General features: G+C 37.6%; 3 protein-coding genes and 2 long non-coding RNA genes across 7 annotated transcripts in view; 1 reads left to right on the top strand and 4 right to left on the bottom strand.

The window, feature by feature from the left end:
• The window catches only part of LOC144650289 (uncharacterized), a 48290-nt gene extending 39671 nt beyond the window's left edge, over nucleotides 1-8619 (bottom strand). For all 3 annotated transcript variants that reach the window (XR_013570078.1, XR_013570077.1, XR_013570076.1), the window contains exons 1-2: nucleotides 8539-8619; nucleotides 8177-8275 (exon numbers count right to left, since the gene is read on the bottom strand). This is a non-coding gene — a long non-coding RNA (uncharacterized LOC144650289). The remainder of the gene's footprint in view (nucleotides 1-8176; nucleotides 8276-8538) is intronic.
• Nucleotides 8620-30705: 22086 nt separating this feature from the next.
• LOC144650254 (uncharacterized) lies at nucleotides 30706-32350 on the top strand. The gene is made up of 2 exons (XM_078509917.1): nucleotides 30706-30830; nucleotides 31066-32350. Exons 1-2 carry the CDS (start codon nucleotides 30781-30783, stop codon nucleotides 31871-31873), a joined length of 858 nt encoding a protein of 285 aa, XP_078366043.1. The 5' UTR covers nucleotides 30706-30780; the 3' UTR covers nucleotides 31874-32350.
• A 201-nt stretch (nucleotides 32351-32551) lies between these two features.
• Nucleotides 32552-34141, bottom strand: LOC144650233 (uncharacterized). The gene has a single exon (XM_078509885.1). It carries the CDS (start codon nucleotides 34083-34085, stop codon nucleotides 33009-33011), a length of 1077 nt encoding a protein of 358 aa, XP_078366011.1. The 5' UTR covers nucleotides 34086-34141; the 3' UTR covers nucleotides 32552-33008.
• Nucleotides 34142-40707: 6566 nt separating this feature from the next.
• Nucleotides 40708-45180, bottom strand: LOC144650272 (uncharacterized). The gene is made up of 4 exons (XR_013570061.1): nucleotides 45136-45180; nucleotides 44759-44992; nucleotides 44347-44456; nucleotides 40708-41166 (listed from the first exon to the last, which is right to left on the bottom strand). It is a non-coding gene; the product is annotated as an uncharacterized LOC144650272 (long non-coding RNA).
• A 22234-nt stretch (nucleotides 45181-67414) lies between these two features.
• On the bottom strand, nucleotides 67415-68981 carry LOC144648463 (uncharacterized). The gene is made up of 2 exons (XM_078508007.1): nucleotides 68004-68981; nucleotides 67415-67971 (listed from the first exon to the last, which is right to left on the bottom strand). The coding sequence occupies exons 1-2, from the start codon at nucleotides 68262-68264 to the stop codon at nucleotides 67750-67752; spliced, it is 483 nt and encodes a 160-aa protein (XP_078364133.1). The 5' UTR covers nucleotides 68265-68981; the 3' UTR covers nucleotides 67415-67749.
• Between the last annotated feature and the right edge of the window lie 3108 nt (nucleotides 68982-72089).

Here is a 72089-nt window from a genome sequence, read left to right as displayed (position 1 = left end):
TAAAATTTACCTTGTGTTTCTTAGATTTTCGTTTCAGGTAGAGATACTTAACGAAAAAATCACAGCAAGTTTCAATGTAATGTTTATTATCGTACTTACTCGAGCGTTTTAACAACACGTGTTTATGCAGGCATTTTGTCCACAATTTTTGAAACAGGCTTCTAAAATCAAACACACTTAATACAAACGAACCTTTCTAATTGTGGAGAGATAGTAGCAGTTTAAGAAGACAAGCAAAACACCAAGAAACACCAGAAATCTTTGAAAACCACTCGATAAACAAAGTGCCAAGCTTGCTTGGGGAGCTTGGTAACCAAGCTACAAAACGGTGAGGTACTGGTAACTGATAACTACACGTGCTTGCATCATGCCAGGTTACTAAGCAGCGAAGTTCGAAGGGAGAAAGATCATGCACGAAGATGTTTTTCTCGAGTGGATTTACCAGCTTTATTAGTGGAAAATGTCAGCTCTTTATTCAAATGTTATGCCAGTGAGTCTCTACAACATTCAGGTTTATATTAAGCGGATAAATCGTAATGAATTTTAACTTGAAATGCCAATTTAATGACACAAATAGCAGCGAAAGGACATCGTAAACTGTAGTGTTGTTTATTTAGATGTTTGTTAACATATTAAAACAATTGTTATGTTAATTATGCAGAATTTATTAAACTGGTACTTGGGTCGAAAATTTTGACCCGTGTATAAGTCGAGGGCGATTTTTTGGACCGATTTTTAGGTAAAAAAAGGTCGACTTATACACGGCTAAATACGGTAACTTCTGCTGAAGAGAAGGAACAAGAGCTGTCTTTTCTTTCTCAAAAGGTGACTGGTATTGAGGATACAATTTTAACTTCGCCCTCCGCTAGTTCTCAAAAAAAGAATGCAGTACCAATTACAATGAACAACAAGAAATGTTGCTGAAAGCCACAACAGCTCAGAAGCCCTTACAACACCCCTACTTTGGAAGGAAAAGGCCCAAAACAAACCATGTTCCATTCAAGTGCATCTCCTTTCAATATAAGGTTTGAAATTCAATTCTATATACAAATGAATTACTTTGTCAGGGATTGAAATCGCGACCCAGACGGCCGCATTTGCGACTAAGTTTTCAACTTTTTCGACTAAAGATTTCTTGTCAGTCGCAAGTTTATGACTTGTTTTCACCTAAAAATAATGAACAAATAAGAATTATCCTGCCTAATTTAATTTGCTTGACCAGACACCATTACAACGGTCTCTTTACAAATATGTATAACTGGCACATATGGCCGCTCCCACTCGCAAAGAAACATGGCTGTTTGCTTGTTCCTCTCACATGTATTTGTGGCAAAAGCTTCAAATGTATTTGACAATGATGCTCTGAGTGTTTTCGCTCAATTGTACCTCAGATCTATTTAAAGCTATAGGTAAAGCTTAACGAAAAGCGCCAAAGGTAAAGTGTTTAAATAAAATAAATGGATGAGGGAATGGACATATTTTCTGAATGTTTTCATTATAAAACTGGTATATGTCCTTTACATCGGAGATGTTCCAAGATTTTATCCTTTCATGAAGTTGGACACCTTTCAGGTTGGTTGCGAATATAATTTAGTTTTGAAAGGAATTGAGAATTTGAGAAATGTACTAAACAGTGTACGATCTACCATGATTGTTCAGTAAGATTTAGCACACATTGTAATTTGTGATCAATCGCTTATAGGCATCATTTGACAGAAGTGCAATAAAAGCTGTTGAAATAGTGAAATCATTGTCTTGCTAATAATATTTGAGTCTGTTTTCTTACATACTGTGTTCATTAATAATTAATTTGCTTATTTGTGACTAACATTTTTCACATTTGTGACTAACTTTTTGTAACTGGTCGCAAAATGGCGACTTCATTATTTCCTTAATTTGAAGCCTTGTTTGTAAAATAGGCCAAGTTACAAATCCAAACTGTTCATTTTGAAAACAGGTTGCAGAAACAATCTCACGTTCTAATTGACTGTTCTACTGCGATATCTTTTTGCAAAGAAGTCTATGGACAAATTTTAAATAAACCAAGAAAATGCAACATCATATGGGTTCTCAAAGGAGAAGATGGATCTGCTAAATTATATACTTATTTTAGGAAACTCGTGCTTGTGGACATGCCAATGCAAAGAAATGTTTGCGCCACTTCAAAGAAATTTTGAGAAATAAATATAAAACTGAAAAGTTCATCTCTTTAAAAATTAGACAACTTAAATTTGTTCAAGAAAAACTGAAAAATGCTTAAGGAAATAAATTATGTTAGGTAATTTGGTCAAAAATTATTGTACTGTAAGAAATTACAGTTGAATCCCGATAACTTGAACCCTCAGTAACTCGAACTCCCGCTAACTCGAACTTTTTTCGATTCCCCTTCAGGTCATTTTCTTACTAATTTTACCCTCGATAACTCGAACTCCCGATATCTCGAACCTTTTTCGATTTCCCTTGGAGGTTCGATTTATCGGGATTCGACTGTAGTACAATAGTTTATTTTATTTTTCAATTTAAGTATTTTCTATTTAAGAGGGCGTCCGTGTTACAGCGGATAAGGCACTTTTCGGACCTTCACCGATTTCCCTGATTTTTTCAGTGAAAGTAGACAATTATATCCCAGTAACAAATATCACATTTATTTGGATCAATTCGATATTTTATATTTTTTGCGAGGCGATTTTCAATGTCACCTCAAAACCATGCAATTCGCCATTGGAGACTCCGTAAACTTACTATAAATGACGGTTGCTGCCAAAACTTTATTACTCAATTCAACGAGCTGATTATTTTACATATTGAAGTTTCATCTTCCCTCGATAGTGTAGAGGTTTAATAATTGAAATCTATTTAAGTCTCGTTAAGTTATGATTTTTTTAAATTGACTCCCAACAAACTCCGGAATGTGCAAAGCGTGACATGCCTGTAGTTGAAAGCCATTTTCTCGAATGTGGGACCTGATCTAGAATCGTGTCTATTGTAACTCAAAAGTACTAACACCATTATAGAAAAGTATGAAATAAAATTTGTGGGCACTCTTTACTGCGCGCCGTACAGAGCTCCACGAATTTTCAAATATTCGCCATTTTGATCCAAAACAAATAAAACGCTTGAGCGACCGATAAACCAATTCCAGAACCGTGAATGTTTGGAGATGTGTTAAATACTGCTAGAAGTCAGACTGTAAATGGAAAATATTTTTCTTTCGCAGGTCCAACCGTTTTAGCCGATTTCTCGGTATTTTCAACGCTCACAGCAATAAATATATCACTTTCGATCAATATGCAAATTTCGGCATAAGCCCGTGTTGTCACGGAACATCTGTATACCGCAAACAACTTGCCTAAAAACGTTTTCCAAAGCAATTATTTCCTTCTTACCTGGCCGGGCGATAGGATTCTTTACGCTTCTATGTTAAAGCTTTCTTTTTGTTTTTGGCTGTAGAGAAGCTGTTTCATTTCCCACGCTGCGATGAAACAGTGTTTGTTTTGCCACAAGACTGACTTGTTCATTTCAGTCTAATTCAATTAAAGCCTTATTTGTCAAACCCCTATCGGTCCTTTTTTTTTGTTTTTCTCTTTGCAAAACCTTTTAAAAAACATTGTAAGCTTCTGAGAATGTTTTTTCATACCCAAAAGGGTTTTAATTTGCTTGGCTTTTTTTCGGAGGGATTTATTCGAAAAAATTACAATCCAGTCTGGTCTTGTGGAAACAAGGGAAATCCCTGATTTGCGTCGCACAAGTTTTGTTTGCATATTAGAACAGTGTTTTGTGAAAACTATCGGACTCCAATGAGGCAAAGCAAGTTCTACAATTATCTTATAAACATTAAAAGTCTTTGGAGCATTGTAGACATAAAATACAAATAATTGGGATAACTCAATGTTTGTTTTTGCAAACTTACTTGTTTGTTTCAATTCAATTTAAACCGACCAATTAATGTCCGCGATTTTGTCTAATTTTGGGAAAATCCTTGCGCGTCCTCTCTGCACGAAATGGCAGCTATTGCATCCAATTGCTCTCTTCACGAGATATTACAGACTCCGTGTGGATCTAGTAGGAATGAGGAGAGCCATGTGTTGCTCTCTGAGTGAAACTCGGATACTTCAGCTCATTTGTCGAGCTGCCACTTATCGAAATGCGGCGATGTTAGGGAAGCCGAACTAATCATGGCGAGAGCGTGACGTTACCAACGGCTGTGAAGTAGACTGAGTGCGGGCTTGACCATTACAAGGTGTGGTCGATGCTACTTTTATTTTTCAAAAAAAGCGTTAACACTATCCCGCTAAATTTGAGTGAAATATATCCCCACGGGGGGGGGGGGGTACTTTAAAAAAAAATTGTATGGGAAGGCTTTGCCCGAGCTCTAACCCCTGCCATTTTATAAACGATTTTGACAGAAGTCGTTCCCTTTTTGTATACCTTTTACTGAAAAAAGGTACCCCTTTCATATACCTGAAAGACATGGTATAGACTTAAGACACGACGTTTTCTTGTATATGGTCTAATAAACGTCAACTCACAAATAAACGAACAACCTCGTATCTAGTAAACACCTCCCTTGAGGTGTAAAGTCTATAGACGCCCCCCCCCCCAAAAAAAAAAAAGAAATAAAAAATAAAAAAAGTTGAATCGCCTCATAAACCAGGGAAACGCTTCACAGCGTAACATCACGCAATCTTTTTTTTGTTTGCTTGACTCGGACATCGAAAAGGCAAACAATGCTAACATGGTTGACCCTAATGGCGCTGAAGACATCAGCATCAAACTATGAACGCAATTGCAACTACCAACAAGGCAAGAGACGAGCAGAACGATCGCTTATTTGGCAGAGAAAAATGGCTGACCAAGAGCCAAGTGCAGGGCTTCTTTTCCCGCCGTGCAGCGGCTAGACGAAGAAAGGAGGAACCAGAAAAAATCGACCTGAGTCCCAGGGAGCTATTGCTAGAGGAAGAAGAAGTTGATAGACAACAACTTGTTGAAGAGGTAGTGAACGAACTGAGGCCGCAGCACCCACTGTCGTACGACGCATTCAACCTGTGCGAGTGTGCGAAAGAACATAAACTGGACAAATTTAACGCGCCAATGCTCAAAGAAATATTGCGCCATTTTGAGGTCCAATTCAAATCGAAAGACAAAAAGAAAGACCTGATTGAACAACCAAGGTTGTTCAAGATTGAAAAAGAATGAATATAAAGGGATAAACAAGTCACTAACCTTGCAAAGAAACATTCATTAGCACATAAGGTTAAACGTAGTAAATGGCGTTAATATTACGATCCTCTTTTCACGAAAAACAGTTTTATGTTATTGCCCCCGCAGGGCTTTCGCCCAGAGACGAAAGCCCGAGGAGGCATTCATTGTAGAGCGTATATATAGAATGTGTACTTACAGTCCGAATATACGGTATGTATACCAGAAAAAAACCTCGATTTGCTCGAACAAGGCCGCAAGGAATCTCTGAGTAATGATAATGTTTTGCCGCAAGGGATTCCTGGGTAATGATGACGTAAAGGCAGAAAATGCCCGAAGAAGTTATGGGTATTATAATGTCACGATATCAACAGGGGGTAGCGGTAAATAAAAATCCCTATCTTGGGTTGTCACACATTGATTACTCCGATGTTTGGCCTACGCGTGTTCACAGATTTGTTCGAGCGGTTTCTCTGCTTTGGTTGTGTTAAGTGATATTTGATGCAGTTGTGAGTAATACGTCGAAAGATTTCGAGCAATCGGTTTCGTTTTCTTGGCAACTTGTGTTCCAAGAGCTGGTTCAAGCGTTAAGATTTGTTCTCGGGGGTAATTCGTTTAGCTAACAAACTGTCAGATTATTTGATCCATAAAGTGGTTTGAATAAGGATCAAAAATTGTTTTCTCGAATCTTTGAATGTGTCATATTTTGTTACTCGTGGAATTTTTAGGCTTTTTGAACTGGAAATCATTGTAAGTTTAATAATTGTGAATGTTATAAGTACATGGCACAGTAAAAAAGAAGCCTAATTTTAAAGGCGACAAAAAGACTCTACTAATCCTAGATTATTGCTGTAAAACAAATTATAAAAAGGCGGGGGTAGCTTTATAGTGAGAACTATTAGTAGTCAAGACTTGATGAGTTAATAGACAAATGTAAAAATGCGGGTTCTTTCATATTTGTTATATTCATGTTGTCGAAAAACATATATCGTAGCAGGGCTCGCAACTCCCTTCAATTACCGATAGTAATATAATACGAAATGCACATTTGTGTTACATATTTATTTTCTTGTTTAGAGACACTTTAATGACCCGCCCACTAAATTATGACAGATAAATTAATGGCCACCATCTTATTAAAATCAAATCAATACAATGACTTCCAATTATAAAGCCCCCACTGTTGGTGTTTTTACTTTTATGTCTCGAATACTTCAGAGACTTTTGATGTTTATCAAATAACTGTTTATTACTGTTTGTTTATGAGAAAGGGCTAGAAGGGGGTAAAATGAGAAATTGGATTGGGCAAATTGTTGCTGGGAAAATGAAATTTGGGTCACTAGGACTGGGAATCACAAGTAAAAACCAATAGTTAGAACTGGGATTTGGATTTGGAAAATACGGGAAAACAATAGGCTCGGGCTTTACCCTAATACCCACCCCCACCCCCCTCCCCCCTCTCGCACTCCCTCTATCAGGAACCTGTATGAAATTTGCGAGTCTTGACAAGACAAGGAGCATATTCGACACCCTCGACAGCAAATCAGCAAGTTTCAACTCAATACAAGAAGGGCATTTTTGGAACGTGAATTTTCTTAAAAAAAGTTCCCTCGAAAAGGCCAAGCGAAAACAAAAACCCGGGTTTTGACAAACTAGGCAGCCTGGCCGGTTTTAATTGAATTAGACTGAAACGAACAAGTCAGTCTTGCGGCAAAACAAACACTGTTTCATCGTAGCGTGGGAAATGAAAACAGCTTCTCTACAGCCAAAAACAAAAAGAAAGCTTCTACATAGAAGCCTAAAGAATCTTATCGCCCGGCCAGGTAAGAAGGAAATAATTGCTTTGGAAAACGTTTTTAGGCAAATTGTTGCGGTATACAGATGTTCCGTGACAACACGGGCCTATGCCGAAATTTGCATATTGATTGAAGTGATATATTTATTGCTGTGAGCGTTGAAAATACCGAGAAATCGGTCAAAACGGTTGGAACTGCGAAAGAAAAATATTTTCCATTTACAGTCTGACTTCTAGCAGTATTTAACACATCTCCAAACATTCACGGTTCTGGAATTGGTTTATCGGTCGCTCAAGCGTTTTATTTGTTTTGGATCAAAATGGCGAATATTTGAGAAATTCGTGGAGCTCTGTACGGCGCGCAGTAAAGAGTGCCCACAAATTTTATTTCATACTTTTCTATAATGGTGTTAGTACTTTTGAGTTACAATAGACACGATTCTAGATCAGGTCCCACATTCGAGAAAATGGCTTTCAACTACAGGCATGTCACGCTTTGCACATTCCGGAGTTTGTTGGGAGTCAATTTAAAAAAATCATAACTTAACGAGACTTAAATAGATTTCAATTATTAAACCTCTACACTATCAAGGGAAGATGAAACTTCAATATGTAAAATAATCAGCTCGTTGAATTGAGTAATAAAGTTTTGGCAGCAACCGTCATTTATAGTAAGTTTACGGAGTCTCCAATGGCGAATTGCATGGTTTTGAGGTGACATTGAAAATCGCCTCGCAAAAAATATAAAATATCGAATTGATCCAAATAAATGTGATATTTGTTACTGGGATATAATTGTCTACTTTCACTGAAAAAATCAGGGAAATCGGTGAAGGTCCGAAAAGTGCCTTATCCGCTGTAACACGGACGCCCTCTTAAATAGCCTTCTGTAAATAAATGACTGTGGGAAAAAACCCCTGAAAACTATGATCGTAACATGAACACAGTTTTGTAAACACTTTTTATAAATCAAATGTAGTACTGCACGTGTTGTATTTAATTAAGTGTTATTACTTAATTAAGCATACTATTGTAAGTAGTTTGTGTCGCTAATTAAATAAAGTAAAAGTTTTCTAGAAAAGCTCTTGAGAGCGGCTGCGAGCAGAGCGATTGTGTAAAGGTCGCTAGACAGTCGAAAAACAGTCAGCAACGTTTGAAAGAAAAGCGAAAGGATGCACAAACCTGTTCTGAGCCGTCGCCTGCTGAGTGGATATCATCAAGCCGTATCGAATGTCCGAATGTAAACTGTCACTTCGTCTCTGCAGTCTCACCATTTCGATCCTGTAATGAACAAAGAAAAGCTTCAATGTGAAATATCAAAAGAGCTAAGAACACGACTAGAAAATTTTACCGATCAAAATCTGTATAAACGTGAAAGTAAAACACGCAGACTCATCGATGCGTTAATTGGCTTGTCACACCTATTCTCGCGTGGTTTTGTTAGTTCGACTGTTTCTGAACAAGAAAACCACAAAAATGGACACAATTCCGTTCACAACTGCCCAATGAAGCGAATTTTAGGCCAAAGGAATAAATTTACTTACTTGGAGCTGTCTAAAGTATGAAAAACTGGCGTAGTTTGATGCAAAACGCTAACTGTTCATTTCACAGTGTCTCGGAATGTGACGCTGAGTAACCAGGCCAGCAACACTCGTGACTTCGTAAATCCGTTAGGGATCTGGGTTCCAGATAAATCCGTGGGAACATTCACGCTACTTTACACGACGTACCACAAGAGGCAGAGTGCGCTACGCTCAAAACATCGCGAAGGTGTGTGCAAGTTGCTGAAGTTGTGCCGTTTCTGCAGGGTTTTGGCGCTTAGCTCAGGTATGTTGTAATCTTCTCAGTTTTTCACGAATTTCTTTCCTTCAAACACTTACAAAGAGACCTTCGACACCCTTTCTTTGAGCAAAGCAAACTCGTAATAAATTTTTGTACATCATGCTTTCAAACAGGACAAAATATGTCGGATTTCGAGATAAGGGATTTGAGGACGGTTTTTTTATTCAACCTTTTACATTATTAAGTGGATATGAAAGTTGAATTAACAGTTAAACTTTTATTGTATGTATTGAAAATGTTATTATACTGCATCTTTCTTTCATTTTTTTACGTAACTTTTTGCAAACACGAAAAACCGAGAAAAAGCAGTGTTTTTTTTTGCGTCGTACATTCTCGATTTTTTCTCCCGCCTTTCCAAGCTGAGAGCTTTTATTTATAACACGACGTCAGCGATGGACAAGGGATTTTGAACTCAATTGCTTTGTCTTCCGTCTCGGAAAATTGCAAAACTAATTAGCAGAACGATAATTTACAATTCAGGCTTTTTCGTTGTCGTTTTTTTTTAGGTTGACAAACTAAAGCCGCGCGGTTTCGTCTCGTTTCTCCCGCGTGCAATATACACGTTGTCCCTTGCAGGTCAAGAGTGCTAATGTGCATATGATTTCAGGCGGTGTACTGTATTAAGTATGTAAATATGTTTGTTGTGCAATTAAGACAGAATTAGACCACACATATACCTATGACCAATAAGGTGTCATAAAAACTGGAAAGTCGACTTTGCCAATATTTAAACGTTTTATTACCAAAAAGGCATAGACTACCACATTATGCCCGGGTCGCACTTTAGTCAAAAACAAAAATTAGCCCACGCAAAAACTTCTAAAAATTTGAAACCGTGAATGGAAGTGCCAAAAATTTGAAAACATTTTCACAGTGGCATTGCAATTTACATATTATGATCAATCATGTCGATCAGCCCAAAGGTTTATCAGAGCTCAAGCTTTTTGTTCCTCATTTGTCATACTGTTTTCTATTTCTCTGAGATGTATCTTCCCCAGTCGCTTCCACATCCTGACATCCAGCGCATCTTTGACGGCTTCATTGGCCAAACCTTTTAGGCTATTGCTGGATGTTAAGTCTAAGTCCAGTCTAAGTCCAGTCGAACCTGCGAAGGGGTATAGTATCTGACGTTGTGATAACTCATTGGAAAAGATCCCGGTGTGTAATAATACGGATATCGTCCCTTATCTTGTGAATAGGGGTATTTACCGTTTGATAACCTGGGGTTATCATTTGCTATTATACCCTTTATAAACTGTCAAAAAAGTTTAACAGCCATGATTGCACCACCATCAGATGTTTTAATGTCACTTTTGTTTCCTATGAATGAGAGACCTTCTCCCTTTTCCATAAAAAGTGATGGTTTCACCACTTGCATACTTGTGGCACATTGTGATTACAACATGGCAATCATGATTGTAGTTTAGGATATTTGCCTGTAATTATAATTGTAATGAAGTGTTAACTTTCTTATGAAGAATGTACAAGAACAGCAATGTACATGCTGAATTGTGTTAAAAAACACAAACTTTAATATAAAAATATGATTTTTCAAAAAAATAATTATAATTTAAAATTAAAAATAGCTTATAATTATATAGTCATGACTTTGTTACTTGTGGTGTAAGTTTATTGCAACACTGTTGTGACAGGCCGTTTCTTCTTTACATCTGCTCAAGCCCCTCCTTTTGATAGGGACATATTTCTCCTTCTGAGTACTGCGTAGGTGAGTCCAGCTCTGGTAACTTTCTTTGCCATTGATGAGGAAAGGAGTTTCCCCAGCTTGTAAATGAATTGTTTGAAATGCACTCAAACAAACATCAGGGCCTGGTATTTTTGTTTCTGTTGCTTGGCTGTTCTTGTTTTAATCTGGGCAAAGTGGTTCGCTAGTTCAGTTTCAAAAATGGTCTTAAGTGCAACTGAATCTTTTTTAGTGCTGGACTAACCAATCTTCCTCAAAAAGGTGTATTTTCATTCATTTAATTCTATTCTTTTGATTATTTTTGAAGCTGCAGAAGGTATAACTGCAGATAAAGAAAAATTGTTATACAACGGTGACAACTGCTGACCCTGGGAAACTCTGCCGAGAGCCCACATTCAATATCACACTCTCAATATGTCCCACTGTCAATATGTGATCATTTGTGTGCACATGTACATGAACCATCAGTTTCAAACTACACACTCTTGTTACGTCTTCTTGGATTATGTTGCGGGTGTTACGTGTTCGAAATCTAGTGAAATATATCATCGATTAGTTTAGATACAATGAAATCAGTTACAATGTTTAGAAAGAGAGATATTAACCCGATGGTTGTCTCCGTGTTTGCTGTTTCTTGTTATGGCCTAATTACCATTAATTTGTCATTGTTACGTTTTCGTGCACAGGATTCTTTTATTTATTCCATTGTCAGATTTTCGGGGGCAGAGTCGCTTATATCTTCCTCCTTTCATATCTTCATACATTATCTTTTGTGCATGCTTAATCCAGAATAGTTCCGCATCTGCGATGTCTTCAGTTGTCAGTTCCTTGGTTATATTTCGAAATGATACTCTTGGTGTTCTCTTGTATAGTGCTAGTATTCTAGCGGTCACTCTTAATAATTTCTCAAAATTCGAGTATTTGTTGATATTAATTCGGTCCGCAAGTGTGTTCTCTTTAGCGAGGCTCGTTACATTAATTGACCCGAGAACCTTTAACGTGTCCGGCAGCTGTTGTTGTGCAGTTGTTTTCTTTGATATAGGCCATTCGCTTTCCGGTAACTTAAGAAAGTCGGGTCCTTTCTGCCAGTTACTGTTGAGATTTATGTCAGTTGGTTTTTTACCACGTGTTAACAAGTCAGCAATGTGGTATTTACCTTCGGTCCAGTACCAGTCTTTCATGTTGGTTCCTTTTTGGATCTCTCCCACCCGCACTGCTGCGAAGGTATTGAATCCATAGGATTCCTTTTGGATCATGGAGTGAACGATTTGAGAGTCAGTGATGTGATAACATTTCTCGAAACGGTACCTGCATTGTTTTCGGTAATTGTGCTTTTTAGTCTTTTATTTAATACTGCTGCACAGAGCTCTATCCAGTCGATTGATAGTTTCTTGGAAGGTGTGAGGCGGTTTTTGGACAAGATAAGATTGGTTTCGTGGTCTCCATTAGAAACTGTCCATCTAGCATAAGCACATGCGCCATATGCATCATTAGATCCGTCGCAGAATATTACGAGGATTGGATTTCCCGTTGCTTCTTTAGGTTTAGTGCATCGATTGACTTGAATTTTTTCCATCTCGCTTAGATCCTGGAAGAAGTTATCCCAGTTTTGGTGATCTTCTTCGGGTATAGGGTCATCCCAATCCAATTTTGGGTTGTGAATCCATAATTGTCTCATAAGAATCTTTGCCCTGACAATCAGAAGACTCGCTAATCCGAGTGGATCATAAACACTGTTGACTTGTGATAGAATTAGCCTTTTCGTTAGAGTCTTGGGTTTTTTAGTAGTCATTCCTTGATTTGGTTTAGGGTGTCGTTTCTTGCCTTGGGGTGTGACATTTAGCCTGACTTTGAAGCAGAAATTATCCACAATTTAAAACAGACTTTGAAAAACAAGTCATGCCGTCAATTAACTCCGATAACGCCCCATATGTTCTCCGATCATGTCTGGGAAAAGAGCCCGCCGACACGGTGAAAAGCGTCGACGACGATATTGATGCAATGTGGAAGAGACTGGACGAAAAATACGGCGATCCTACAAAAGTCGCTGACATTACAATGTGTGCAATTCAGAACATGAGACCTATCAGAGAAGGCGAAAGTAAAAAATTTGTCAAACTCGTCAACGTCATCAACGACGGTTACAGAGACTTGAAAAGGTTAGGTTTAGAGAAAGAAATAACTACAACCAGTTCGGTGAGCATAATAGAAAGAAAGCTGCCAAATGATGTGAAAAGAGAGTGGGCGAAACTGGTAAGCTCCGAACACAGTCCCGTCGATAAAAAAGACACGTTTCCAAGTCTGTTAAGATTTCTCCTTGAACAAAGACAAGCAATAGAATACGAAAACGCAGAGCTATTAAAGATACAAAGAATACCTACAAAGAATGGATTTGCAAACGTCTTGTGGGACACGGGAGCGTCATTATGTTTTATCACAAACGCAAAAGCAAGGGCAGAAAACCTTAAGGGTATCAAAACTCAGCTGTCAATTATTAAAGTTGGCCGAGAAAGTGAAAATGTGGACACCTTCAAGTACCAGCTTCCACTTATTGACAAGCAGGGCAAAACAGTCCGCGTATTTGACGTTTACGGAATCGACAAGATAACCTCCCCCATTCCAGCAGTCAATATAAAGGGGATCTAGAAACTATTCAAAGACGTATCCGAAGAAGAACTAACAAGGCCCACCGGAGAAGTTGATGCCTTAATAGGCTATGAAAACGCAGACTTCCACCCCTCAAAGGAACAAAGTTCTGGGCATCTACTTTTATTGAGAAATCAGTTCGGACGATGCGTAGGTGGAACACATCCAGTTCTGAAAGGAATCAACGAGAAGTTCTTCATTGGAACCACACACGCCCATGTCAAGATGGCAAGAATCGAAGATTTCTACAACATGGAGAATCTCGGAATACAATGTATGCCTAGTTGCGGTGGATGTAAGTGCGGTAAATGCTCACTCGGAAGCAACGCATACACAATCAAAGAAGAAAAGAAATTAACATTAATTGAGAAAAATTTGAGCTATAACACAAGAAAAATTATGGACGGCAGAATACCCTTGGATCAGAGACCCTTTTGATCTCCCAGATAACAGAAGAGCAGCATTCGACATGCTTATATCAACCGAAAAACGACTTTCTACAAACAAGACACGCTGAAATCTATCAGCAACAGATACAGGACATGATAGATAGAGATGTCGCAAACTTACACAAGAAGAATTACAAAAATACAAAGGACCTGCGCACTACATCTCACATCACGAAGTGTTAAAGCCAGACTCCAAATCTACACCAGGGAGAATTGTCTTTAACAGCAGTGCCAACTACATGGGTCATGTGCTAAACGAATACTGGGCTAAAGGACCCGACCTTTTAAACAGCCTTCTAGGAATCCTCATCAGATTTAGAAAGAATGAAACAGCATTCATTGGCGACATCAAGAAAATGTATTACACAGTCAGAACAGGAGTGATAGAACAACACACACACCGCTTCCTCTGGACGAATACGGATGTAACTAGAGACATACATACATAAACTTTATTTAAGTGTCAATAATATTTAGTTTAAGAGCTAATTGGGGACACTAAAATAAATATTACAAATATAAAATATAAAAATTACAAATATTATATAAATAGATATAAAATATAAAAACACATATTATATAAATAGATAAATAGATATAAAATATAAAAATACTAATATTATAAAAATAGATATATCGATAGATTAAAATTCTAATAAGTTAAAAATGATTACAAGATTACTAAAATTAGTTACATTATCATGTTGTGCAAGCGTAGCATCTGCAATGTCCGTCCAACACATCAGTAATGTTCCTGTCCCGAACTGCTTTTTTGAATTTAAAAAGTTTTTTTTTGTTACGAAGATCTTTATCCACTTTACCCCTTAGATAGGGACCTAAATATCTTAGAGTATGTTTACCATAGTTTCAATGTTGAACCTAGGTATAATCAAATCATAATTCTTAGATTGTTTATAAAATATGTCAGAAATGTGTTTAGGTGCCAGTAAGTTTTGAACCTTGTACATTAATATCAGTATGTCTTGTAGTCGTCTATTTACTAAGAGAACCGGACACGTATGTTATTCAAACGGTTTCCTTTGGAGATAAACCTTCTGGCACTATAGCAACTGTTGCACTGCGAAAGACAGCATAGATGGCTAAAGAAAAATACCCACAAGCATCAAATCTACTCTTAAACAATACATACATGGATGACATCATTAATAGCATTGACAATGTTGAAACTGCCAAAAACCTCACAAAAGAAATGGAAACCATTTTGAGTAACGGAAACTTCAAAATAAAGGAATGGATATATTCATATGACAATATTGCTCCAGACCAGGACATTATACCAATGGACATAAAAACAGCACACGAGAAAGTATTAGGTGTTGTATGGAATCTAATTACGGATAATTTCTGCCACTTTTAAAGCAAGCTCCCTATTTTCTTTTTCTAATTTCGCCACTTTTAGTGGCGAAATTGTCATGAAGTCAATATTACTCCTCAAAGGGCCGATTGACTTTCTGCGCTGTTCATTTTTATAATCAGTGAAAAAACTGTGAAAACAGATCTTCCGTATAACTCCTGATTTCTTCTTCGATTTTCTTGATTTGTGAAAACAGATCTTCCGTATAACTCGTGATTTCTTCTTCGAATATCTTGAAACTGTGAAAATAGTTTCAAGAATTGCAAAATATGCTTGTGACAAAATGCTCATTGATAATGTTTGGTAAATTGGTAAACTTGCATTCAGCACTTTCATCCAGTTAATAAGCATCAACCATTTTTTAACTTAAGTATTTTTTTAGATAAAAAAATGGTGGAATGTACATGTATAAAACAAAACCCGACAATAGTGAAACAATTATTGTATGTCTCAGTGGGAAAGTATATAGAAAAGAGGGAATCCATTTTAATTTTTCTTCTGCTTGTTACCTTTTGAAAGTTCCCAGTTTTTCTTAACTGTAAGTTTAGAAAGTTATAGCTGGCAAGCAATAAAGTGATCAACTTCAAAGAAAAAAAACATTTTAAACACAAAAGGGTTGCATATGTTTGTGAAGTTGTTGATTGCTGTATCGCAGACTGTTTTACGTTGCTGCAGGTGGTAGTGTCATGGCAGCCTAGAAGAGCATTGATTTGGCGAAATGTGGACTTTTTCAGTTTCCCCCGCCTTGCCGTCGGTTCCAGCCTTGCCTTTGTGCTGGTTTCTCAGATGCTTCACTTAACGCTGGCACTGTGGCCTTTTTCTTGTTCAATCTCTATGAAGGTATATATCATTATCACCTTTGTTACTTATTGTTCTCCTTATCGCCTGTGTTTTGGTTGTTCTCGTGGATTTTATTGAAGCTCAAAATAGCCCTGACTGTGGACATCTAAGAAGGTAATTCAGATGTGAGTTTGTTTTTGCAACTTGGGCACCGCATCCTGCACTGATGACACACTGGGACACGGTTGAGGGATCATTTTCAGAGTAAGCTACATTGTTCTGAGGAAGACAGAGATTCTTTTTCCTTCATCGATCCTTACACCATTCAATCAGTTTTTTGTTGCTGTTTGTCCAACTTTCCAATTTCCAGTTGCCCATAGTTACCTCTTTTCCAAGCAGCTTTGATTGCAAATTATCAAAGGCATGTACCTCTAAAAAGTGTACATAAAAAATTAGCCATGACCTCCTGCATTTTCCATGTGATGTTATGCGGTAATTCTCTATTTGTACTTGTAGAGCTTTTCTTCAAAAGTGCTTGTGAGTGTTCATTCCAGTAAGATGGCTGTTTAAAACTCTTCAGAAGATCATAAAAATGCCACTTTTGTAAAGTTTTCTTCGAGTCAGCATCGGCTAGTGGTGGCTTGTGTTAGCTTTACTGAACTCTTCTTCGTTTACTATATCAGCTCCTCACATGTCATTAAAATGCCTGTTGAGACCAAATCTCAATGTTTTTAGACTTCCCATTGTGTAAGACAATCCATTTTTTCACGATCCGTCTTCCTTCCATGGAAAAACTGCACTGGGAGAGCCAATTGCAGAATATGTTAATTTCCTCATAAATACAAACTTCTCGCAAGGCATCATCTGGAGACTTAAACATCAATCTTATTTAGTTCCCATTTATCATGTATTTTTTGAAACAATCAATTACCACTTGGATTAGAAAGTTCTTTCTCTTGACTTAAACTGAAGTCATATTGTCTTCATCCTTTATGCACATGTAGCTGTTGTTAAATTCCTCTTACTCATTTTCTGTCTCATGCAACATTGTATCCCTCATTTTGCAAGTCACAGGCATGGGAAACCACCATAATAAGGTGATGCAAATCCCTTCGCCAATTGATTTAAATGATGATTGACTCATCTTGAAGTTTGTTTTTCCAGTCACTGTCTTTCTGGTCCTAGCTTTGCTGGTATACATTTGGAGAAAGTCTTGATATTATTTGATATCACTGACTTGTAATTTAGTGGCAGAAGATAGTATTGGTGGTTCATAAAAAGGGTTGAGCTTATCAATCCAGCCAACACAGGTCACAGGTTGCACAATCTATGAGTCTACACATTACTGCTCAAATATGTTTTTTTAGTGTTCAAGGCAACATTCACAATTAACAGAACATATTTCATCTTTTGAGTCTGTTTAGGATTGTTACTTGGTTCATTTGTTATCACTTGCATCAAAGTTGATGCTCTTATATGCTATAAATACTATATGCTATAATGAAATATAATATAAAATAACATAGATTAATGGAGTTGGACTTATTTAAATCCATTTATTCGCTACTGTGAGTTTCATGCCTCATGCGAGGCAATCATCAGGCAACTGCCAGAAAAAACGGTTACATGTAAAGGTATATAAATTTGAAAATAGGGAAGGAAAAATCTTAATTAAGCTAACATGGTATTGAACAAGAATTTCTTAGTGTCTACACATCGAAATCAGTTCGTTTCTATGATTAAGTGTTGACATTTTTGGTTTGTAAATTATAAAATATTTCTCACAAAGACACAGATTACATTTTTTGTTCATATTAGAATACGATCGTGCTTGCCTTATTTTCCACCATCTAATCTCCTAGTTGATTTTCCGGTCCTTTAGACTCCATATATATATATATACTAACTTGCTAAGCTTGGTCTGAAGGAGCATATATGGTTTCGGAGGAGGGCTGGTTTTTGGAGAGTGCTGATCAATTAGTAAAAGAAAGCATTTGCCGACTTTGGTTTCCACATTTTGGTTGTATAGCGGGTTGAACCATGTTATGTTCCTTTGCCGATTTCTCCTTGCTTTTGGTGCCTCAGGAGCTGTATCTTTGTGTGACAGGGTGTATTCGTAGCCACTTTTGTAAAGTGCGTCTTGGTATATGCTTTTGGTCTTGTTAAAATATAAAATATATTTAAAACTCTTGGTTGAAATAAATGCTCTGCTCACTAGAGTAGACACAACGCCCTTCATTGACAAAATATTTATAACAAATTATTGAAAAATATAAAAAGAATGCATACGGGTGTCGACAGGTAGGAACCTTATCCTCATGTAGAGCTGAACCCCTAAAGAAAAAAATAATGATATATATAATATAAACTATAAATAATTCCGTTAAATGTTCACCGGCGAAGCCATGATAGTGCTCTACTTGTGCATTGGATGTTTAATACAGAATTGTTTCGTAGGCCACCAAAACGATGGCCCACTCGTCAGTTAACCTCCATTTCACACTGAAGCCTCAGGGTCTACATCAACAATATGATACTCCATACTGTGGCTCTGGGTTATAGTTGAAGTTTGTTAAAAGCAACTGTAAAAGTTTTTGAAGCTCATGCTCTCTTTGTTTCTCAATATCCGATTTAAAAAAATTTATGAGCCCCTTAGTTGGGCCATTTTCAATTGCCATCCACATGAAGTGGATGGCTTTAACCAGTAGATCTTCTTTTTTTAGTTTCTTTGCTGGAGCTGATTTCTTGGGCACAAACTGCTTAACAGAAACGTCTTGGGAAATGTCACTATTACCTTCATTATCTATTGACTGATTCTTCAGCCAGTTCTAGAGTGCAAAAGTCACATGTTTTGACCACTTTAAACAAATGATTAAACCATATGCTGTAACCCTTATCTTTTCGAGAATATTTCACCCCTGTAAAGGCTGGTGGTGAAAGCTACATGTACAGGAATTTGTTGTAATTTTGCGGTAAACTTGAGCTGTCTTTTGAGTCGTTTGAGTCTCCGCCATGATAAAGTGTGATCCATGTGATATTTCAAAACTTCAACGCAGCCCTCCCCAGATATATTTTCTGGGTCGACAAACACACCCCAGCCTACCCCGGGTACAGTAACATGTCTCTGCGGTACAGTGACATGTCCATACTAGTTGATAAGTGGCAGGCGTCTCTCCTCCCCTCCCCCATAGGGAAATTTGTTTCTCGTGCTTCCGGTTTGCATAACACAGGAAGCCCAAGACAGTATTTTCGCGTTTCTCTCGTTTTCTTTGTTCTTTTCAATTTGAGACGCCTGCGGAGGAGGCTAGTGCGACCCTTTTTTAAGAAAAATACCAATAGTACAAAAAAATAACGAATTATAAGCTGGTAACTAAAACTTGGTGTCTGATAGTAAGATACAAAATAAAGCAAAAAGTGAATTAAAAATGCATTAAAAACCTTCGTTTCGACATGGCAACTACAAACTGTTAAAAAACATCAGTCGTAACCAGCCATTTAGAAAATCCCGCGCTTTTCTTGTGACACAGCTGACAAGCAAACTTTTTAGAAAAAAAAAAAATGATGCCGCTATCATCCTGGTTACAAAATGAGGTCTTCTCTTAAAATGATTCTTATTTGCTGTTAATACAAAGATGATTCTTATTTGCTGTTAATACAAAAATGATTCTTATTTGCTGTTGTTACAGAAAGGAGCACAAGATTTGGATCATATGCTTTGTATATCATGGTTGATAACTTAGCCTATCCTTGTTACACTAAGTATCAAAAACGAAAAGCTTGCCTTAATACTTGACAGAACATTTTTTTGCATATTGTCTGGTATCTGAATTGCCTCCAAACTTGCCAAGTTTGTTATCATCAATCGAGTTTAAGTCACCTCCAATAACGTTATCATAATCAATTGAAATAAAGGATTCTAGTTCTTAGTAGAATAATTGACGCCCAGGATCAAAATGAGGAGCATAAATATTAACTTTTGAGTTACGCTTAAAATACTTCATTTTCTCACTGTTCCTAATTAATCCCGAGTATACAAGATTGTTTACATCTGGTCGATGATAATCAAAAATCATTAAAAGTATCATAACCAGGAAAACCAGTATAAAACTTCTTTCAGGTCCAAAGGTCTGTTGCTCTATTTGCCTGGCTTATTCTTGACTGACTTTAAGCACTTTATTAACAAAAGATACCTCACCAGGCTGCAATGTTGCAAGTTGAGGCTCATTTTTAAACTTCTCAAAAAGGTCAAGCCTTTCTACAGAAGTAACAGTGCTGGTGTCAGGTTGACCTACTGTAGCAGAAGTGGCAAACATTGTGCAGGGCTGGAAATCATTGCCAGCTATAGCAACTGTCACACAAGAGGAGCCTTGTAGGCTTTCAGACCAATAACACTAATATTGATGTAATAGCCTTGGGAGTGGCTGGCACTCAAATGAATTTCATGGTAGTTGAGTCCACTGTCAATGAATTGCTTTAGCTTGTGAGGGCCAGCATTTTTGTTGTTGTTGTCTTGTAAAGAGTTCATCTTTACAGGATGATTGAAAGGAGTATAGTCATTTATTGTTTAATTGTATTGTTTAGATGTTGTTGTTGAGATACCATCTTTACAAGCGTAATTTAACAGAGAAATGCATTATCTTCAAATTGCATAATTTACATGGTTGGTTGGCTTAAATGTATATATTTTTATAACAATGATTGTGCTGTCTTATGTAAGGTCCGAGCTGAAAAGGGATTATCTAAATCAGTAGTTTTACTTTATATCATATTGTTTGATTAAGTTCGCTTGATCAAGAGAATAAATACCGGTAAGTTAAAAAAAAAAATTATATTAATCCGATCAAATCTCAAGTGCGTAGTCCTAAAAATAACTTTTGAGTCCTGAAATCAATGCACATAATATACCTATGCAAACAATTATAATAGGACTTAAAAATGACTTTTTCCGGTAATACTTTTTCTTTGCGTCTGCGTAGTGTCATTTGTGTTCGCGCAAGGGCCACCAATGACACTACCAGGGAGCAAGTAAACAATAGTCCTGAAAAAAGTCATTTCATCATCGTTATTATCAATATACAAGGCCAAGGATTCACAGTGTCTCATTTCATTTATATGTAATATGACGAAGGATGACTCTAAACTAATACAAGGCCAAATACCTTCCAGATAGGTAACACATGCATTTAATGAAGCACAGTGTATGTTTAAATAGAAGCCATAAAAATCAAGTTAAGTTCAGTATACGAAATGTAATCAGTATCTTGTTCTTTGGCTTTGTGTTTCAAAATTACATGAATATGTTTATTCATAGACTCAATTACATGTATGCTGTCAATTGAGCAATGGTTCATATCATAAAGAGTTGATTTAGCTCTTTCTGCGAATTGAGTGTATGTCTCAAATGTTATATTCTCTTTAAGCACTTCCCATTCTAGCTTTCTTTTAACTAAGTGAAAAACATTTTCTATCAGATTTATAATAAATAATATAATGATAAGTAATTAACTTATATTGCGCAATTATCAATTTGAAAATTTTCAAATGCGCATTACAATATAATTAAAAAATAAAAAGCTAAAAACTTAAAATTTAAATTCACAAGCTAAAAAAGTTTAAAATGTATATACATTGTAACTATAAAAAGAAATGTATAATTAAAAAGCTTTTGGATATAAAAAGGTATTGATGGCTTTCTTGAAACTTTGCACTGATAACATGTTTCTTATTGCACTTGGAAGATTGTTGATCATAGATCGTGACTTCTCTGTGGGATCTTAAATAATTTTGCGCCCACAGCCCGTAAAGCTTCGTGTGACTTTGCACTGTTCTGACTTGGATTGTTATCTTGCACGAAGAGCTTTTTCCGTAGATTTAAGGAAAATTCTTCCTTTTGAAAGAAGCAAAAAAGTCACCGTTTAAATGTAAATTATGCTCAAACCTTAACATACATGTAAACAATCAGTAAAAGTGATTTTTTTTTATTAATGCTCACAACAATACAATACAAACAATGAACAATAAAAATTTACAAGGGTAATTATATAAATGAAAACTTTGCACTGCAAATAAAAATAATAAATTAAATAATAAGCACAGAGGCGATTTAACAGGAAATAAATGTAAAAACTACTGTATATGGTGGCAGAAAAATACAGGACTGTTGGTGACATTTTCAAGGCAAGTGGAGCTAGAAAATGGAATGTCAGGGGATGCAAGGGTTTTCTTTGGGTATTTACCCTTCTAAAATGAAAATTGTTCAAAAGTTCCCATTTCTTCGGAGTACAGTATGGGGCCCAGTTCTCGGCCACTTTAGACGTAAACTAGTATTTCTTTCCTCAGAATAACCAAAAAAAATTGAAAATTCTCCCAGAGCTTTCTACATTATTCAGCTTTTTGGTGTAAAGCTATCGACCGGTTAATAATTAATTATCCCGAACAATAAATAAAAATAGAATCTCCTTTTGTGGGCCCAGTTCTCGGCCACCAAAAAGCTTATGCGTAATTTCCGTATAAAAAGGCTCAATTAATTTTCACAGTCATAAAATCACTCTGTACACTTATTTATGTTATATCCATCCCAAATTATTTTTATGAGGCTTTGTTTTACTTAAGAAAGGAAGGTTTTTAACGCGCCTAGTTGCTTGCCTATTTGCAGGTTCTTGGAAAACCGCAGAATTGTGTTGTGTGACCAATGCATTTAGATGGTTAACTTTGCAGTGGAAAGGTCTTGAAAGAGTTAGGTGTTGTAGAAATAATAGAAAAGACAAAAGTCAGCTTAAAACTTAGATATTTAATTGAACTTTATTTTTAAAACATTCCTTTCTTTTATTCTGGCTGTAGTAGATGAAATTATATTAAAAACCAAAGCGCTAAGCTGTGATAGCGAGCAGGGAGGCGAGAACTGGCAAATACGCAAAAGTCGCACGAAAAAATTCCGAAGTAAATTAAGACCAAAAAAATACAAAGAATCAACGAAAAGTTAACTTAAGCAGAAAGCTGAATTATTTTACGTTTCACATGCAAAAAATTAGCTCTTTTGGTTGGGGCTTTCGGATAAAATACGAATTTAACTGCATCCAAGAATTTCAAGGAGCCGTAAAAAACAGTACTGGACTTTTATGACGTAAAACATGTCACATGGAATTATTTTTATCACTTGTGATATAAAAGTTCTCTTTCAGTTGTTTCACCAGAGGATTGATTATATTTTTACCTTACAAAGTATATGTTATTTACCTTCATTTCCAACAGTTCCTTCTTGATTTGCTTGTATGTAACCAGGTCTTTTCTTCCTTTAATGACCTTAGTTACCTCTTCCGTTGGCAGCTCTTCCATAGCAAATCTATTTTGTTATCTACAAGAGTGAAGAGTGAAGTTGGTTATCTGTAGAGGCTGGTGCATCTAGTTTGTGTATTTTTGGAAGCAGTTTCATGTAGGGTAGTTGTAGTGCGTTTTTGTCAGCCATTTGGAGTAGTTATTTGTCGTTTAGTTTGTCAAATCGTACTTGTCAAAAGACAAGACAAAAGTTAATCTGTACAAGAACTTTATTATTCCATAAAGCAACGTTCATAATAATAATAATGTATGTTCGATCTCAAATAGTCACAGTGTTGTCTCCACGTTGTTTCCAATTAAGGCCGTCTTTGTTTTTCATGGTAACATGTTAAAATCGAAGTACAGTTCTCATCGTAGTGCTTTTGAACTTCTTTCCAATGTGTCTCTTGAATCGCCCTTGTTTCAGTGACTTTGTCTGTGCGAATGGTTGATAACTATTTTGAGGCTATCGCATTTACCACAAGTATCTTTTCTGGGCTTTCAGAAGCTTAGATTGTAACTAAATCAAATCTTTCTGAAAGAACTTATACTAAGGGAAGGCTTAGCAGCTGTCCCTGCAGCATGACCTTTCAGCTTTAAAAAATCCTTGTAGATCTTCGACAAATTCAGGGATGGCTTAAGATTCCTCTTTTCTGGTGCTTTATGTCTTTTGTAATGAGATTGTTCCGGTTCGTATGACCATATATGCTGTACTACTTGTGTTTGGAAAGGAGATTGGAACAACAATAAGCTCAATCAATTGAAACACAACAAGAAACGTTCTGTCCCTTTATTGTGTGTGTAGTGTGTTTTCCTCATTCATTAGATGCTGATGTAACTAAATTTAAATGTTTTGTAAACTTAATTTAAATTAAATAACGTTAAATTTCGTTATTGTAAGTCACGTGTTTGACCAATAAAAATAAGCCCAATCAAGCTGGCCTCATAAAGAGCAATATTAATGCATTCCCATTATCGGCACAGCAATCTATAAGTCCAACAAATAACCCCTCTCACCACCCTCCCTCGGATTTGTCCGTATTGAATTGGAACAAGCGTGCAATGGAGGCTAATGCAGATGAATATTGTTGAAAGAGCTTCATGTACATTAGCTTCCACTGAAAGCTAGGTATAGTTCTATAACGAAATACGAATATTGTAATTTCTTTTAGTAGCTACCTTTTGATTGTGTAACTGCCAAGTTCTCTCCTGGTATGTTTTGTTTCATGATAACACATTGTAAATGCATATTGACTTGTTGGATTCAACCCGCCACCAAGAAAATTCTTTGAGAAGTTTGAATCACCTGTGAGTTAAATTTGTTGCCCACTGTAATCTCAAAACATTGATTGAAACCACCTGGTTTACCTGTTACCAACAAAAAAAGCAATAGACGAAATGTGGCGTTGTCTACCGTGGGTTTTTTCCAAAAGGGATGTAGAAAGTGGGAAGGCCAGGTTTTGATTCGATAGAAGCTGTCTCTGTAAGGTAAAAAACTGCAATCATGCATAAGAATAGGTTATAGAATAATAATTTAGCATATGAGTCGTGTTTCGGATCCATGGCATGAGAATTGTTAAGGTGTGTTAGCTGTAGAAAGAACAAATATGAGGGTATTGAGGGTGGGTAAAAGCTTCTTTGGGAATGTTTAAGGTTTAAGCCAACGCAACACCATAGGGGTCAAGTTTTTTAATATCTCATGAATTCATGAATTCAGGGTGTCATGAACATTTATAGTCAATTAGTCAATTATGTTAATTGTTACATTATCACTGTACAGTTCAGTCTTGTCGTCAATGCTTGATCGGTTTCTTCGCCTATCTTTTCGTCTGTTTTTAATGCTTTCAAGATCGCGGTAGCCATAGCCTTAATTTCGTCCAATCTCCTTGTGAGACGTTCTCCAATTGCTCTCAGTTCTGTGATGTTTATGGCTTCAGTATCGGCCATAAGACGCTCCGCGCGTTTGATGTCTTGGTTGCAGTGACCTTTATATGCCCCTCTGACTGCCTTGTTGTGTTTTAGTTCTTCCGTTGACATTTTAGTGTGGGTCTCGGCACCAGTTTCAGAGATATTTCACTGAAACTTGAAAAGATGGACTTTGTTTATTGACGACAAGACTGAACTGTACAGTGATAATGTAACAATTAGTTACTTAGCAATCTGTGACGTAACATAATTGAGTGATTGACTATAGATGTTCAAGGCCCCCTACTGAAATCTAAAAATTTACACAAGAAAAATCCCTGTTATCAATTACACTTTAAATCTTATCAACAATTCTAGTAATTGCATGATCAGTGGAATTCTTGGACCTAAAACCAAATTGATTTTCAATCTTTTCGAGTAAATCAACCAATATATTGCACATAAGCTTTTCAAGTGACTTACTAAAAACAGGCAAAAAGGACATTGGTCGGTCGAAAACTGGAGGATCCCTTTTCATAAACTCTAAGGAGACATTTCAACATTTGGTATTGAGCAAGGTAAGGAAATTAGAAGGTCTAAGGTGACGGGTGCAGTGATAGCTGCGAGATCTGGTTGTTGTGGCCACTGGTAAGTGATGCTTCTGAGATGGCACTGGTAAATAATGCTTCTGGAATGGCACTGGTAACTAAATTTCATCTGCATGCCAGATGATATGCCCTTCCCATGAGAACTAAGACAGTATTTCATTTTCGTAAGTGATTCTCTAAAGAAATACTTGACCACTCAAGCATTTGTTTTTTTATAAGTGCGTCTTCTTTTACTGTATTAATGAGAGCTAAAGGGGGCAAATGGCGCTTATCAGTTATCATAAAACCACACACAAAACCATCAAGATCGAAGATTTACAAATCCCAATTTCCAGAATCCTAAATCTAACAGTTCCTTCTTGATTTGCTTGTACTTAACCAGGTTTCCTCTACCTTAAATGACCTTAGTTACCTCTTCCGTTTGAAGCTCTTCCATAGCAAATCTGTCTATTTTGTGAGCTACAAGAGGGAACTTTTTGTAATGTTTGTATCACTGATACCTATAGTAAAAATTTAAATCCTTATAAACATCAATGCAATTGTTTTATAAACAACAAAACTTTTACTCAGAACCTTACTTCACATGGAAAAAAATTCATTACAATAACGAATATTAATTATATAAAAAACATAACATCATCATAATGATATGGGAAAATCTCATTTGCATTTACTTTCAACACACTTAATTAATATACACGACTACAAAAACTAGTTTCGTCCGAAGACCTCGTCAGTTGGTAGCCGTATGCTGTTAAAAATTTTAAATTTCAGACGACTTCATATAACATTGCACAAAGAATAACTCTAGTATCTAGGCAACTATAACGCTATATAACTCAAAAAAAAAAAAATTTCTAACGAAATCTAAAACAACAACCAGAATAGTATTAAACATAGCAGTAACTAAAAACAAAATACTTAATATATCTAAAGAATAGGAAAACAGAGTTCAGAGTTCAGTTTCTATTGTGCAATAAAATACAAAGAAATGCTTGTAGCTAGAATTTCATGATTGCGTGACAACCGCTCTCGGGATCCGGAAATACGCCCACTCTTCTTTCGTGTTGATTAGTTGATCCTCTTTGGTTTGATTGATCATCACCGATTCCGTGATCTGCCTCAACATCGCATCATTCTGAAACGTTCCTGTGACATTCATGGTGAAGCCTGCGATGTTACCTGCATGAATATCACAGCAATGTCTCCACAAGACAGAACTTTCCTCGCGCTGTTCAAGGGCTCTGAGATGTTCTTTGCCGCGAGTGTAAGCACTCCGGGATGTTTCGCCAATGTACTTATGGCGGCAAATCTGACAGACGAGCTCATAAGTAACACCTGTGCTACGACAAGACCCTTTTCCTCCAGTGCCTCCTCTTTTTTTTTTTTTTTTTTTTTTTTTTTTATTCTTTGTGCAATGTTATATGAAGTCGTCTGAAATTTAAAATTTTTAACAGCATACGGCTACCAACTGACGAGGTCTTCGGACGAAACTAGTTTTTGTAGTCGTGTATATTAATTAAGTGTGTTGAAAGTAAATGCAAATGAGATTTTCCCATATCATTATGATGTTCAGTAATACTTTCTTGGCTTCGGCGAACAGAATTTCACAAAGGAAACATAACATCATAATGGTTATAAATAGCGTACCTTAAAAATGATAAAAAATGTCATTGCTAACTGGCTAGAGTTAAAGTAAGGGATGGTGATACAAGTCCCATCAGTTCTTGTAATTCTGCCACTGTCGAATCTGTTACCTCTCCCTTTTTCAACCTGACTATGAACTGAAATTTAACTGTTACACCTGAAGCCGTTATTTCTAGACCTATATCAAGCCTATTTTTGACTGTAACTTGTAACTTTATGTAATTTAAGCTGGGTGTGATTTCTTCAGTCTGCAATAAATATCAGTAAGTGTTACTTTTATTTTTCAGTTTCACCTACCTCTTCATAAAAGATGACCGTTGGTAGTCATTTGTTTTAGAGGCATAAACTTCATTTGGTGTGGGCTCCTCAAGGTATTTAAAGAAGGGAATTGAGGCTTGCATGGTAGTCAATTGAGATTGCTCCGACAGTTCTGATGAACTGTCATCTCTTTCGCTTGGACCTGTCACTTTGTTAACAAGTTCTTTAAACGTTTTAACATATTTTTTCATCTTCTTCTTAACGAAAGATTTCTTTAAGGGCGAGAAAAATTTCTTTAATTTTTTTGGTGAATGGCGTTCAGGTGTGTAATCTGTAGTTGCTGACGGTGTTCCTGACAAACGTTTTGCGAACGGTATACCTTTGACACCAGCTGGTGGTGATTTCACTTCAACATCAGCTACTGTCTGTGAACTCTTGCAACTCTTTTGAGATTTGATTTTCTGAAATATTCATAACTAGACTTTGCAAATCTTCCAGTTTTGCATTGTTTTTGAATGGAACCTCTTCATGTCTCAGTATTTCTTTTAAATACTTAATCTTGACTTTAGTGTCTGACAGATTCAACTCATGCTTGTAAAGTTTAACTATAGAATTAAGTTTTTCTTTTTCATAAGCAATTGTGTTTCCATACACATTTGGATCAGAAACACTCTGTTCATAAACAAGAATGTGAACATACTCAGGCTTTTTACACTGGGGAGTTTCTCCGACATACTCAGCCTTTCCCCCTCTTATTATCCCATCATACAAGTACCAACCCCCTGCGCTCATGCATGACGTGGCATGACGTTGCTACATGAATTACCTGCGCAGTAAGGATGCGCATAAACAATAAGCGCAAACGTCCTTAAGGAATGGTGGAACCACCTCACCAGAATGTCATTGCCCTTGTCAGTTAGATGCACTCGATCTTTCCTGTACACATAACCGTTAAAAAGAGAAGAGGGAAGTTCGTTTAATACAAAAGAATGGGAAAATAAATCGTTAACCTGAAAACAAAGCAAAGAGTTAGTTGAGTGTACTTTTGATTGAAGGTGATCGAAACGTGGCAAAATAGGAAATAAATAAATAATAGCATTAGGGCATTTCTTACGAAGAACAAATAAAATGTCGATAATAGTGGCGACAATGGACTCGGGGGTGTTTAAAAGTAAATTGTTGGTCCCACAAAGAAGGGTAAGAGCAGTAATGGAAGACGGAAAATTCATCACTTCTGCTCGGTACAGAATGGCCTCCACAGTGTGGCTGGGTATACTGGCGTTTATCACTGTGGGGGCTGAAAAATATTGGGAATAACTCGGAGCAAACATCTCCATGTTTTTGGTAATTGAGTCAACAAGTAATATGGTCTCCACCCCCTCTTGCATCCTTTCAGCAATCTCTTCCATTTCACGAGCCTTCCCTGGTTTCCTCTTTGGCTTCAGCGAGCTAAAGGAGAAAGATCAACAGGAGAATTGTATCGGGTTAGTGTTCGGCAGTGTTCACACTCGATTACAGCAAAACAAAGTCGCTCTTGGGTGTCAAATTAGTGGAAACAATTTTCAGAAAAAACGAGAGGGTTAATTAGGTTCCCCTATATCTTAAAATCTCACTTTGCGATTTTTTTTGTGGCAGAACTCTTACTTATCTTCGTGGGCTATTTAAATGGAGTGTAACTTACCTTGAATTCATCGTTTTAAAGAAAACGTCGACTCCTGTGGAATTCAGTGACAAAGAAATGACAACATTTTAACAGAAAACGTACCTCCAAAAGAACACTTTATAAAAAATCTTGTGACTTGTTCTTTAAAGTAATTATCTGACGGGCTAGGTGACCTAATTTTCTTTCAGTTGAAAGAAAAAAACCGAAAAAATTTGCAGCAGATTGCAAAATATCGCCATTTTACTTACCGAGAGAACACAAATGCCGCGATCAACTTTTTTTTCCCGCCCGCGGGAGAAATATTGGACCAGATGTGACGTCACTTTTTGTTGGATGATTCAAAACAAAAAGGTGCCAGGCGTCACAGAGTGTTCTGCCCCTCCCCTGGCCCGTGCCCACTCCCCGAAACAAAAACCATTTCCTTTGGGGGTAGGTATGCCTGTAGCTAGGGTAATTTGCATTTGGTACTGTGTGAAATAGCATGGGTAGGAAAATAATCCCTTAGTTCGTGTAAAGCTTGCAAGATCCAAAGCTGGTCACTTCCTTATAATGAAGGCAAAGGTGGCCCACCTGGGGGGATCTCTAAAGCAAACCATTCAGTTACACAGGGAGTTGGGATGTAGTAAACATGGTTTTACCCAGAGTTGTTGGAGCCTGGCTGGCACGGCGGAAAAACCGCTGATTGGCTGAATAAACGTCGTCAAAGAGCATGCTCAACCGTTTTCCGCTGACCGCGTGCGGGTGCAATTGAGTTCGAAATACTGTTCAAGTTCAGCCGCGAGGTTTCGACAGTGAGCGTTTTTGCAAGTTTTTACCCTGCTACAACTTCTGCTTGCCATAGAGATTGTGGATAAAGTAAAGATAAGAATGCTCGAAATTTTAGTTTGGTTTTATTTATTTCTTTTTTCATTGTTGCTCTTTCCATTTACACTTGACAGGAAAACGCCAACTATCTATGGGTGACTTGATGTTGAGTTAGCCCCCCTTTGGTCTTGCAGACTCGGCCACATGTGATACACACATGACCAGTGTCAACATTTGCTGGTGCTGCTTCTGTATTGCTGGAGATTGCAGGTTTTGATTTCCTGTTACTGAACTTGAATAACTGTGCCAGTGGTATGTGCTGGAGTGTTTCCTTGGCTTTAAGAAGTATCTTCTGATCTGTCATGACATTCTTGCCTTCACTGTCATCATCATTGTCATCTCCGTCATTGCCACCACCACTTGGTTCTTCTCCATCGTCATCATCACCCACTAATCCTTTATTGAAGCTGCTAGCAAGTTCCTGAACTCTTTGAGGAAGCTTTGCAGTACAAATTGGACAGCAAGCCTTGTTTGGCATTGAATACCCATGATCACTGAAATGTGCGGATTCGCCAAGACAAGCTTTATGAAACGTGTGGCCACAGTTGAGTCATTGAACTGGTAGATCGACACTAGGGACCTTACGCAATGACGACGTCGCCAATGTCGACGTCGTGCGTGACTTAATTTAGGCGTAACGCGCATGCGTGCATATTTTACCTAATTATTCTAAGACGTCGCCAACACACGCCGTCGCGAAACTGGCGGGTTTGAAGTCGTCGCAGAGGAAAACATGGCAGCGGAAGGCAAGCAAGGAAAAGACGCTCAAACTGCTAAGAAAAGGTGAGCTTTCTGATGGCATAATGCTTTTTGAGTAATTAAGGATTTCTCAAGTGGAACTTCGCAAAAATTCCCGTCATTTGACCATAAACATGTATGTATTCACAGTGAATGTTGAGTTGGAAGACCGCCTTGTAAAGGAAGCTGACTATATTATTTTGTCTTTTGTATCGGTTCTCTTGGGCACCAGTAAAACAAGAGTACATGCTATCAACATCTTTTTGTGTTCTTTTTGTAGTGGTGCGATGAAGTGGTCCGAGATGCACGACGTGTATCTTTGTCGCGAAATTTTATTCATCAAACCTTACCAGTTTAAATCGGGGAGTACTCACAGTGGAAATGCTTGGACTAGTATTGCCAATGATTTATGTGCTGTTGAAGAAATATCTTTCACAGTGAATCAGAAATCGGTGAGAGATAGATACAGATTGCTGTTAGATAAGCACAAGAAAAAGATGAGAGCACAAGAGAGTGAGAGCGGCTCGACTACAGATGAGACCGAACTAGATAAACTCCTTGAAAACATACTCGAGGAAACAGAGGAGGCTTTAAGCAGCCATGATAAAGAAACAAAAGAAAAGCAGGGCAAGGAATTACTTGATCGAAAAAAGGCAGAGGAAGTTCGCCAGAAAGCATTGGAATCCCTGGGACAAACGCAAAAACGGCATGGGGAAGAAAAAGATGATTGCTTGACCTCAAAGAAAAAGCCACGAAAAAGTGGAACTGAAACCATGATGTACCTGCAAACCAAAGCAGAAAAAGAATTCGAATTGAGGAAGGAAGAGATGCAGCTTAAACGGCAAGACATGGAATATCAAAAAGAAATGCAGCTTGAAGCCATTCGGAAGCAAAATTCAACCTCTCAGAATATGGAGAAAATGTTTGAGCATTTTCAAGCACAGCAGCTTAGCTTACAGCAGCAGCTGATGCAACAACAACAGCAATACCAGCAGATGCAGATGAAACAAGCACAACAGCAACAACAAATGCAGCAGCAACAGTCACAACTTTTATTTACTCTGCTGGAGAAGATGTCTAAGAACTAAGTTCCTGGCTTAGGTATTTTGAAATGTTTCATGTAACCTGTTCATTTTGAAGCCTACCTTTTAGGGCAAGGCTTGAGTTATGGAACTTTGATGTACTTTATAACTTAAACTAATGTAGTTGTTGTTAACCAGAGTCAATGCTTATCACTCTTTTGTAAGCAGTGTTGTTGTTATAAGCATTTATCAGAATTTGATTCTTTGATGTGTGTTGCTACTTTAAGTAATTGTTTACAAGAACTTTGTAAGGAAGGATTCATCAATAAAATTATATTTTTAGCAGTGACAATAAGCCATGTCAATTCAAGTTTGTGTTTGAGGGGGGTTGAAGATTTCAGAAATTTTTAATTTATTTTACAATTTTCAAGGCTATGGTTTTTGTGATCTGTAGAAATCACTCACCCCCCAACAGGCAATTTTGTAATCCCATGACTGCAATTTAGTCAAGATAGTGCAACCCTTGACAAAACATGTGCACAGCTACCATACATGAGAGGACTTCTGCAACTTTTATTTCTGTAATACATGAAGTTTGCAAAGGTTATACAATAGTTTGTTTTTGTCTCAGAACAAAATGTCAAAATTTGTACCATTATTTTAACTTTTTCTGTATAATGACATACTTTCACCAAAAACCACACAGCCACTGTGACTTGTAGTTTGTCTGTTTTGGAACTGCAATCTAGTAAAATACTGCAAAATATTTTTTTATCTGCTAAATAAAATGATATCAAGAGTGAAGGATGTTTAAAATGTAACATTAACTTATGATTTCTTGAATAATTTAAAATATAACCAAAATCCAGAGCTAGTTCGAAATATACAAGCTGAAACTCTATACAGGGTTTGACTCGTTGCCTTTCATTTAGCACTGACTGGCTTAAGTACTAAGCTCACAAAACTAATGTCAGGCCATCTGACTTACAGTTGTTACTTACGGTTGTTTACAAGATTTTTTGTGTGTTATATATAGGTAACAGTCAATTATAGGTAATTGCTACAGGTTTAACTGGACAAGTAAATATAAGTACAAACTTAAATGATTTGTAATTGTCTCAATTTGCCCTAAAGTATTGAAACCTGTATTGCAGCTTGAAAGGATCAATTAGGCTAGCCTGGCTATGTGACTTACATTTCATTATGAAAAATAATCTTGTAATGAGGGAGGGTCTAAGTTGAAATAACTGCCAGTGGTCGAAGAATATAAACATGTGCGAGCATTAGTTAAAAGGGCACAAACAATGTACATTTTACCCACTGCACTTAATCCAATTTTTAAGTTTTTCTTAAAATCAAGAAAACTAAAGTAATTGATAATGTCCCCGAAGACCCATTCCACGCTGGTTCTAACTTGACTCATTGATGTATTAAAATTCTGCTGAAGTGGAGTTAGGTGCAATCCCCTAAAGGGTGATTGTAGTTGTGGCCGCAAGGGATATCCCAGATCTCCATAAATACACAATGGGTCTCCATGAGGTGAATGAGAATAAAGCTGTAACTGTGTTAGGAGATTTGAATCACGAAGCATACCACTATCATGGCGACGCCCTTCAACAGGACCAAACAAGTTTGCTATCAGGCCATTTGGAGCAACCACTGACTGAAACTTTATTGCATGCACTCTTTTGTGCCCATTATATAAAATCCTTTGTAAAGTCCCAGGTCTACAAACTGGCCTGACTGTTCCATCAACAAAACCCCAGCAGTTGGTGTAGGGAGCCCCAGCATTATGAATCGCATCAGCATAGTTCTGAAGACTCGCAGGAGAAAGCCAGTCCTGCTGCATGCTTGTCAGGCGGTAGCTGTGATGGTTGTACACCAAATTCATCACTTCTGATGTAATCATACTAAGCTGTGGAACAGGTCTAGCAAATCTTGGGCACATATCACTGTATCTAATAGGGTAGGCAAATCGTTTTAACAAAATACAAAGTGCCTCGACCCCACTAACAACCAATCTGTTATAGCAGATTATCTCATCAGGTAATTGCATGACTTCTTTCAGCAGATAAATATCGTTTTTCCAAAAACGAAATTCAGCTTTGCATTCTTCATCGGATAAACAATCCAAGTCAAACGGCTCATACTTCCAGTACGGGAAATCCGGGTTTTTCGAAGAATTCATTTCATAAAGGAGAATGAATTCTTCATCGTCTATGATGTTTTGATCAAAACTTAACAAAAGACAGTCTCTGGTATCTCGTAGCTTTGCCATCTTCGATGCGAATCAGTTACAAGAGCTGCGAATATGGTGACTACAAACTCCCGCCAACTTGAAACTCCCGCCTCTGCCGCGTACGCATGACTGCTTGCGTAAGTATCGCCAAATGCGACGCCGGCGATCAGAACGTCGACGGCTCCATTAGACTCCCGACGACGTCGACCTTGGCGACGTCATCATTGCGTAAGGTCTCTACTGTCAACATCTGCTCTGCAGTCTGCTGCATCACAGGCTATCAAAGGATCTGGCCCCAGTCCACTCCATGCATAGCCTAAAGGCAAGCTTCTCTGATCAACAGTGGCATCAAGAGAGGGAAGGTAATATGGCTAGAGAGAAGAGCAGTGTTAATTGCATATTATTTTTGCTTAGTTAGGTACCTTTGCATGCCTAGAATGATGTGAAGTTTTGTGTACAAGGTGCTACGTTTTTAGGCTGTTTGGGATTTTGAGGGATCATGGAGATTACTGTTCATATGTTTTTGCTATTTTGGTTGACTTTTGAGACTAAAAAAGTGTACACAAAAGCTAGATAGGATCAAGAAAAGGCTGAAAGCAGACCTTGTTATTAGGATACAATGTACATGAAGGTAAAAGTTTGTGTGTTTGATAATAAACCTTTTATTTTTACCTGGTACTTACGGCGTCCTTTTGGTATTTTTGCAGAGCTACCCAAGTTTTGACTCACTGAGTTTTGCCTCTGTAAGGTAAAAACCTGCAATCATGCATAAGAATAGCTGCTGTCTTGATGGTTGTAATATGTAGTTGTTGAACAAATTTAGCATATGAGTCGTGTTTCGGATCCATGGCATGAGAATTGTTAAGGTGTGTTAGCTGTAGAAAGAACAAATATGAGGGTATTGAGGGTGGGTGAAAGCTTCTTTGGGAATGTTTAAGGTTTAAGCCAACGCAACACCATAGGGGTCAAGTTTTTTAATATCTCATGAATTCATGAATTCAGGGTGTCATGAACATTTATAGTCAATTAGTCAATTATGTTAATTGTTACATTATCACTGTACAGTTCAGTCTTGTCGTCAATGCTTGATCGGTTTCTTCGCTTATCTTTTCGTCTGTTTTTAATGCTTTCAAGATCGCGGTAGCCATAGCCTTAATTTCGTCCAATCTCCTTGTGAGACGTTCTCCAATTGCTCTCAGTTCTGTGATGTTTATGGCTTCAGTATCGGCCATAAGACGCTCCGCGCGTTTGATGTCTTGATTGCAGTGACCTTTATATGCCCCTCTGACTGCCTTGTTGTGTTTTAGTTCTTCCGTTGACGTTTTAATGTGGGTCTCGGCACCAGTTTCAGAGATATTTCACTGACACTTGAAAAGATGGACTTTGTTTATTGACGACAAGACTGAACTGTACAGTGATAATGTAACAATTAGTTACTTAGCAATCTGTGATGTAACATAATTGACTGATTGACTATCGATGTTCAAGGCCCCCCTACTGAAATCTAAAAATTTACACAAGAAAAATCCCTGTTATCAATTACACTTTAAATCTTATCAACAATACTAGTAATTGCATGATCAGTAGAATTCTTGGACCTAAAACCAAATTGATTATCAATCTTTTCGAGTAAATCAACCAATATATTGCACATAAGCTTTTCAAGTGACTTACTAAAAACAGGCAACAAGGACATTGGTCGGTCGAAAACTGGAGGATCCCTTTTCATAAACTCTAAGGAGACATTTCAACATTTGGTATTGAGCAAGGTAAGGAAATTAGAAGGTCTAAGGTGACAGGGGTGCAGTGATAGCTGCGAGATCTGGTTGTTGTGGCCACTGGTAAGTGATGCTTCTGAGATGGCACTGGTAAATAATGCTTCTGGAATGGCACTGGTAACTAAATTTCATCTGCATGCCAGATGATATGCCCTTCCCATGAGAACTAAGACAGTATTTCATTTTCGTAAGTGATTCTCTAAAGAAATACTTGACCACTCAAGCATTTGTTTTTTTATAAGTGCGTCTTCTTTTACTGTATTAATGAGAGCTAAAGGGGGCAAATGGCGCTTATCAGTTATCATAAAACCACACACAAAACCATCAAGATCGAAAATTTACAAATCCCAATTTCCAGAATCCTAAATCTAACAGTTCCTTCTTGATTTGCTTGTACTTAACCAGGTTTCCTCTACCTTAAATGGCCTTAGTTACCTCTTCCGTTGGAAGCTCTTCCATAACAAATCTGTCTATTTTGTGAGCTACAAGAGGGAACTTTTTGTAATGTTTGTATCACTGATACCTATAGTAAAAATTTAAATCCTTATAAACATCAATGCAATTGTTTTATAAACAACAAAACTTTTACTCAGAACCTTCACATGGAAAAAAATTCATTACAATAACGAATATTAATTATATAAAAAACATAATATCATAATGGTTATAAATAGCGTCCCTTAAAAATGATAAAAATGTCATTGCTAACTGGCTAGAGTTAAAGTAAGGGATGGTGATACAAGGCCCATCAGTTCTTGTAATTCTGCCACTGTCGAATCTGTTACCTCTTTCCCTTTTTCAACCTGACTATGAACTGAAATTTAACTGTTACACCTGAAGCCGTTATTTCTAGACCTATATCAAGCCTATTTTTGACTGTAACTTGTAACTTTATGTAATTTAAGCTGGGTATGATTTCTTCAGTCTGCAATAAATATCAGTAAGTGTTACTTTTATAAGTGTTTCACCTGCCTCTTCATAAAAGATGACCATTGGTAGTCATTTGTTTTAGAGGCATAAACTTCATTTGGTGTGGGCTCCTCAAGGTATTTAAAGAAGGGAATTGAGGCTTGCATGGTAGTCAATTGAGATTGCTCCGACAGTTCTGATGAACTGTCATCTCTTTCGCTTGGACCTGTCACTTTGTTAACAAGTTCTTTAAACGTTTTAACATATTTTTTCATCTTCTTAACGAAAGATTTCTTTAAGGGCGAGAAAAATTTCTTTAATTTTTTTGGTGGATGGCGTTCAGGTGTGTAATCTGTAGATGCTGACGGTGTTCCTGACAAACGTTTTGCGAACGGTATACCTTTGACACCAGCTGGTGGTGATTTCCCTTCAACATCAGCTACTGTCTGTGAACTCTTGCAACTCTTTTGAGATTTGATTTTCTTAAATATTCATAACTAGACTTTGCAAATCGTCCAGTTTTGCATTGTTTTTGAATGGAACCTCTTCATGTCTCAGTATTTCTTTTAAATACTTAATCTTGACTTTAGTGTCTGACAGATTCAACTCATGCTTGTAAAAATTAACTATGGAATTTAGTTTTTCTTTTTCATAAACAATTGTGTTTCCATACACATTTGGATCAGAAACACTCTGTTCATAAACAAGAATGTGAACATACTCAGGCCTTTTACACTGGGGAGTTTCTCCAACATACTCAGCCTTTCCCCCTCTTATTATCCCATCATACAAGTACCAACCCCCTGCACTAATGCATGACGTGGCACGACGTTGCGACATGAATTACGTGCGCAGTAAGGATGCGCATAAACAATAAGCGCAAACGTCCTTAAGGAATGGTGGAACCACCCCACCAGAATGTCATTGCCCTTGTCAGTTAGATGCACTCGATCTTTCCTGTACACATTACCGTTAAAAAGAGAAGAGGGAAGTTCATTTAATACAACAGAATGGGAAAATAAATCGTTAACCTGAAAACAAAGCAAAGAGTTAGTTGAGTGTACTTTTGATTGAAGGTGATCGAAACATGGCAAAATAGGAAATAAATAAATAATAGCATTAGGGCATTTCTTACGAAGAACAAATAAAATGTCGATAATAGTGGCGACAATGGACTCGGGGGTGTTTAACAGTAAATTGTTGGTCCCACAAAGAAGGGTAAGAGCAGTAATGGAAGACGCAAAATTCATCACTTCTGCTCGGTGCAGAATGGCCTCCACAGTGTGGCTGGGTATACCGGCGTTTATCACTGTGGAGCCGGAAATTATTGGGAATAACTCGAAGCAAACATCTCCATGTTTTTGGTAATTGAGTCATCAAGTAATGTGGTCTCCACCCCCTCTTGCATCCTTTCAGCAATCTCTTCCATTTCACGAGCCTTCCCAGGCCTCCTCTTTGGCTTCAGCGAGCAACATAAAAAAAACATAAAATAACCTTGGAAGTGATCACTGATTAAACTGGAAGTGAAATTTCATGTTTCTGGACTGCTTAAACGTAGTGGAAGCTAGGATTTTTAAAAACGTTTTTCTGTTGTTGTTGTTTTTTTCAGATCAGCATTCAATGTAAAATTTACAATCAGTTACAGGAAAAACTGCAGTTGCATCTGTTTTGGTCCTGTGTTTGCTTCGGGTGAAGGTCATACTTTTGAAGTATGCCCTTGTCCTTGGCAGATGTAACATGTCCAAATTAAACAAAATCCATAAATTTGAAAACCGTGAATTGTTTCTGATGTCAAGACACTTGATGTTAATATCATAGTGAAATGAAATAGGTATGAAAGTGCCAAAATTGATTTTTTTAAAAAGAAAAATGTGACAAACAGCTAACCAAGCATTTAAAAAATATTTTTCAGAGTCCAGCACATGCACAAAGAGGTGCGCTTACAGTTTTAATGAAGGCAAAGTTGATGCTCATCTTACAAAGCAAAGTGCTCAGTCTGAAGATCATTTGCATCTCCTGTCAGTTCCAGTTGATGTTGTTGCCAGCGCAAAGTCTCATTCAATGAATTTGAAGGTCAGAGATCGAATAAAGTTCTTTGTTGAAGTGTTCCGCCACAAGAAAACCGTGTACCTTCCAACAACAACAACTCAAGCCACGAATGACACTGGGTCATCTGCCTGATATTACCAGTGCCCACTGCCAAGAGCGACTTGTTCACCTCTGCAGTTCACCTCCGACTCTGCAGTGGACTCATGAAGTCAATAAAATTCACTATGTACGCAGATGTTGTGTCCAAGGTGCCACGTAAGCCAATCAACGTCCTACTGTGTAAGCGCATCCAACTTAATAAGCTTTGTGCTGGTAATAGCTTTTGGTGATTTGAGAAAGCCCTCGACTTCTTTGACGCTGGCGAGACCAGTCGAGCTGCGTATGTGGCCCAAGGAATTTTTGGTTGGGCAGGCAAACCCAAACTTGTGGGCCTGTGGAATGGTGCTTGGCCTCTTAGCTATCAGGTCTTATCACGATCTCGATTGCAGATTTCGTCTCGGGAATCAGAATAAAATCAACACCTTTCTTTTTCTTTTCCCTCTGATCTCAATGAGATCAAGCCTAAAGATATAATGCAGACCTTGAAGTTATCAATCTGTACTAACATGAAACTAAGGCTTTAGTGGACATTTCTATATTTTTTCCTTACATCAATACTTGTAGCCATTACAGTAATAGATTAAGGAAACAGCAACTTCCTTGATATTCTGTACCATTAAAGCAGGGCAAAAAATAATAAGCAAAGGCTACAACGTAGTAAATTTTTTTTTTATCTAATTTGCATATACAAAAAAAAACATCCTTCATCTGGAAAGGCCTTTCAAATAAGCTACTGAAACTTGGTTTTTACTCCATAGGTACTGTAAGGTACATACAACTGAAAATATTTAAACAGTGAAGTCCTGTAGTTTTATCCGAATGTAGGCCCTGTGTAGAAGTTTATGGCTTACTTTAAATTACCTCTCACAAAGATGGCCCTCCAAGGCTGTCAATGATTCTTTTAAGACATCGCTACTATGGGCCCAGTTTGGTTGAGCTTGAAACTGGGCAATTTGTAAGGTTGCCATCTCGCCAGATCTCCGCTTGCTGAAAATATGGTGGCGGCAGGCATCAAGGAACTACTAATAACCACAACTTAATTACAGTATAATGTGTCTTTATTTTAAAAGTTTTTTATTAGCTCATAAGAACTTCATTTTAAGACTGTTCATTAATGCTAACAGTTCCTCCAAACCAAATCCTGGTTAGGATAAGCAATTGTACCAGGCAACGCCATAGTGTTCTTTTGCATACCAGATATTAAGCCCTTACCTAGAGAATTTAGACAATTTGTCATTTTTGAGAGGGATTCATCTAAAGAACTACTTGACCTCTCAAATGTCTTCTTGCCAAAGCTTTCTTCTTTAGTGAGTTCTTAAACTAGTACATCTTGGGTACATTTCAAAGCCTCAATGCCACTTTTGTAGAAACTGCACCATGGACCTCCTTTAGGGCTTTGCCTTTCTCTCTTTTTATTTTCAATGACAGTTCTTCGCACCCTTTCAAATACAAATCAAAGGCTCTTTGAGCCAACCCATTCGACCTATTTGAGGTATGAGAGTGCGTTTTTATGTTTAATTGCAGTTCACAGTTTGTTTCAGTTTTGGCTAGTTTATTGAAATGAAGTATTGTGTGTAGTGAGTTGCATGCCTATTAGCTTCATTTAAGTTGAAGTATGCATGTTGTGTGCATGGATTTTCAGAATTTTAGGACAGAGACAGGTGACAAAAGAAAACCATGCCATACTGCATGTAAAACATTAACTTTATTTTAATCTCCTGCGAATCAAACGAGCAACTTGGAGCAAGTCAATGGCTGCTGCATTGACGCGTGTCTTGCCAAGGGATGAAATGTGTTCATTGCCATGACGCATGTCATCCTGCGTTGCCTTGGTTTCCGCTCTTGCGCCGCCGCACTCCAAAAAATTGCGACTGTTTTTTGTTTTTCAACAAAAGTTTGAGAACTAGAATTTTCCTTTAACTTTTCATATCTCTAAACATTCACGTGCGATTTCTTAATGCGACGAAAAGTTTGCCACACTTTCAAAATCTCTGTGTTTTTCATTATCAAATTTGCATTTTGCTTGTGCAAAGTCTAACCCAGAAATTTTTTAAAACTTTTTTTGCCGCGTAAGTTTTAATGTATGAGACTCTTGTATCGACCAAACAGAGAAAACACGCTTTCTTACCTAACACCTTGCTATCCATGCTGTTGTTAAGCGTTTTCTCGTGTTTTTTGTTGAAACTGTACGAGTAAACTTTTTCTTGTCTGTAAGACGTCCCAAAAAAGCTCTGAGTGAAATAATCTCAAATGAGCACCAATGACATAACAGTATAAAATAGAGGCTGAAATAATAATAATAATAATAAAAAAAATAAAGTTTTTTGGGCGCATTGGAAAAACTCAATGCACTTACATTTCTATATTAAAGAGGTTAGCTAAAACTAATATAATGTTATAATTACCTAAGACACTAATAAATAAAATGAGTAAAACAACTAATCAAAGGAAAAAATTAAGGTAACATACTAGGTTATTAAACTAGAAATCTCCAAAGTGAAATTTCGTGTGGCTGTGTAGCGCATATAGTTAGTTCATAGAAATGTTAAAATGTAAATATTAGATGCGCCGATGATTGAAAGTTTTTCCCAGACGTTTTTGGGCTACTGCCCCTTCTTCAGTGGAAAATGTAACGCCAGTTAACGAAAAAAAGCATGTGGGCGTGATCAATGTTTGAAATTAAAAATAACAATTTAAAACGTAGGCCACGGGCACGCGCGCTTGTTAGAGTGAACCTAACAGATTAAATAAAACCAAAGTCCACATTCAGGCCACAAGGTCGCAGAGTCTTGTAGCGGAAAACAGGCTTTGCCTCAAGTCGTTTTCTTTCCATGGTATCAGTTAGTCCGGCACGGAGCGCTGACACAAGCATGTCGTTCGTGCTATGTCCTGGCAGATTAAAATGTTGAGCCACTGGAGTATCGCTTAAGGTGGTGATGGATCTTAAATGCTCTCTAAACCTATCAGCCAGTCATCGGCCAGTTTCCCCAATGTAGCATTTGGCACACGCGCAGCATTGGTCTGTATATACAGCATGCGTTGTGGTGCAGGTGTATCTTTGATGGACATGGATTGATCCGCCAGGTGCATTAGCCACCGGAGTCGCGTTGGTGTAGTCGCGGGTCTTGCAATGGGGTCTCGCACAGGGGGATGTTCCAAAGTCCGCGCGGGCACCATTCGTTTCGTTTCCTAACGTGCTCCTAACCAAGGCATTGCTTGCTGATGGAGGCATCAGGGATGTCAATGGAACCCATAGAAATTTAATGTCCTAGCTTTTGTTTTTCTTGCTTTTAAAAAATACCGTAGACCCACTACCATAATTTTCTATTACATTACATTACGAGGATTTCCCCTTATGTTATATAAGAAATAAAATATTATTCCTCTTGACTCCTTTGAGTTGTCTTTATTTTGACCATTCACATAAATGATTGCTCTTACAAACTTTGAGACCAATTTTTCCTTTATAAATTTAGCTTTTTTTTTTTTTTTTTATCCTTAGTCTCCCCCACTCTTATTCTTCTTCTTGCCAGCCTCTTCAATTTCTTTACGACCTGCAACTAAATTTTAGCTCTATTTCTTTTTTTGTCCATCACAATTAAATTTTCATTGCAGAGGTTGAAAGGGAAGAAAATAATTCATTATGTATTAACCTATTAGTGAGCTCACTTTTTTGAAATATTACATACCATTTCTTGTTAAAAACAAAAGATATAGCCCTTTTCTCGTCAGGAGTCCAGAAGGACTATATGACTAGTAGGCACAGGCTTTGGGTAGGGGTCGCTGCTTCCGATATCTGCTTCTGATAAAAATCAGCTAAGTTGAAGAGACATGGTGAACCAATGTCCTTTGCGAGCATCTGTTGTTGTTGCACAAAGATATCAGTCAAATCACATAAAATGAAGGTGTTTCAATATCAGTTAAATAAACTCGAGATACGTTTCAAGCAGTACAATTAAAGTTACCCCAACTGGCTGCTAAGATCTGTCTTTTTCTGTAACACAGACATTGTGCATAATATGTTGGTTGATGGTGGCCCTGTGTAGCTCTCAAGATTTAAACCCTCTCACTCATAGAAGTGATTAATATGTAATTTCTCCTTACATTACTAGTACACTATCACCCAGACAGGTGAGAGGTAAGAATAATTCAATAAAGCAAATCATCAATCATTGGATATTGTCTGATACGCTGATCACCAAATTCCAAGAACTATTTAAGAGAAATCTACATTGTATATAACAGTCAGTAAGCAGAGTTAATATTCAGACAATTTATGTGAGTAAAAGGGTTAAGATCACTTATGGAACTGAAGAAAGTTGTCTCTTCGTTAAATATTAAACTTAATAAAAATTATATGGAAACCAGTCAACAATCTTTGAGCCTGCATTTTTCTAATTTATCGACCGTACCTGTACAGTTGAATAATATATTTTGTTTCCCACTGTTGTATTCTATAGAGTTAACGTTGCAATTTTCTGTTGTATGATCTTCTGATGTTTTCCTGTGGACACATAATGAGTTTCACCTATGTGACAAATATAAATGCCGGCGGAGTCTCCTTCGGTATTGACTGGACACATAACTGTGAAAGGAGTAAAAGTTGCATTTGATTCTGCTATGTTAATTGTCAAATTAAGAGAATTGGCAACTGCTTGAATTGTAATTCCATCTGCCCATTTTCCTTGCCTTGGCATATTACTCAAAAAGGCTTGCGAAGAATGTTCAGTATTGCTTTCTATAAACATTTACTATACTGAATTCCATGACTACGTTCATAAAAATGATTAGGCGTGTCATATAACTGATGTGATACAGCTCGAAAAAACAATCTCCTCCTCCACCTGTGTCAAGCGCAGATCTTCCCAAATCGAATAATCTTGATTGCAGTAATGAAACTGGATTTTCTCTTGGAGCAAACTGCATTCATGTTATCATGTCACTGATTGAAAGGCCCAGAGTTTTGAGCTACGTCTCCATTTCGTGATACAATGCGACTAGATACCCAAAGTGTCTGCATATGACATCACTTTTATTTCTGTTAACTATAGCTGTTGGTTCTAAGACAAGCAACAGGTACCTTCGTCTTTTTGGCTGATCTTACTCACACAAAATCTAAGTAAAACCAATGTTCTTTGCTCAAACAATATCTTGTAGATTTATTTTAATTTGTTTTCATTGTGGTATGTTTACGATTTGTGTTTACACACCATTCATTAGTCAACCAACAGTATGCAATTCTTTTTCTGTTGAAATACTTATAAAGTCTTGATGATTTTGGAACTGATTTTTGAAAATGTTTTCGCATTGAAGTTCTCACTTTTTTCTCTTTTTCAAAACACGCTTCAGTGCTTTTGTTGGATTCTTTATACCACTCTGTGTACCTTGCGCTTTTAATTGCATTTCCCTTTTACCAGAGTTCGTAAAAGTGTCAAAACGAGATCTACACATTATTTTTCATTCACCTGCACTGCTTGCTTATTAGTCTGGTCATCATGATTATCGGCATCTTTATAGTTCATCAGCAAGTCCTCCGCTTTATCTCCTGTTCAGTTTCATTCCAATTCACGTGTCTCTAAGATTGAAAAGAAAAAAATTGAAAATAGAAACATTTCCCTGGGGCTAGTTACTAATCAGTTGTGTTGAGGGGGGGACTTAAAGATGATGGCTGGAATGCTTGTGTGATGAATTCAAGATTAATAATCTTGAATGAACATCTTATCAAGTTACACGAGGCTATGATGGCTGGAATGCATGCGTGATGAATTCAAGATTAATAATTTAGAATGAACATCTTATAAATTCACACGAGGCTATGATGGCTGGAATGCGTGCGTGATGAAATGCAAGATTACTAATCTTGAATGAACATCTTACCAGTCTTTGTCTGTTGACCATTTTTTGTAATACACCACAGCCTGGCCAGCACTATTGCGAACAATTTTGAATTGATGTTGGTGGATGTGACCAGACATGTCATTCATGTCTGCCTCCATCCAATCTTTTGCATCAAATACGGTGTTAATTTCTCTTACTTCAACCTTGGGCGTGTAACTTTGACCCATTTCGTACTCCAGCTGAGAGAGAGTGTGGATGTCCTTTTTCATAAGCCTGAAACAAATAAAAGTTACACAGTATGGAGATTTTCATGTCTAAAAATGAATTGTTTCGAGGCAATGCATAACCTCTGAATTTAATTTTACATCTTTCAAAATTTGGACAATGTACATTTTTAAATTACATTATGTATTTACCTTCTTGCAAAACACGAAAACATCTGATCTATATCTTCGTGTGTATGTCCCGCACAACTTTCAGGGTTTCAGTTTTCTCTTTAACTTTCGTTTGAACATCTGTATGAATTTTTTTGTCGTTGTAAGTGGTGAATATCATGCCTGTTGCAAGTAAACATGGTTTAATGTCTATTGCCAATTCAATTTTGAAGTCAAAGATTTTCTTTTTTTTAATTATACTTACCAGTACTCGCTGAACTTAGTTGTTTTTTGTTTACACCATGCAGGAACTTGCCTTCTTTAGTGACTTTGTTCCTTTTTTTCTCATTGGAGAAAAAATGGAGCCGCTGTTTGTATTTGCACAATTACCAAACAATATAGCCGCGCGCCCACTTAACGTAAGTAACACTTATAAATCTGCAATAACTCAGTGTTGCATTGCAAGTTGAACGAGTTGTTGGCCGTATTACTACCGCGCACCCAACTTGTTTCGCAACAAATTTCGGTGTTGCAAGTTGCACAAAGTAGAACCTACTTCTACTTTTTGCAATAATTTTTTTCATCTTGCAACCCCGAAATTTGTTGCGAGACAAGTCGAGAGCGCGGTAGCAATACTGGCAACAACTCGTTCAACTTGCAATGCAACAATGATGAGAGACAAGTTGAACAGAAATATTGCCCGTATTATTGGGTCTTATAGCCATGCGCCCACTTAAAATTATAAACTGCAATATCTTCAATCAATATAGACGCGCTCGGACTTAACATTATTAACTGCAATATCTCCAATCAATATAGACGTGCTCGCACTTGAGATTATTTACTGCAATATCTCCGATCAATATACCGTAGAATTCCAGTTATAAGCCCTGGGCTTATAAAACTTCGTAAGGGATTTTGGGTGGGCTTATAAGCGGAGGAGCTTATATCCGGGAGGGCTTATAAGCGGAATGCAAAAATCGTTTCGAAAAGAACCACGGGAGTGTTGATCGAAAAACGTTTTAAAGTTAAAAACGCATAATAAAGCAACATTTAGCCCTGTTCAGTACTTCCATCCGTTAGAGGGGGGCATATATCTAGGGGGGCTTATAATCGATGTATTTTTTTGTTTCCAGGTAGATGGGCCTATAACCGGAGGGGCTTATAAGCGGGGGGGCTTATAACCGGAATTTTACGGTAGCCGCGTGCCCACTTAAGATTATTAACTACAATATCTCCGATCAAGATAGACGCGCTCAGACTTGAGATTATTAACTGCAATATCTCCGATCAATATAGCCGCGCGCCAATTAAGATTATTAACTGCAATATTTCGGATCAAAGTAGCCGCGCGCCCACTTAAGATTATTAACTGCAATATCTACAAGTAATGTAAGTGAAATCCCCGAGCAAAATAGCTGCACTCACTCACGTTTTTTGATGTTTTGAAACTGATTCCTGGACGACATCCCAGGCAAAGTTTGAAAAGTCCTCAATGGTTATGTCGAACTTAATAAATGAAACGAAGCCGTCCATAAGTGCATAAAGCATAAAGCATTTAAATGAATAAAAACCAAGGTGTTTGCAGTAAGTTCAGTATCTGACGGGAAAAAAACATGAGTTACACACCTCGTCTATATCCTCCTTGTCATTCCGGAAACGGTCTTGTTCATCAAGGTTGTCAATTGATGACTCGCTGTCATCTGCAGAAGGCAGCCACTTCTAAAAAAACATTTTAACACTTAAGAGGCAGTCGCCATAATTCCGGTCTGCCGATTTTCGGATCAGTAACACAATTGCCTTCAAACTTTGCCCACGAGTCTATCTTAATTTAAAAGCAAATGAAATCACCCTAGTTTTTGCAAATAACGCAAAATAATTTTTTTATGAATTTTTTTCGATTGGACCGCGACTGGCCTATTTTTAGCAATGGCGACAAGTGAAAAATAGGAAAATTGTCGAGTTCATCGCTTCAAAATTATAAATTATTAGGAATTGTTATACCTTTCCTGGATTAAATTGGACCTTTATTTGTACAAAGCACACAATTTCGGTTCGTCTAAAAGAAACTTACAATACGAAATAATTTTTTGTTTGCAGCCTACTTCGCCATAAACGCCAACAGCTCAAAAATGCACATTTTCAACGGGCCATTGCGCAAAAGTCCAACTACTTCCGCGTAATATTTGTATCCATACCAACTAAAAAGAAGTCAAAGAGCATAGAAATGTAAAACTATGTTGTGGTTTAAGCGAATTTTTAGCGCAGCCATGCAGCAACTTTGCTGTTGTTGCGAGCATGTTTATTTACATTGACACAAGAAAGTCGCTCACGCGAAACGAATTTAGCATGAATAACACAATATTTCGCAAACGTCCCGGCTTAACAAAACTTTGAAATAACAGCTGACACAACAAAACATCATTTAAGACCCGAAAACCTCACCAGCTAGTCAAAAATATATATACTGTCGCCTACCTGCAAGACAACCGCACAAGGTCAAGTCCGCCATGTAATTAGATTTCGCATTCCTTTCTAGTTTTCGTCGAGCATAGTATTCGCAGAAAGTTTCGAATTGAAACAATTGCCCATAAAACACTTTGCACAAACCATATGATTTCGATAATATGAACAAATGAAGGAAAGTAGCGGGCAGCACAACCGAAAAAATTAACCGAACACAATACATTCGACAATACATCGGCTTGAACGCGAATGTTGATTTGAAAGTTGTGTCACGCAATCTAATCTAACCACGTTATGTGCCAACTGAAGAAATAATTCTCCAAGAGTCAATAATTGACTGTACGAAATTTTAAATATTGTTTCACGCTGTCCGGAGCCTGATGTTGTGCTGTCTTCGTGTGCACCATTTTGGTGAGTTTAATTGAAGCCAAGCGTGCATTATTTACCTAGGTTGTTTTGATTTTCTGATTTCGACCACTTCCGGTATATCTTCCTTTCTTGATGTTTCCATCTGTAAAATTTTTCGTTCACTTTTCAAATACAAAAAACTCACTTTAGTAAAATGATATATAGTTTCTGTTAAGTTGTAAAAAATTATGTAAATGATAAAGATAAGCGGATGATCAGGAATGAAAAAAGCAGAAACAAAAAGAGGCCTATAAAAACCCGCCGCCATCCAGCACATGTCAATCATACTTTGTCTTGTTCTTGTGAAGTTTTCACATTTTCCAACAAAATGGAGGAGTTGTGCTTTCTGTCATACACTTCGAAGTACAAAGGTAGTTGTGGTAATTCAAGGGGAATAACCGAGCCCGTTCGCCTTGGAGATTGTAATGATTCCGTAGTCAGGCCCATAGCCTGGTTTTTGCCCGGGTAGGTTCGTTTTCTCTTAAAGCGGACCAAACAGTTGTAGACTGAACATTTGCTTAGTAATTTTTTCTCTTTATTCACTTTAGCAGTGCACACAAAATGCTATCAGGGGCGTTACAAAGCCAGCTTTGAAGAGCTGTAGACTAAAGGGCGCGCGGAAGGGAGAGTTCAGGGACTGGACTATAGACCTGGTTAACTGGCCCGTAAGGGCCGCCGTTTTCGAGGATCCAACAGGGGGTACGCTTCCATGGGGATATTTTTTTTACTTTATGGCGATTTTTCTTGTATTTTGGAAGCACATAAAGTCTAATATTTCACAACAGAGGATTGCACTTAGTATTTTCACTCATTCCTATATAAACGAGCTTTTCTTTAACGCCACATAACATCGTACGTGTTTGCATTGGTCCGGAGCCAGTTTTCACTTGCGCGATGAGCCTTGATCTCATCGCGAAAGGGTAGAGATATGTGATCCGTTGCCAGTAGATATTGCCTTTCATTTTAACTTGAATAAAGCTCCAGCCTGAACTGAAAAAATACGATGCTGAAAAATTTGTATGCCCTAGAGTACTAACCTATATGCTGGCCAAGCCATTACCACCGATACGTATCAGAGTTAATTGTCTACGGGGTGTAAGTGAGCTAAACAGCCTACTTTCATTCGCGTCAAGGTGCACAGGGGTATCATAGTGGATGCATAGAAGAGCAAGGTTAGACAAGCGACTTTTCCCATCGATGCTCGCATTCAGTTGCTACAGCATGCAGATGTCGATGGCTTTAAAAATGAGACTTTTGCATACTAGAATTAAATTATATTTTAAGCGTTTTGCTTAAGCCTACCCTTCCGAATTCTCAGAACTTGTTGAAATTTGTTAAACGGGCTGCAATATAATTATATTCAAATCAGTGGAATCAATATGAGATGCAGTTGTGTCACGATCTGCCTTTGGTTCTAGTCTGAAAACTGAAAAAGAGGGGAATACAGGTGAAAGGTTTACTAGTTTATTATGTTATTTTTGTTGAAAATAAATTCACTCCTGAATACAAATAACGTCAGTGAAAATTCTACGGGCCTGATAGTTAACCACTTAACTTCGTGCCATTCTTATAGATTCTATTTTAGTTTTCTTTTATCTCTTATTTTAGTGGAACATCTGTAAACTAGCTATTCTAAGCTAAGCATGTTTCCCTCTTTAAATAAAGTATGTATTGTATATCTGTCTGGATTTGACAAAACGTGGACTCCGGGATCCGTCACCGACCCCGTGGGCAGCTAGCTGGGGCCATGACCTAACAGCCCTAGGGAGCCCTGGGTCAGCTGTTGAATTGCAATCCGGCTGGGGGGGGGGGGGGGGGTGGCTAAAGTCAGGTTTTTGGCTTGTTTTCTGCAAAGACTTTGCTTGGAAATGTGGTCAAGACTGCTCCTGGCTTTTGTTTTTTGGGGGCTGGCTCAGAAGCCTTGAGACCTCTGAGAGCTCAGCTGTGACCGGGCATGGGAAGGCTTCCTAGCAGTGCCCCTGGGCTCTCTGAAATCCACAGGGGGAAGGGAGGGGAGGGCTAAGAGAGTTGCTGGCCCCAGGCAGTTCCTGGGGCCTTGTTTTCTTAAATCAGGACAGATATTGTATTTTTTGGCCAGAGCCGGTGTTTTTGAATTGCCTCCATCAAAGGCAAGTAAAATGTTTATATGTCCTAAGCATCGTCATTCACTTGGGGAATACTGGAAAAAGCGCAGGCCATGCCAGTATCCAACCCACCGCGGTTGTAAGAAAGCCATCAAAAGCAGAGATGTTATAAATGTTCGGATGCCAAAGGAGATTATGAAACTCCATGGAGTGCTTGTCCCGATTTGATCAGGTTGGTAAACCTAGTTCACATTACATTCATATAAACGTGACAGAGATTTTGTTTTATTGGCCTCTGTACTCGCTCGCCTTCGCGTAAAAAAGAGACGTTATACAGAACACTCAGTTTCAGTATTTTCTTGTTAAGGAACAATGTGTGCCACACCGTAAACACACCACATATCAAATAAACATTTTTAACCATTTCTGATGTAAATAGAGCTTAAACAACTGCAATTTACAGTGAAGTTTCCCTTCATGCGCGAGCGACCTAAACCCCCCCCCCCCTCCCCCCCCAACACACACACGTGCACACACATATACCGGAAGTGGTCGAAATCAAAAATCAAAACAACCTACGTAGAAACTCTACGTAAATAATGCACGCTTGGCTTCAATATAAACTCACCAAAATGGTGCACACGAAGACAGCACAACATCAGGAGAATTATTTCTTCAGTTGGCACATAACGTGGTTAGATTAGATTGCGTGACACAACTTTCAAATCAACATTCGCGTTCAAGCCGATGTATTGTTGAATGTATTGTGTTCGGTTAATTTCTTCGGTTGTGCTGCCCGCTACTTTCCTTCATTTGTTCAGATTATCGGAATCATATGGTTTGTGCAAAGTGTTTTATGGGCAATGGTTTCAATTCGAAACTTTCAGCGAATACTATGCTCGACGAAAACTAGAAAGGAATGCGAAATCTAATTACATGGCAGACTTGACCTTGTGCGGTTGTCTTGCAGGTAGGCGACAGTACATATGTTTTTGACTAGCTGGTGAGGTTTTCGGGTCTTAAATGATGTTTTGTTGTGTCAGCTGTTATTTCAAAGTTTTGTTAAGCCGGGACGTTTGCGAAATATTGTGTTATTCATGCTAAATTCGTTTCGCGTGAGCGACTTTCTTGTGTCAATGTAAATAAACATGCTCGCAACAACAGCAAAGTTGCTGCATGGCTGCGCTAAAAATTCGCTTAAACCACAACATATTTTTACATTTCTATGCTCTTTGACTTCTTTTTAGTTGGTATGGATACAAATATTACGCGGAAGTAGTTGGACTTTTGCGCAATGGCCCGTTGAAAATGTGCATTTTTGAGCTGTTGGCGTTTATGGCGAAGTAGGCTGCAAACAAAAAATTATTTCGTATTGTAAGTTTCTTTTAAACGAACCGAAATTGTGTGCTTTGTACAAATAAAGGTCCAATTTAATCCAGGAAAGGTAAAACAATGCCTAATATTTTATAATTTTGAAGCGGTGAACTCGACAATTTTCCTATTTTTCATTTGTCGCCATTGCTAAAAATAGGCCAGTAGCGGTCCAATCGAAAAAAATTCATAACAAAATTATTTTGCGATATTTGCAAAAACTAAGGTGATTTCATTTGCTTTTGAATTAAGATAGACTCGTGGGCAAAGTTTGAAGGCAATTGTGTGACTGATCCGAAAATCGGCAGACCGGAATTATGGCGACTGCCTCTTAAAGATGTAGGTTTATAAATGGACGTTAAAAAGGGACATGCCCATTGTACCTCATATAGATTATTCTCCAATTCTTGTAGTTTCTTTTTAACATGTTCGATTGTAGCGTCGTCCATTATTTAGGTACAGGAATAAATGATCAAACCGGCTATAACCGGTGCAAACAATGTAGTGCGTTGATGTGGGCAAGGGAGGGGGATGCTTTTTATAAGCTAGTTAACAGGTTTTAACCAATTTAGAGAGCTGACGCCAGACTGAGTAATAGCTAATGCAAATGCTGTCGCAAACGCTGTCACAAGAGAGTGTTAAGTTCAATCAGTTATTTTTCTTGAAAATAGAAAGTTCAAATTCCTGATTTGGTTAGACAATGGCCAGAAAAGGATACAATTCTACATCGAGAACATGTTACCTCATGCAAACAAGGTTACATGTTTAAACAGCGAATTGAAATGCTAGCGCGAGTAGGAGCCGACAGCGTTTTTGTTCAAACTCGATGGAAGCAATATGTGTTGCCGCGTAGTTGATGGCCATCGTAAACCCAAATTTCTGATGGGTAATGAACAATATTACCAAAAGAATCTTCAGTCGCCACAGGAAACTCCTACCTGAAATTCGTTAAACCTTGCTCATCAGGTTTAGTGTATTAGTCTTTATCCCCAGGTTCTGAAATTCCTCTGACATCTGTGATTTGATATATTCCATGAATGCATCTAGCTGTGGTGAAGATACTTTTTCGGCCTTCTCTTCTTAAGGTACAGATACCAAGTCAGAATCTTTGGCTTGTTTTAGCTTGCATGGCGAACATTTCTTTGTGTCTGCTAGTGTTGACATCAGGTACGCTTAACATCTGCTAGCAAAGAGGCTACTTGATTTCAAATATTCTGGAAATGTACATTGGTTTTCTTCAAGGTCACAAAAAGCAGAAACACACTCTTGTGCGTAATTGCCCAACTCGATCTTCATGTCTTCTAAGGCATCATACTTGGAAACTGCTTGCGAAAAGTAGCGTTTACTTGCCATCGTCTGTAGGGACTCCAAACTGATGTGCTTGTCTTCCTTGTAATAGATATCCCAACCCCCTCTGCCTTTTAGTCTTATCTGTTTTTAACGTGACTCACTGCTGGTTCTGTGAAGCCAACCAATGTAGAGCCTGCGACACCTGCTTTCTATTTGTCCAGGCTCCCCCATAGAACCATATTTTGGGTCCCTTAGAGACAACAGTACTATGTAAACTTTCACTGCTCTGAGAAGCATTTTTTTACAATTTTGTTAATAACTGCCAATTTCTGAGGAGTGTCAAGACCTTCAATATATCTTTTTTTGAGAAACTTAAGGCTATACCTTTATCCATCACTCCCAAAGTAGTTCATACGTCGAGGAAACTGCAGTTAAATCAGGGAAACTAGGAAATAGGGTGCAAACTATATCCTTCCAGCAGTCTGCAATATGTTTGGTTTCTGGAGTAGCTCCTTTCAATAGCTTGAACAATATTGAGACTCTTGGTTTCATTTTTTGGAATGTTAAAGTCCCGAAAGTTGACTGCCTGTAGACGGATTTCTAGTAAAATCTGTTAGAGCTAATCGTGGACACCTATTTTAAACCTAACTAAAACCTAAGTGCTATTATTCTATTAATAATTTGATGTTATGGTACTAGGTAAGTAAAACTATAAATGTGATAAAAAAAAACTACATACGTAATGATTTGTTAAAGGCGCTAAGGCAGTTTTATTGTTACAGATCTAAAACCAGTGGACTGATAAGAGCCAATAATGATCTTTGGTGCTGCAGGAATATCAGGTTGTTCAGGTAGCCGAAGGCAACTTTGTAGCAGTTATGCCTTCGATTTCTTGTGTACAGAACAGAGAAGAAATTTTGACCTTTTCTCCCTACTTGCGAATATCTGGCTATTTTCTCATCCCTGAATAAATATTTCCCCTTTTGCTGCAGGATGTGTCACTAGCCTAGAGGACAAACCTCTCCAGCTCCACTGACTTTACTTATTCCCACTGTTCAACATCAGGCAGACTTCTGCCCCAGAAGGGGCGCCCCGGGTTTTGAAATTGCATGGGGAAGCTGGAGACTCATGAAAGGACTGCGAAGGGGAAGCAGGCTGCAGACATTGCTGCTGGCGTACGCCTGGTGGAAAACCTCCAGGTTCGTTGTAGCCCCGTCGAGGATGGGCAAGCAGGTGACCTTCTGATGAAAGCCCCTGTCATAGTGAAGCCACACGTCTGTGGAGGGAAACTGGTGTGCATCCACACAATCAAGTTAAGGTATTTTAACAGCTCGGTAGCATGCGTGGGGTAAAACCCCAACACCACTTGGCTATAGGCAATCCAGCAGTCAATCTAGGAGATGATATCTTTGACCAGGTGACGGGGAGGGTGCTTGGGAATGATGAGGTGTTTGTTCTTCAGGAAATATTCTCTCAGCAGTTCGTTGACCCGTAGATATGGTGAATGTGTCTTGTTAGGGTAAAGGATTGTATCAGCCAACACCATATCTATCATCTGCATACCAGATGATATGCCCTTCCCCTGAGAATTAAGACAACTTGTCATTTTTGACAGTGATCCTCTAAAGCATTACTTGACCTCTTAAATTAAGTGATATATGCTGTTAGCGGAGCTTCTAGCGGCAGCTCCTAGTTGGGCGCGGGCTAGGAAGCACGCGTTACATACTATTAAACTTGAGATGCGCGCATGCTTGATCGCGCGCATTACAATGATAACAGAAACTAAAATTTAAGTAGCTCTAAAATACATCTCTCCTAGGGTTTCTACTACAAAAGAAATCGTCACTATTCAACCCCTGGGGATAAATGCAGCTGACTGTATGCCCACTGAGCCTCCCTATCTCTTAGATATTGTTCCGCTGTACACTTACCAATAAGCTGTATCCTTACGTCATTCAAGCCATTATGATCCGACTGACTAAAAAGCTTATAAATGATATCATCCTTAGACTTCCTATCCACAGACAATCTTCTATGGGCATTAAGTCTAGATTTATGATCGTTAAATCTTATTCTAAATCTATTAATGGTAAATCCTACGTACTGCATTTCACATTTCAGCACAAGACAACAACAAAAACGTGATCCGAATTACAATCTAGCTTAAAGTTAATAACAAATTCCCTCCCTGTAACCTTACTTTTAAAAATAATACCCTCTACCAAGAAATCAAACCCTACATCGGTTGTCCCCACAACTGTTGTCGGAAAAAAAAAAAAGAAAAAAAAACAAGCAAACAAAACCAGTAGTTTCACTAGCAACCTTTGTGGCATCCCAGGTGTTAATGTATGGAATCCCAAGGTAATGGGTTCCCAAGTCTCCACTAAAAATAGTGGGAATAAGGAGGGGAGAAGTATGCATGTGGAAGGGGAAATGTTGTATGTACATGTCAAATAAAATAATAAATGCACTAGCGTTGAGGGACCAACAAACTGCAGTGCAGCCAACGTCCATCACAAGGCAGTACTAAAAAGTGTGAAATGAAATAAAACTCTGCACTAACGTTGAGGGACCAACAAACTGCAATGCAGCCACGTCTACCACAAGGTAGTGCAGGAAATGGCAAAAGTAACAGAAATAACTGAGTAAAATTAAAACAAAGATAAAATTTGCACTAGCGTTGAGGTACCAACAGACTGCGATGCAGCCACGTCCAACACAAGGCAGCACAAATGAAATGAAATAATAAAATGAATAAAATGAAATAAAATATTAAGTAATTGTTACCAAAATAAAATTTTAAATTTAGCACAGAATAATAAAATAGTAGTAATAACAAAACATTTAATAAGAATATTTTAAAACATCATTAAGGTTTAGCTTGTATGTTAAAACCTACAAACAGTTTTATGTTATGTTATATTACAGGTTTAAGGTTTAAGGTTGGGGAAAGGCTTTAGGTTAGAGGGTAGGGAAAGGATTTTCTTGGTTGGTTTAAGCTGAGAGTAGTGTAAACTATCTCTAAGGGGAAAATTTAAGGTAAGGGGGCAAGGCAAAATTGCTTTTTGGTTTAAATTTGAGTTTAGATTAAGGTTTATGGATTCGCGTTAGACCTGAGGACAAGTAAAAATTTAAATTTGGAGGTAAAAATTATTTCGTTCTTCAAACTCTTTGTGGTTTAACTTCTTGCGGTTTTTACTACTGGGGTCAGTAAAGGGTTTTCACATTGAGTTATTGGGGTAGTGTGAAACTGTACCCGGGGGTTTGAATCGAAAAAAAAAAAAAAGAATCTCATGGTGGAGGGTCCGCGTTGTGGGGGAGGGAGGGGGAAGTAAAATGAAAGGAAACAACTATTTAGTAGTTTTTCGTTCTTAAATGTCTTTGTGGTGTGTATTTCTGGGGTCAGGAGAGGGCAAAGGTGAGCTTATGTCGAGATGAAGGGCATGTGTTACGATGGACAGGAGCGACATATAGCTGCTTCTAATCAAGAGAATTTATCTAAATATATGCTAATTTTTCTTTGAGGGTTAAATTTCTAATTTGTTTTCGTTTGTTGCTTTTAATTTTAAAAAAATTATTTTTGATTAAAAAATAATAATGCAAGACGAATGGTGAAACATTCCAGGTAACTTTAATTAGCATTGTATTCTCTTTTTTCTCCGCTTAGGTATCGCCATTCCTCATGGTGAACGTCAAAATAGAACCATGTGCTGCATTTGGAATCAAGGTTAGTTTTAATGAAATCTATTTGCCGGGCTCGTTTTTCTCCTTTGGACTGAGGGGCCCAGTTTTGCGATGATAAAATCCATTCTGAGATCACATACGGTGAGCAGCCATTGCCAATGAAAAATAAAAAAGTTTAAATGTGTCACTGTCTCCTATAGGTTTCTTCCAGAAAAGTGCTTGGATGTCTTTGGGCCAGAAGTTAAGAGGATAAAATATGTCGCCATTAAGTAGGTGGAAGAGCTGTAAACGTCGATTGGAAATTTGTTGTCTGTTGAGAGGTCGGATGCGGGAAGTATAGAATTGTAAAGTGGATTCGTCTGTTGTCTCTGCAGTGGCCATAGTAAGGAGTGAGTTGTTGTGTCTAGTATAAGATTAAAGTAAACATAGTTATGAATTTTTGGTTATGCGTTGGTAATGAACTGATTCATTGTATAAAAACGCAAAATCTAATTGGGTCAAAATGAAAGGAAAAGAATTAAGTTGAATTGTCGATTGATTTCGGTTATGGTATAAGAGGACACAAATTTATTTGTTCTTTATTTGGAATAAAAGGGTTTGCATAAGGGTTGAAGGAGGGTGTCATTCTGTCTATGGGGTCGTGGGATGGTTTAAACTTAAGGTGAGATGATAGGAAACTTGTAAGTGGAAGGGAAAAGAATATATAATTATATGATTTTTTCGTTCTTTACATGGTTCAAATGGGGTAAAAAAATGTTTTTGGAGGGGGAGGTGAGATATTCATGGGTAAATCTTTAGGTGGGGTAAGAGGAAATTTGTAAATGGAAATGAAACATCTAATGTTCTTTAACTGTGATAAATGGGGTTGTGTAAGGGTTTAAGGGGGTTCATCCTGTCTATGGGATGAAATTGATGATGAAAGGGAAAAGAAAAATCATGTTGTTTTTTTCGTTCTTTAAATGTTCATTAAACGGTTCAAATGCAGTTTAAAAAGGTTTGTAAGAGGAGTGGAGTTGGGGGTTTGGTCTTGTCTTTTGGTACGGGAGATGGTTAACAGGGTAAGACATATGAGGGTGAATCGTTAGGCGGGGTAAAAGGAAACTAGTCATTGGAGGTAAAAAACTATTTGTTCTATAATTGGAACAAGTGGGGTTGAGTCAGGGTTGAAAAAATAAAATTAAAAATAGAGTGGGTATCCTTTTTCCCTCTTATGATTGTTAAAATGGTCAAAATGTGGTTAAGAAAGGTTTGAATGGGGTGGGGGGGGGGGTTGGTCGAGGGGTGGGATTCATATTGTTTTGGGTCCATGAGACGGTTTACAGGACAAGATATTACATGGCCAATCCAAAGGTGGATTGGGAGGTTTAGGTTGAAATCTCTGGCCAAAAGGTAAGAACATGTGTATTTAAACTTAATGTGAATTATTGTTATTAATTTTTTATAGGAGTGGGATTGAATGGTGTAACAATACGAAAGAAAGTGCACATGACTGGTCAAAGAAAGAATTTGAATAAAAAGAGAAAAATTAAAATTTATAAAAAGCTATTAAAAAACAAAAAAGTACGAGTAACCTTGTACAATTTTTAAGCCATACGGGGGTTGGGTAACAATAACATAGTAGCAGATAAAACCTAGCGGGAAGAAATAAATAAAATACCTTGCGTAAATGATCCGCGTCAGGCCAGTAATATCCAAATCGATGTCACAATAACCAAAAGCTGCTAACAAACGCTTTGAAAAAATTTGAAATAAAAATTTTTTGCCGGAAAATTCTGTGGAGTTATTTCGTGGCAAAATCTTGAAATTATCTGGAGTACGACTTTTCGAGGGTCGATTGGAGGTAAAACAGAAAATGAGACATGTATTGGAGTACGCTTGATGCAGCTTGTAGATCATGTAGGGCAATTCTTCGTTCTTTACATCACGCGGTCGGGTGAAAGATTCTTCGTTCTAATTTCATCATGCAGCCAAGAAAACGATGGTAGCGTGTACATGAAGGCACGTTGTAAAAGGTTGGTTGAATTATTTTTCGTTGTAATTTCTTGTGGGTAAGTTGTAAAAGGTGGGGTGGTAGAATTATACTCCGTTTTCATGATTGCAGAACAATTGTTCGTTCTTTACATCACGGTCGGTAGAATGATTCTTCGTTCTAATAATCATACAGCCAAGAAAAACGAAGGTGGCGCGTATACGATGGGACGTTGTAAAAGGTCGGTTGAAATATTCTTCGTTCTATTTTCCTGTGGGCAAGTTGTAAAAGGTCGGGTAGTAGAATTATATTCTGTTTCCATGATTTTTAGTTGTTATCTGTGAGAAGTGAGATAGAAACTCGGGAGATTTCAGTTCGTAAGGAGTCTAATGGAGCTGAGGTATGGTTAGGGGGAGAAAGAAGAAAAACAGAAGAAGTAAAACAGTTACATGACATTGGTCATTAGGGAACCATGCCCTCATATAATGTGATATAAATGTCATATAAAATGCTTTAAGACATAGCTTAAAATATTTATTACAAATTGTTCAAAGAGCTTGTACATGGTGTATGGTGTACTAAAAAGATCCATGTGCAATAATTGTATTTTGGCTTAAAAGTGTATAGATATTGTGGACGTTATTTGGTAATGATTAAGATTAAAAACAGAGGCTCTAGATAATTTGTAATGCAAAATTAGCTAGTGGAAAATGCTCTGTATGGTACAGTTCATTTTACATAAATCATTGTTTAAAAGTTTTGGCTTTCAGAGAGAGATTAAAAGATGTTACTATATACATGTACATGTACACCTGTACATCAGGAAAATGTTTTGGAAATTATGACACTTATAATGAAAAATTACATAAGTAAGCAAATTATTATAACTAAAATAAATCAAGAAGTATAGCCTGCAGGCAATCTTTGCAGTCTTTTCTGCTAATAATAATTTATAAAAACATGGATCATTATGGCAACATATTGTCATGTGCTTGTGGTATGTAAGGATAATTTATTATGAAGTGATTTGTTTGTGAGGAGCATTGTGTGGAGTTTTGTGGTATTGCAGTAGGCTTTTGAAAGTTTGGGAATACGTAAGTTGTGGTATTTTCGTAGGATTTGTTGTACTATTTTGTCTGTTCATAAGTGTTTGTTATATATAGTTCGGTAATAAACAGTCGATTTGGTTTTTGTTTGTCGTGTTCTGTTTCGTCTTTTGTGTGCTGTGAAAGGGAGCCATGGGAATGAATTGTCTGTGATAAGTTTGTCTGGATAGTCAAGTGCGTTCAGTCTTGGTCGAAATAAATTGTGTATGTAGTTGTAGTCGTCAATTGTCTTACTAAGTCGGCTGTATCGTACAGTTTCAGTCTTGATGATGCCAGAAAAAATGTGTTGAGGATGATTAGATGAATAGTGCGGGTACATGTATTTGTGGTGTGGTTTTTGAAAAATGTGGTAGTGAACTTGGTGGTATCTGATGGTATGGTGATTTAATGAAATGGTGAGGTCGAGGTAGTTGACTGAGTGATTGCTGGATGTAAAAGTGATTGGAATTTGTGATGGGTATGCTGCACATAAGTTAGCAATTAGAATGTTAGTATTAGCTTTATTAGTAAGCATAAAGCCGTCGTCAATGTAACGACAAAAAATAAAAATGCCATTAGTATTAAAATTGTTATAGAAGTTATACTCACTAAGGAGTAAAACAAGATCAGCAATTTGTCGACTATGATAGCTGCCCATAGCGACGCCCTTTATTTGCTGATAAACAAAATTGCCAGCCCTAAAATAATTACGTTGGTTAATAAAATTATTAAGGTTAAGTAAATAGTCTCTATAAAGATTAGGCAAATTAAGTAGCTTGCAGCTGGTGATAATGGCTTGTATGGTGTTTTGATATGAGATGTTGGTGTAAAGTGATGTAAAGTCAAAAGTCGTGAGCTGAAAGTCATCTATTACCTTTATGTCAACGGTTTGCAGTTTGTTTATCAGTTCAGTAGAGTTGTTAACCAAAGGAAAAGGAATGTTGTTATTAGTAAAAATTGTTTTCAGTTGCAAAATAATATTGTCAAGTTCTTGTCCTAGGAGTCGTGAGGGGTCAGATGTTATCCAGGAGTGTGCAGTGATGATCGGTCTACCAGTAAGTTTGTCAATGTTAGTTGTTGAGGCAGTATTGTCTAGTTTATGTACTTTAGTACAGTTTCATGTAGGGTATCTGTAAGTTTTTTTCTTTTTTGTTGTACAGTAGTCGTTCTTTGTAAAGTTCTGTCAGAAACTGTGTTTTGAAACGTGCTTTTAGTTTGTTCAACAAAAAATTAGAGTTGTCAATTGTTGTTGTCAAATTAAAATTGTCGATTCGTTGGTATGTCTCTTTGTCTGAAAAATGTCGTTCGTATTCGGTTTGGAACCATGAGATGGGCACTAGAGCCCATCCCATGTTCTTGTCTGTTTTAGTCAGTATGAGGTCGTTGTTGTTTTGTAGTTGGTGTATGTAAGTAGACTGATCTGTGGTTATGTTAGTGTGGTGTGGGTGGGATAGTGTGTGCAGGTTGGTTGTTTGAAGGTATTGTTTTGTATATGTAGTGGTGTTGTGTACGTAGTCAACGATGTGTATGTTAAAATGTGGTCTGCTTTGTTCTTGTTTGAGGAGCGTATGCGGGTGTGTGCTGGGGTAAGGTTTGTAACGGTGGTTAGATTTGGATGATTTTTGTTTGCGTGTACAGGAGTTGATATTTTGTTTCTTGATTAAAGAGCATAGGGCTTGATTGACTTCTTCGGTGATGGTGTTCTTAATAAAGTTGTTGTTAGATTGTTGAAGAGAAGGGATAAAGTTAGTGCCTTTGTCTAGGAGATTCTTGAAGGTAGGTGGCAGATTGACATTGGTGAAGTTGTGGATCTTGTCTGTAGTTTGAAGTTTGTCTTTCTCTTGTTCAAGTTTGAGTTTTCGTTGGGATGTTTCTTGGGCTTGAAGTATGTCGGATAGATTGTCAGGTTGGAGGTTGTGTCTGTGTTGGAGGAAGGTATTGAAAGATCTTTGTTGAGTATGCAGATTGTCGATTCTTTTTTTAAATGAGGAGCCATGGTTTCTGTTGAGTTGGGTGATTTTTTTGATGGTTGTGTTGAAGATGCCATTTGTGTGTCTCTTGATGGATGATATACGTTTGTCTAAGTTTAGGTTATCTGTTTTGAGTTCTTGAATTGAGTGCTGAAGGGAGTGGATGTTTTCAGATGTGGATTTGATGGAAGTGGTAATGATAGATTCTTTGTTTTTGAAGGTGGAGGTGAATAAACAGGATTGTAGGTTGTAGGTGATTGCTTGATTTTGCTCTTTTAAGTTGTATAGCTTGTTGATGGTAAAGAGTGTCCTTTTTTGTTGCAGCTTTATTTGATCTGATCTAAGAATTTTCCAGGTCCACTGTTTTTTCGTTCTTGGTTTGCTGTGTTGAGGTGGTTTGTCTGTAGTTTTCCTTGTTTTGTTTTTCTTTTTCTGTTTGTACTTTTCTTTTTTCCTTTTGTTTCGTTCTTTCTGTTTACTGGATTTGTTGCTGTTGGTCTTGCTAGGGCCGGGTGGTAAAGGATCAGCTTGTTGTGATTTGTTCATTTTAAGTCTGTAATTGTAATGAAAATGTTATGGTAAGGGGATATCAAAGTGTACAGTATTATTTTCTGAAATAAATTTAAGTTGAAATAGTTGTAATAAGAAAAAAGGAATAGAAAATTAACAATGGGGTGACTATTTGGTAATAAGTAGAAGTAGACAAATAGTGAACTTGTAGTAAATTTAACATTATGATGGAGGTGTTTGGAAGATTAAACTTTAATGGGGGTTAAGATATTAAGCACTATGGGTGTAGGAATCTGTTGCAATAATGTATAAAGGTGTAAATTGTGAAGGTAAAGTTTCTGGGGCCTTAGAATAGTAATTTGTATAGAGTAGTGAAGTACCCTTTGGGTTTGTAGCAGGGCAAATTTAAAAGAGGGATGGGGTTAAATATCTAGTTAAGGATAGGGCAAAATATGGTAGAAACCTATAAATGTATAGGAAATTTGATTAATGCTTTGGGCAAAATATGGTAGAAACCTATAAATGTGTAGGAAATTAGATTAATGTTTGGGTCAAATTATTAGGGTTATATAATTTTAAATTATTTATGGTTAGAGATTATACTGTAGGAAAACTGTTAATATTTGAATAAATACAGTTAGATTGCAGTAGTCTGTAATTAATGCAAGGAAATTAATTTGAATGTTTAATTTTTGGTTAAATGAATAAAATTGAGCTAATGGTTTATTGTGCGAAACCCTAAGGAAAATTTTATTTAATTAACAAAATAAAAAGTGATGACAGAAAATAATGAAATTTAACATTTAATTGTGAGAAAAACATATAAAAATTTGAAAAAATAATAAAATATATATATATATATATATATATATATAGCATCCAACGCTTTCCATCTTCATAGAAAATTATAACTTTATCACAAATGAAGACATTTTTTTTCATTTTTTTACCTATATTTCGACGCCTTATAGGCGTCTTCTTCAGGGTAAATAACCGTTGCCCTGCACGCGCCATACTACATTAACAAAGATCTTTTTTACAGATAATAATAAACTTTTCGTGGAGACATAGATTACATTTCTTGCTAATATTATTGTATGGCTGACACTTTCTCAGCCATACAATAATATTAGCAAGAAATGTAATCTATGTCTCCACGAAAAGTTTATTATTATCTGTAAAAAAGATCTTTGTAGCTTAAACAAGCGCAACGAATTAGCGAGTTCATGCCCCCATAGAAATAGATTTGTCCTCAAGAACTTTAAAGTAACGTAATCTACACAACTGCTACCTAGCAACCATATTTTGTATATTTTGTATTTTGTATTTAACCGCCAGCATTCAAATTAACGGTCATTCGAAAAAATTGCCTGAAGAGTGTGGTCATCTTTTGACCATACGAAACAGAGCTGTTGCAATAAATCGATGGAATACTATTGAAGCCTGGAACCTTTTTAAATAATTTAGTACCGCTCCTAAAAAGTTGAGCGCTCTCCGAAAATCGTTCCACACAAGAAATGTGAAGTTATATATATATGTCTGAATTTATCAAAACCGGGTCAAAGAAAAGTGACGTCAGTATTCTTGAACAAGTACGTTACTGCGCGAATTGGCTTAAAACGCCACAAGAAAGGGTGAAAAAAAAAAAAAAAAAATACAGCGCTGAAAGGTAGAGAAGAGAGAGGAGAAGAGAAAAAAAGACTGACATTCCCTTTAGTTTTTATATCATCGAGTTTGGAGATAGTCTCTGGCGAGAAAAAAACGCGTTTACAGCGATTTGCGCTTAAAACGGTGAATATTTCCTTGACCTGGTTTTGATAAATTCAGACATATATATATATATATATATATATATATATATATATATATATATATATATATATATATATATATATATATATATATATAAACAACAAACAAACAAAAGGTGATGACAAATAATAAGTGTAAAATCTGTTTGTGATTATGCAAGTATGAACACCTGTACCATTCAAAGAGTTGACTAGGACTAAAGTTGTATCCCTACTGTAGATACCATCAAACTGTTGTCGAAAAAAAAAACAAGCAAACAAAACCAGTAGTTTCACTAGCAACCTTTGTGGCATCCCAGGTGTTAATGTATGGAATCCCAAGCTAATGGGTTCCCAAGTCGCCACTAAAAATAGTGGGAATAAGGAGGGGAGAAGTATGCATGTGGAAGGGGAAATGTTGTATGTACATGTCAAATAAAATAATAAATGCACTAGCGTTGAGGGACCAACAAACTGCAGTGCAGCCAACGTCCATCACAAGGCAGTACTAAAAAGTGTGAAATGAAATAAAACTCTGCACTAACGTTGAGGGACCAACAAACTGCAATGCAGCCACGTCTACCACAAGGTAGTGCAGGAAATGGCAAAAGTAACAAAAATAACTGAGTAAAATTGAAACAAAGCTAAAATTTGCACTAGCGTTGAGGGACCAACAGACTGCGATGCAGCCACGTCCAACACAAGGCAGCACAAATGAAATGAAATAATAAAATGAATAAAATGAAATAAAATATTAAGTAATTGTTACCAAAATAAATTTAACACAGAATAATAAAATAGTAGTAATAACAAAACATTTAATAAGAATATTTTAAAGCGCTTTGAGTTCTGAATGCACTAAGATGTCCTTAAGACACTTAGGCCTACGAAAAGCCACCATAGGTACCTGCCCTATGGCCCCCTGGCACCTTCTCAACGATTTTAAGACTTGTTGAAGCCTATGTAGGATTCTAGAAATATCGGGCAGTGCCGGATGGAAAGTAGCTACAAACGGAATTCGCTGATTCACAGCTGGCTGTTTGTCCCTTAAGGTGTCTTCTCTAGGTACCAAATTAAATCGACGCCAAGAAACTGATTTTATGGGCGCCCGCTGAAATAATTTTGCCTCCAATCCACCCATGAAAATATTTGCGTATGATGGAGCCATTTTGGTGCCTATCGCAGTACCCCTTAACTGCAAATAGTGTTTCCCGTTGAATGAAAGATTATTGGAGGTAAGAACCAACCTAGCCAGATCCACCACATCATTTGCATTAACAGATATTTAATATGAGGGTACAAACTGCTCAAGAGTCGTAATTATGGCCGCAGTTATGATAATCACACCAATTTCTCCATCCTAGGTAGTACAAATACCTTGAAATACACACCTGGTCGATAGGGTGGATCTCTCGATCTCTCTCTCTTGATTGAATCTTTCTTGATTGACTGGTATAAATGAAAGTAAAAAAAGAAACAGCTCATAACCAAGAGTTCTGTGTTAGTCTAAAACCCTGTTAAGTTACCTTAAAAAAAAATATACTTGAACTTAAAGTGAAGCTTCCAAAATGACCAATTGTCTTTAAAAAATATATATAAGCTCGTATATATTAGTATATCCCCGGCACGAAAAATAATGATAATAATTTCTCAAACTCAAGCCAACACAGGAGTATTTTAACGTTTACTTACATCTTTCTTGATTGCTGTTAGGTTCTTCATCCAAAATCTAGTAATGGGAAAATGTAACAGTTTTTTATTCATTTGTAAAATCAGCACTTACAGACAAAATGAGCATTTTTTTTGTAAACTTCCCTTTGAATGCATGCGTGTGCTGAAATTTTGTTTTTGTCTAAAGGGGTCCCTTAACAACAAGAAATAAAAATGATAGCTTTTTCTTCCATTGTTCCTTTTTTTGCTTGTTATATAAATGAAGATAAAGAAAAAGGACAGTGACCAGATTCTTGAGATTCAAATAATGATTACCATATTTGTCTTTAAAGGTTGACTATTTCTTTTAAACATAATTATTTCTTGCAGACGAAAGAAGATTGGCACATTGGCAACTGAAAAGGGTGGGAACCAAACTGTCCAAAATTTAACTCCCCACAAATGGAGCTTGGACTGAGTGGTTTCTCTGCAGAACTTGAACCACAATGAGCGCCAAATGTGTTGAGACACTCGGCGATTTTTGAGTACCTAGAACAATTTTTGGCCCTCATGAATTCAAGATTACCCCCTCCCCCTGAAACACTGTTGGATTTGGGATCGCGAAGCCTAGCTTTGTTTTTGTACAACATTGAACCGGGGGAGGGGGGCGTTTTCCACCCTAAAACCTGATTTGAAGTCAAAGAAGTGAAATATTGCACTGAGCACTCAATTCAACTAACTGTCTCAACAACTAATGAAGCCCATTGTCTGAAAGTGATATTTCGCTTAGAGCATAAGTTATCAATGTGGAAATAAAAATTCCGTGTGCAAAGAATTTTTTGTCCACTAAGGAACAGTTTGGTCCCAGGAGACCCGCATACTTTGTGTTATTCGTGCCTGGCTTTTTTTTAATCTCTAATTGGCCACGGCACAACAATTCGAAATCGAGAAAACGAAAACAAAGCTAAACCAATTCGTGCGGAAAAGGCAGGGCGAAGTTTCGGGTCGAAGTGAATGCACCAAAAAGAACTGTTTGGTTTAACACTGATTTACGGCAGCACAAAATGGAAATGATTCAAGAGTACGAATCCGATTCACCCATATCAGAAGAAAATGAACTACAAATAAGCAATGTCAGAAGGCCGACATCAGCAAGCCAAGAAATGAATGCACGAAGTGTAAGCAAAGTGTGATCTCATACCTACAGCCAAGCGGACGAGGAACGCTTTCCGACGAGAAAAGCTTTCGTGGATGCGGTCCTTCAATCGTTTAGTGATGAGTCCATGGATGTAAACAACGACAATATTGAAGAGCAAGCTTCAGTAGCAGAAGAAACGCCAAGCAATACTAAGGACAAAACATGCAGAAAAGATACTGGCTCAAAAATATTAAATCACGCACTGAGCTACTTGCTTTCAGGGACAGAAATTAGAAGGGAAAACTGACATTGCAGAATTCATTGTAAACAGAGGTGCAAAGGTTGTGTCCGAGGTTTTGCAAACTGCCTGGGAAATGGAGAAGTCGGAAGACCAATTAGAAAGAGAGAAAAAAACAAGGATGCAACTGTTAAATGACGCCAAGCAAGGGGAATGCGTAGATGGTTGTTCTGGGGAATGGCTCGCTTGCGCCAAAGAGGTTTTGAACCGCAATGAATCAACGTTACGCACAAGTGTTCGGGTACTCTAGATAAAGTTAGACTCGGAAAATTCCTCTAGTGATGTTAGTATTAGTCCAATTCTAACAACACTAGCCACTCGCTATTTCAAACTACCTTTCATCGGCAAGAAAAAGCAGAGTGTATCTTATATAACGTCAGATAAAAACTTAAACAGTTATCTAGTGGCGTTTTTGCAGCGACTTAAACATCAAAAACATACACGTAGACGAGAAGGAGACCGAGATGATGATGGTCTGATGGAAAATTTTCCGATTTCATGCGCAAATTGCTGAACAAGAGCAAAGAGAAATTCCACCTTGTGGAAAGTGTTTTGGTAGATTAGTTCTGGGAGTCGAAGATAACTGTAATCCACAACGGGTAACCACGAGTAACCACGGGTAACCAAATAACAAACAAGATATATCATATTCTGTTCTCTTATCGCTGTCGGTTACCCGTGGTTACCTGTTCAATTTCGCCAAAGGCAGCCCGTTTTGTCCAACTCATGGTCAAGGTATGTTGACGAACACTGAACAATTCGAAGAACATTAAGAAACATGTATTTCGAGTCTTTCTTGAACGTTTAATATTAGCAAATATTGTGTATGACAAAGTGAAGTCACGCGAGTGTGACAATTTACATACTGATTGCGTGACTGATACAACTGATGTAAGTCCGCGACAAAATCAGTGATAAGAAGCCGCTGAAAGTAATAGTGTAGTTAATATTTGGTTCTCTGTCCTTTGCTTGCTATTATTAAATCCATTCTGTGGTTCATACTTTCGATGGTCTTGTCAATCAAGCCCTTATCAAGAGACTTGATAGTTTCCGCTACTCGTTCACAGAACTGTTCAAATGTTTTGTACGTAATGTTCATCCTCAGCACATTGTTTCGCACAATTGTTTTTACAATATGGAAAATATTTTCAATGCAATTTATGTCTCCGCTCCTAGGTGGTATCGGCATTATTTGGCCCCAATCCTTTTCCAAGCGGCTCGAGCTAAAGACGAGTTCTGACTGGGATCACCATCCTGAATAAATACCTTCGAGCCGCCTTTGCTCGAATCCTTAAACATCCGCTTAAATTCTCCTTCCACTAAGCCTTTAAAATAATTGCCATTCATTTCGTCGTATTCTTCACATAGAATCACTCCTTTTCCGTACAATATCGCCACCACGAACTTTGCTATTCTTCCACCAGTTCCACAATGCAAACCTTTAGCTGTGCATCCCATCGCAAGTCCTTCTGTCTCTTTTCTTCATATGCGCCTGCGAGGCGCCCGCACTTGATCAGCGGGGTTGAACTTACCGGTATGACCAAAACTCACTGCATCTAAGAAAAATGCAACTTTCTCTGTCCAAAAGCTGTCTCCGTGTTCCCGTTTTATCTTTCTGGCGAAGTGCAGCCTCTTTTTAAGGTCTTATTCCGTCAATAAACCTTTTTGACGTGCATTTAGGTACTTATACCCCTTACTACGCAGAAAACGCTGCACCGTTCTGTGGGAAACTTGCTTTGGGCTGACTCCTGCCTGCTTCATCAAGCGACTGACTGTGAATTGTCCCTCCTCCTTCCTTAATCGCGGGATATTTCGTAGAAGTAATCGCTTTTCTCGCTTCTGCAATTTTTGGGGACGTCCCATAGCTTTGCATGTCTCGACTTCTTTGCTGTTTCCCCCATATCTCTTTCCCTTTAAAATGCGATACAGCGACTCCCGGGATATTTTGGTCTGCTGCATTATTTCTTTGGCACTCACTCCTTTTAAGTTCTTTGCAATCCGGACAAACGCACATGTTTCTGCACCAATTTTTCCATTGAAAACCATGTTGCCTCGTTTAGCCGCAGTCTAAGGCCCTTTGTGACGTCATCCCAAAAAAGGAATAAATGAAGTTATTTCCGCGCTTATTAATTTGACGTAATAAAGCACAGTACCAAAGTGATCACGTGACCGAAGAGAATTATATATAATTTTAAAAAGACTAAAAAGAGATAAAAGTTATAAAGTTCTTAAAAACAAAACGTTTTCGACTCGAAGGTCATCATCAGTGTTAAATGAACATTTACATTCAGTTTGGTTTTGTGTTGTTATGTAATTCCCGAGGGGAACAGTTTGGCAATAAAACAGTGCACCTGTTTATTCAAAGTTGGTTTCTCGCAAGCAATCAACAGGCCTTCCATTATTTTGTGTCGAAAAGTTGATTTTTCCGTGAACGCGATGTTCCATGTGTATTTATGATTTGGATTTTTAGCGAGGTTGCGGGCTGGCTCTGAGTTATGGGTCTTATTCTCATGCTCTGCTTTCCGCACTGTGAAATTACGTTTTTTTTTTCGCCGATGTAGGTTTCGCCACAATTGCACATGGCACGATAGATAACATTTGATTTGTGGCCATTTTTGTCTTCGAGTTTAAATTAACTTTCGATCTTTCGGGTTTGCCAGAGAATAATAAACATGACGTGGTGTTTGATTACAAAGACCAAACATTTCACCGCCACGTATATCGTAAACCAGACAAATTTCCAACTCACTGGACATCCAAAGTCCCAACAAATTGGAAAAGAAACAGCATCATGGGGGCCCTGCACAGAGCCAAGCGGATATCAACCGATCTTGAGTCCGATATTAAAGAAATTATCGAGATCTACCTCAAAGCAGGATATCCTAAGCGTTTCATTCAAGCCACAGTCAACAGTTCTCAACCAAACGGAAAAGGAGGAAAGGTTAATACCAGAATACATGTTTGAGGAGAGAAAGAAAATATTTATCAAGTTGCCCTACTCCCAGGACAACGAGAAGCTCAGTAAACGGTTCATAAACAAACTTAACATTTTCACGGATTTTGCTTCATGCCAGCAAAAGAAATTTGGAAGGAAGAAGATCCCTTGTGTTCTTTTGTGATCTTGTCTTTGTTCCCTGTAATACCTTGCAGAGTGAGCACTGGTTTTCCCTTGTTGTGATGCCAAAGCAAAACCAAGTACTGGCCCTTTACAGCATGGCAGGCGATTTTCTTAAAACCACTGTTAACCATGCACTTTGTAAGATGGCTTTCTTTCTGACCGACTTGGAGAGTATCAGTCTGAGTGAGTGTAGGTTCTTTTCAAACAGGAAGGAAGACCTTCCACAGCAGCCAAACCTCTCTGACTGTGGAGTTTATGCCTGTCAGTTCGCAAAATGCCTATTCTCGAGGGATCGGTGCATGGTAAGCGAAGATCATGGAAGCATTTTGCAATTCAGAAAGTGCATGATCTTAGAACTGCATCAAAAAGAAATTTTCACCAGGCCATTGAATGTGAAAATTATTATGCTGTGGAGTATGAAACAAAGTTTTATATAGGCAGAGCAATAAGGGTAATTGAAGATAAGGTTGAATTCAAATTTCTTCACCAAGTGGTGAAAAAATTCAAGTGGCATTCAAATTCAAATTCTTGTCGACAATGACATTTGAGAAGAGTTTTCTTTGGCCCCACAGTGCTGGCAGGCACTGGACCTTTTTAAATTCCCAGCCTGAGTTACTTACAAAACAACTCACAGTGTATGTAGATTGCATTGATGGTGAACTTAAAACAAGTTTTTGAACTTCTTGTCTAGAACACTTTTCATTGACTCTTAAACCAGTTGACACTTGAAAATTTACTTTTCTTTGAACTACATGTACAGTCTCCGGCTATGATGAGACACTCATTTATCAGACGAGTGCAATGGCCCTTGAAAGTTGAGTTATTGATTGTATGAAGTTACACTTTTCTCAATAATTGCAGTTGTATAAAAGTTGTTATTTATTGCGGGCAATTTATTGAAAAAACATTATTCACTCTTGGTATTTAACTTGTGGAAAATTTTTCTTACAAATCCACTGTAATGGATCATTATGTTGTTGTTGCTGTTATTATGTCCTGTTTAATCCGTTTGTTGCTCTTGGAACAAGCACTTTTAACTTTTGAGTGATGAATTTGAAAAAAATTGTATTGCATATAGCATTTGCTTTGACTAAAACAATATTACTGGTATTAAAAAAAGTGTGTTGTTAACAATTTTGTTATATTGTGCACACATCAACTTTGTTCATGCAACTGTAATGTCCGTAACGTAATGTCCGTAACTAAAAGTAGGTCTAATTTTTTCTGGTGTTTTTCCAGGATTCTAATAATTTTTAGTAGAACTCAGCTGTGTTCTTTGGTCTGCTCTGATTGGTTCTCCCCTTTTTCTTTCGTCGGCGGCGCGCCTGCTCTGCGGTTTTCTTGTTTTCTCGTCTGTTGTTTGGCTGCTCCTTTGGTTCTCTCTTGTCTCCCGTTTCTTGAGCGTGTCACCCGCCTCGTTGACTTTCTCGCTCGGGCTGTAGTCTAATGTTAAATAGCACCTATGTTTGGGTCTCTAAGAACTAAAAAAGGAACCACATTAACAAAAAGATCTGATTATTATTTTCAGAGAAAACCACCTCCTTTTGTTACGGACATTACGTAATGTCCGTAACAAAGTCAATACTTGCTCTCATTTATGAAGTTCGTTTGATGTGCGAAAAATCTTTTCTGCAAATTTTACTTTGTGATGGGTTCATTCAGTTTTGTCTTCCTGGTAGGATTTAAGGAATCAATATGCCTTAGTATAATTATTTGAAATCTAACACCAAGATAGCCATTTTCACACACTTTTCATTGGTCATAAATGAAGAGCCTCTCTTTGATGCTCACCGCAAGGTCAACGTTCATAATATTATTTTTAGACACTTTAGGGTTTCTTCTTTCCAACAATCCATGATTAGGTTAAATGAAAACTGTCTTGAATTTCACCATTTTTGGTGTTTTAAAATGGAATGTCCCTTGGTATAATACGTGCCCTAGGAATGTAGGCCCTGGCGACGAGAATGTCAGTTCAGCCTCTAAAGCCTGACTTGGCGCATGCGCTTCACCCTCTCTCGGACCAACTCCTACACTCACGGCTGATGACTCATAGAATCCAAATCAAACTTCAACTTACAGGTAAGTCCCATTTAATTCTTAGTTATCGGTTAAAATTGCGACTTGTCACTAACTTAATTTTTCCAGGTTGGTATGTAGGTGAAGTT

The sequence above is a fragment of the Oculina patagonica genome, chromosome 4 (assembly GCF_052425735.1).
Source record: "Oculina patagonica isolate OP01 chromosome 4, crgOcupat, whole genome shotgun sequence".
Taxonomy (NCBI): domain Eukaryota; kingdom Metazoa; phylum Cnidaria; class Anthozoa; order Scleractinia; family Oculinidae; genus Oculina; species Oculina patagonica.
This window is presented reverse-complemented; position numbering and strand designations above follow the sequence as displayed.

Coding starts and splice junctions, on each gene's coding strand:
- LOC144650254 (XM_078509917.1), top strand. CDS start 30,781: ATGGCAGCGGAAGGCAAGCAAGGAAAAGACGCTCAAACTGCTAAGAAA. Junction 30,831..31,065: donor GCTCAAACTGCTAAGAAAAG/GTGAGCTTTCTG, acceptor TTCTTTTTGTAG/TGGTGCGATGAAGTGGTCCG.
- LOC144650233 (XM_078509885.1), bottom strand. CDS start 34,085: ATGGCAAAGCTACGAGATACCAGAGACTGTCTTTTGTTAAGTTTTGAT.
- LOC144648463 (XM_078508007.1), bottom strand. CDS start 68,264: ATGGGATGCACAGCTAAAGGTTTGCATTGTGGAACTGGTGGAAGAATA. Junction 67,972..68,003: donor CCGCTTGGAAAAGGATTGGG/GCCAAATAATGC, acceptor CCTAGGAGCGGA/GACATAAATTGCATTGAAAA.